General features: G+C 44.6%; 2 protein-coding genes and 4 long non-coding RNA genes across 7 annotated transcripts; 2 read left to right on the top strand and 4 right to left on the bottom strand.

The window, feature by feature from the left end:
* Positions 1-1,191: 1,191 nt before the first annotated feature.
* LOC135394270 (uncharacterized) lies at positions 1,192-3,470 on the bottom strand. The gene is made up of 3 exons (XR_010422809.1): positions 3,451-3,470; positions 1,705-1,993; positions 1,192-1,342 (listed from the first exon to the last, which is right to left on the bottom strand). It is a non-coding gene; the product is annotated as an uncharacterized LOC135394270 (long non-coding RNA).
* Positions 3,471-33,105: 29,635 nt separating this feature from the next.
* LOC135395434 (uncharacterized) lies at positions 33,106-34,328 on the bottom strand. The gene is made up of 3 exons (XR_010423083.1): positions 34,172-34,328; positions 33,605-33,696; positions 33,106-33,177 (listed from the first exon to the last, which is right to left on the bottom strand). It is a non-coding gene; the product is annotated as an uncharacterized LOC135395434 (long non-coding RNA).
* Positions 34,329-34,371: 43 nt separating this feature from the next.
* Positions 34,372-35,760, top strand: LOC135395433 (uncharacterized). Its single transcript, XR_010423082.1, has 3 exons — positions 34,372-34,716; positions 35,025-35,140; positions 35,727-35,760. It is a non-coding gene; the product is annotated as an uncharacterized LOC135395433 (long non-coding RNA).
* An 8,094-nt stretch (positions 35,761-43,854) lies between these two features.
* Positions 43,855-47,403, bottom strand: LOC135395432 (uncharacterized). Its single transcript, XR_010423081.1, has 4 exons — positions 47,387-47,403; positions 47,199-47,300; positions 44,770-45,023; positions 43,855-43,997 (listed from the first exon to the last, which is right to left on the bottom strand). It is a non-coding gene; the product is annotated as an uncharacterized LOC135395432 (long non-coding RNA).
* Positions 47,404-48,589: 1,186 nt separating this feature from the next.
* Positions 48,590-49,955, top strand: LOC135395431 (ovalbumin-related protein X-like). Its single transcript, XM_064626642.1, has one exon. It carries the CDS (start codon positions 48,634-48,636, stop codon positions 49,831-49,833), a length of 1,200 nt encoding a protein of 399 aa, XP_064482712.1. The 5' UTR covers positions 48,590-48,633; the 3' UTR covers positions 49,834-49,955.
* Positions 49,956-55,625: 5,670 nt separating this feature from the next.
* Positions 55,626-59,033, bottom strand: LOC135395430 (keratin-associated protein 19-2-like). Of its 2 annotated transcripts, none has more exons than XM_064626640.1 (2): positions 58,923-59,033; positions 55,626-56,257 (listed from the first exon to the last, which is right to left on the bottom strand). In XM_064626640.1, the coding sequence occupies exons 1-2, from the start codon at positions 58,991-58,993 to the stop codon at positions 55,783-55,785; spliced, it is 546 nt and encodes a 181-aa protein (XP_064482710.1). In that variant the 5' UTR covers positions 58,994-59,033; the 3' UTR covers positions 55,626-55,782. The 2 variants fall into 2 exon arrangements, 1 of the variants encoding a protein (XP_064482710.1); XR_010423080.1 differs by lacking the exon at positions 55,626-56,257 and adding an exon at positions 58,072-58,417.
* Positions 59,034-72,089: the final 13,056 nt, after the last annotated feature.

The following is a 72,089-nucleotide window of genomic DNA, read 5'->3' as shown; positions in this document are numbered from 1 at the left end:
AAACCCTGTGGTCCCCGTACGGAACTACATCAGTAATTTATTCCGAGGGGCATTTTCGCCCACATATACTTGTCAACATCGGGACCGACACTGGGAAGACTTAGCAGCCAGGCTGAATGCTTTTGGAGATGCCGTGAAAACCGTGCCGACGAAACCGGCCCCACATTTTCCGAAACCAGTTTCCATTATACCAGTATCTGTTCTCCATTAAATCCTCCCACGTTGCTTCCGGCGTGGCGAGTAATCTGCACGAGCTCCCCTCCACGTTTTACACCTGCAGATTGTGAATATGAGTTTGTGGGTATACGTTTGTGTGCGTGCGTCTCCAGGCATTTTCTTTCTTCCTTTCCTTCTCGCGGTAGTTAATGTTATTAAAGCACTTGTCGCTCAATATTATTTTGTTCTAATTTTGTTACGAGCTAGGTCATGAAAGTGCCACTTTTATATATAGCGGTGAAATAAATCGAATATACCAATTTTCCAAGATTAGACCCCGGGTTGCAAATACACATTCAAGGGGATATATGTTTATACCATTAGGCGCAAATAATATACCTTGAGGGAGGTATAAAATTACTTTACCTAGAAGCGTTTATACCTCAAAAGGTATGCGCCCTGGGACAAGCCGTTTATACCCTAAAAGGTATAAAATTGTCTAACAGTGTAGTACGTGGGCTGCTCTTTTTGACAGGCGGAATAACTTCCTAAAATCTATTTCATCGAACTGAAATCCATCTTGACGGTTACGGCTGCGTGGTTCACGGTTCGCAGCTTCCGTTATCTTCCTATAGCAAAGAAACCTTCCGCCATTTTCTTGTTCCCTGTGGGCACATGCACCTGGGTTACCCTCTCGTATAATACCGATCACGGTATGTAGTTTGCCTAAGCCAAAGATTGCGAAAACGAGGAGGTTACGTCATGCGTCACGAGGAGCAAATCACGGGCCCGCTGTAGCAACCTTGTTTCCTCGTTATGCGTGCAACTTCGTTGTCATTTTTCGTTTCGGTAAGCTAACGATTCCTTATGTCGGTTCGTTTCGCTCGCGCAGCGATTATGTATGTCTTTTATGATATGTCTTTTTTGTGACACTTATGTAGTTCATAATTGTCACGAAAAGTCGTACGCCGTGCTATGCGGTGAAGTTCATTTTTAAGAGTGTGGGGCTTTAAGGTTGATAGAGAAGAGGGCGTATTTCGCAGTTTCGAAAAGTGTTTATTCACGTCCTTTGACCAGCAGAGTTCGTCGCACACGTCTGTCTTATTTTACAAATTCAATGGCAGACAGCCTGGACGGTAGCTTCCTTGCAGGAATGTGACCTCGTCGTGCCTTCAGTTGAAACAGTCTGCAAAAAACGGAAACAGTCAGTGGATAATTCTAAATGTTTCGCTTTATCAGCATCGCGTTTATTTCTCCAAATTATCAGTGCGATGCATATTGATTAAATGCCAATAGTAGCAGGAGTGAAGATTCAGTTATTTATCCAGACCCGCCTACGCTCCCAACGCTCCTTACAGAAAGGGCTCGTTATTTCAGCTGTAGACACATGTGGGCAATCGTACGTCAAGCTGTATTGAATGTTTTGAAAGCTTATGACCTTGTTTGGACTCCTTCTATTCCTTTCATTGTCAATATAACTAAGCGCGTTCTTTGATTCGACCCCTTTACAGTGTGCGTAGCGTATAGATCGGTTGGTGAACATATTACCTGTAGAATGATCAACCATAGAATCCACGGCCACCACGGAATCCGCGTCCACCGCCGAATCCACGACCACCACCGAATCCAGGGAAGCCGCCGCCACCGAATCCAGGGAAGTTACCACCGAATCCACCACCGAAGCTAGGGCCACCACCGCCGAAGCCACCACGGAATCCACCTCCAAACCCGCCGCCGCCGAACTGGGCTTCAACGGCAACCAAAGCGCAAGCCACAAGGACGAGCACAAAGATGGCGATCACCGCACGCTGCATCATTTGTTGTTGTTGGTGTTTTTCTGCGCAGGAACAAAATACATAAAAATTGTGACGTTATTTGTCTCTCATCTCTTTAAGTCGTTTGCCTGATGGACCACGAGGATTATAAGTAATACATCAAGCGTGAAAAAGAGGATACAGTAGAAAATACATGGCTGTCAGCCACGTAATTTTAAGCCGAATAAAAATTTCAAGATACTTTTGCACTATGGCGATACAAAATTATTTCTAAGATGATTCTGCCAAACTTTCTATCCATTGCAAACCAGCGAACCGTTTGTTCTCTTCCCATACAGAAGAGATGGATAACTTTGAGGATAGGTTTTCACACAAGCCTTCACACAAGACAGTGTCGCCAAGTGCATTGCCATGCACATGTGAGCGTTGTTCTCCAGCGACGGTAATATGCCCTATAATATTTTGAGAACGTATTATTTAAAAAAAATGAAAAATACAACTCTTGCATCATGCGCAGCTCTACCGTACGAAGACCTGTTTTTTCACGTTTTCAGCATTGTCCGTACGCGCTGCAGTCTGTGACGAAGCTAAACTCCCAATGCACGTTTGTGACTGCTCTTTGGTTTCACTTTCACCATTTGAGTTCGATAACGCCTTATCCTTAGTTGGATTTGATTTGTCGACCACGTTCAATGACCCATAGATCTGCGTAGCTACACAATAGCTAAGAGGAAGCTGTAAAACATGGTCCTATTGTGAGCCGGGAAGGTAAAATGATTTTTCGAGTGGGAGATACTGATGGTAAAGTCCATCGGATGCATAAAGATCATCTGGAGGCGAAGTAGAGTATTAATCCTGGGAAGACTGATTGCCGAAAGCGCCGGACCAGCGTCTGTTGCCGAATGAAACGAAGTTCGCGCAGGATCTCATTGCCGTTCCCTGAAGTTGAAGACACGCGGAGTCTTTTTGCCTTTCCAGAATTTCACTCATCATCTAAATAAAATTGTATGTTTTCTATGCTCCCGGATTTGTCATTTATACTCGGGTGTAAACTATGTTTGTGTCTTGGATACCTACGAACACTGACTTTGAATAGAACGAGAAATTATGTCATTTTTCCTAATTTCCCAAATATACTGAAATAGCGAACGAAACCTGTTTTACCATGCAAAACTAAATATTTCATTTAATATTTACTCTCCGGGCTCTAAGATTGCCCATGTCCTTGTTCATGTAAAAATGGAAACTTTAGGACATGTTGAGCGTTTGAGTTTCGTCATTCAAACGAATATATGGATTCGAAGCGAAACAAAGAGTGAGAAAAAAAGCACAAAGTATAGCGTCTTTCCCAGTATACAAAAACTGCCCGCTAAAATTTCGTAAGCAGAAAAACCACTAATCCCAAGCTAGGCAAAGTATAACCGACATGTTGTCATTTACCAATTATTGCTGAACAGCTCACGCAAAGCATAGCAAGAAGGAAGAGTGCTGCCACTCTTGAATTAATAGGCCCCATTACCTGTTGGTGCTGTGTTGGTGCTGTTGGGTATGACAAAATCAAGGAATAGTCTCGCTTTTATAGGGGAGATTAAGCCCGCCTTCAGGCGGAGTGCCAAGGAAATTAAGAAACAGCCACCAATAAACAACCTTGAGCTTACGGTTTTCACATTCTACGTGAGGAACGCTTCTGATTTCATACCTGATTGAACGTCCTCATTAATCGCTGAATGAATTGGGTTCTTCCATCTTACGGTGTAACAAGCTCAGGCCTGATTGCGACACAATAAACACGTTCCCATGCAATCTTGGCTCTTGTTCATCAGGTGGACCCTGCTTGTTTTCTTTTTTCTTTTTTAATACCTCCTGGTCATCTTGAGGTTATTGTCGTTGTTATTGTTGTTGTTCTTGTGGTTGTGTGTGTGTGTTTTGCTTTTGTTGTTGTTGTTGTTTTGCTTCTTGGCCATCTCGAGCTTGGTTTTTCTACTTTCTTTTCTATTCACGAGTTCTGGAGTAGTCTAACTCGACTTTGTCGGGGCTCACAACTCCATACTTTTTATTTCTCAATCGATCAAGCTAATTAGGCTGGCACAGTCATGAGGAAGGTAAATTACTGGGAGTACGATATACAGTGTTACAGTCAGATAGATTCCTCGAACTGCATATCTTGAGGGATATGTCTAATGTTGAAGAAAAAAAAGGGGGGAGGGGAGCCATACTACAGGCTTGCTATTCACAAACAGAAAAAGAAAGAAGGAAAACGCAGAAACGCAGAAAACTATACAGAAATATAGACACAGACAGCTCCAGCACTAGACGCTGTGCAGGCTGTCGTCGGGGAGGTATCGTAGAGTGCTCAAAAGACCAGCTTCCCGAGTTGCAGCGCAGTCATGACCTCAGCGTGCTCAATATAGGGTCGTAGGGCCAAGTGCACCGGGAGGGAAAGCTTTCGGTAAACCACACTCTTAATTTTTTTACTCCCTTTTAGGTGTAATCCGGTGGTGTCATAACTCACCCCCTAACGGGTGTATGGGAACACCTCTAGGAGAGGTTACACCCTCCAGAAAAAGGGTGTTTTCTGTTCGACGAAAAACACCCTTTTGGAGTAATCAAGAAGTGTCATAACTCACCCCCTTAAGGGTGTACGTGAACACCGTGCGCAGGATTACGCGCATGTACGCAGCATGAAATTTCAGTTTTCTGAGCTGCCAGCAGCTGCAAACTGTAAATCCGGGCGAAAGGACAAAGAGCGAAATGTTGTAGAATTGCACACCCCAATTTCAATTGCAAATTTCAGACAAGTACGTCACAAGCAGTACAATGTACATTCTAAGCCCAGTGACGGATAGGTGCCGCCTGATCAACTGGCACATTTCTCAAACAATGTGCTAGATGACTTCAAGAGGCCTGCGAAAGCTGCAGGTGCTCTGTGCCCCCTGAAACAACTGGTATGGCATCCCTGCTGACGTCAGGAGCCACAGTGTACCTTACGTATCAAAGGAATACTTCTACCCATTAGTACGCGAGATACATTATGCCTCTCGGGTTCCCTAACAGAAAAATGACCTCCACGTTTGGCAAAAAATAAAAAAAATGCACCAAGGACATCCCGATTGAAACACCAAATTTTATTGGCGTGCACATACCTTTAAATTGAATCCCGTACATCATCGTTGGCCGAATGGAACGGTTCACTAATCCCAACACACACACATGGAGCACACGTTGCATGGACAGACAACCCCCGATGAACCAGGCAGTCCTCCAAACATCGAACACACAATCCTCGAACTTCGAACAGGTACTGCACAGCTCAACCAAGATCATTCTTAGTGACGAACACGACAGTTCCTCAAACGAAATGGCCGATGAACAATTGTCCAAGCTAGTGGCACCATACACACTTCGATGCGAAGCAGTTGCAGTTTTGCACGCGTATATGTGACCGTTGAGACAGGAAACTACGTGTGAAGAAACCAAGTGAATATCACGCCAGTATTGTTCAAACGTGAATAGAATAGTACAGCATTTTCCGACTCACGTCCTTGAAGTTGATACAATCCCACGTGCACCTATAACGAAAGAATACAATTAGCCTCGCTTGTAATGTACATCATCACTTCACCGATGTAGCCGATCCTCTCCTGCCGCCATTTGCAATGCGTCCACTGTCTGCAACAGAATGTACTGCGATGGTTCAACACAAGTAAAACGCAGGAGTCGTACGTTGAATCCCAGCTAGGTTGACTTACCTTAAGCAAACATTAAACCTGTACTGAAACCTACAAGGTTGTCGTCCTTCTCAAACGCGAGGTTGCACAGCACACAACAGGCAAGGTATATCTAAACTGGTAGCGAAAACAAGCGAAAATAGTGATGGGCGATAGTCATCCAAACACTATCGATAGTACTATCGATGGTTGAGATGACCACTCATTTAAGTATCGATAGTTTTGTTCAAAACTATCGATGGTTTCACCTATCGATAGTAAGCTGGACACATACCAAACCCGCTTGCTGCAAAAATGTAGAAGTCACTGCTTCGAGTTATTTATCAATCTAATCAAATACCTTTATTTATAGTTACACAGCAGATATCTTTCAAATAGTTTCGCACCGTTAGCACGAAAGAAAAAAAAAACTATTATATAAGGAGCCGAAAAACGGACGGGAACTTCTGCTCTGCTTTTAAGCCAACAAAGCAGAAAAAGAGATTTCGTGGGTTGTTGTGCGCTATGCGTATGGTTAGTATTATTCAGAGCAGCCGCATACGCTGTCAAACTGTTACTAGTTTATGTTACTATCACAGTAATACGGGTTTGTGACAATTAAGGGCCACTAATTCCTCCTCAGAAATGCCAACTTTATAGAAGTGTGTAGATGTATACTCCGATAGTTCATATTTCGTGAACTTCATATTTTATTCCCCCCCCCCCCCCCCGCGAGAGGTAATTATCAATGACGAGCGAAACGCGATCGTCGAACTGCATGCGAAAAACAAGAATTCATACGGTTTTGTTCCCGATGGAAATATGTTCACTTTTAAATTGCGAGTGACTAAACGATACTTTGCATGAGTGAAACGCGAACTCATACGTTTTTTTAAAGAAGCATGAGTAAATTTTTAAATTCGTAGTCAACAAACTATTGAGAGTTTGCAGGAGTGAAACGCGAAGTCAGAAAGTTTAGTTTTCAATAGGAACCTGCTCAAATTTTAAATTTTGAGTGAACAAACTATTGAGAGTTTCCAGGAACAAAAGCGAATTCAGAAGGTTTCGTTCTTAAAAGAAACTGCTAAAATTTTAAATTCGCAGTGAGCGGACTATTGATAGTTTGCTGGAGCGAAACGTGAATTCAGGAGGTTTCGTTTTCAAAAGAAACATGCTGAAATCATAAATTAGAAATAAATAAACTATGGATAATTTGCAGGAGCGAAACGCGAATTCAGAAAGTTTCGTTACCTGCTCAAATTTTAAATTCGAAGTGCAGATAGTTTGCTAGAGAAAAACTAAAATATAATATCGGATTGAGCGAACTATTGATAGTTTGCAGGAGCGAAACGCGAATTCAGAAGGTTTCGTTTTGGAGAGGAACATGCTAAAATTTTAAATTCTGAGTGAACAAACTATTGATTGTTTACAGGAGCGAAACGCAAATTTCGCATAAAGTGTCATTTTCAAAAGGAACAAGCTAAAACTTTAAATTCGGACTGAATAAAGTATGAAACGTTTGCAGGCAGAAGCGAAGTGCTGGACTGGCTTGGCTTAAGCGACGTGAAGCTCAGTGAAGTGCACCACCGACGCATCAGGCGCACCAGTCACCATACTATCGATAGTCCGAAAAACTATCGCGATACTATCGATATTCCGGTTCACTCGATAGTTCGACAATCGATAGTCAAAAAGTATCGATAGTATCGAATGTTTCGATAGTATCGCCCATCACTAAGCGAAAATACCAAATCAGACCCATCGGCAAGGCCACCAGCAAGAGGCGTGAGCGATCCTGGGTGTTGACAGTAGAGGTACGGTTGTAAACAGAAAAACTTTACAACATGGGCGTGGCTTGTGTGTGTACTAATAGGTTATTCATAATTTCAATGTAGAAAAAGCTTTCTGTTGCCCCGCTTGTGCACATCTACCACTCCAGTGCGAGATCATCTACCACTCCAGTACATTTCCGTATCCTGCTCCTTTGCGCATGTGTCACAGTTGGGTCTGTTTTTCCGTGCGTCTCTGTATCTGTACAGTGTGTCCGTGCATTGTAATACGGAGTTCGTACACTCTTTGGGTTAAACAGGAAGCGACGTTCACATCTCCGTGCTGTAAACCAAGATTAACAGGAGTGAACAGATGAATACAATGATCCCATGTTGCTGGGCCCGCGAAAAAAAGATTTCGTCATGGGACGAGCGGCCATGATGGTGTGAGTGTTAGTAGGAACCAACTGTGTACCAACGATGTCGTGTTCTGTTGCAATGGACCTATAACGGCCACTTATTGAATAAATGCAAACGCCTAATCACTAGGTATACGTATAGCTCTAGGTGAGAAATGGGCCTTATGTGAGCCTTCCTAATTTCTCTATGGTCATCACGATGCGTTTCTGTTTGAAGTTGTCAAAATCTGTGATAACTATGTACTTGGAATTGATATGATTCATTAAATCTGATATGCTTTATTTTTCTGTGTTCTCGTCTGGTATTGTTGACTGGGCGCGGAAAAGGGAATACAAGGCAAACGAAGTGGGCCGGGCCAATGTAAACGTGCATGGATAATTATGCACTACTTATTAGTCATACTAGTGACGTCGTCTCTGACGTCATCTATTTATAATTGTAGTAGTCCGCGCAACGGACCGGATGGATGGCGCTGACCGTCTCTATCATGGCGTCATTCTGAAGACACAGGGGCCTATGGGAGTTACGCTACCTGTTTAAATATACCTTGCAACAGGCACGAAAGCAGCGAGGAATACACTGCGGAAGAATACGAGGAGCCACTGGTGCCACGTCACTCAGCACGGGGGGGAGCGCGCAGCAACGTAGTACGCTCCAGCGAAGGCATACATACTTAGCCTGCACACGCATTATACAACACGCACAAGAATGTTCAATACGCACATGAGTACACGGCTCAGGAGGCACACATACTATTCAGTGGGACACACACATTTGGCGATTGGGATCGCTGTGCTTGCTAATTGATAACTGTTACGGCTCTTTCCAGAGGTTACGGCTGTTTACAGCTGTACTTTCACACGATTTAGAGTGTAGACTCAAAATTTCTAGCGAGGTGCCCCATTGTATGCACCTATAAGGAGCATGAAGCATATCATTGTACTTTCAAAAGACACATACAGTTCATGTACAAAGCTCTAGGCCCGTTACATCCATTTTACGCCTCTTTTACACCCAAGCTCAGTGGATGTTGTAAATAAGGTGTCAAGTTTTTATTACACCCATTTAACACCCCTCATCCGAGGGTGTTTCTTCGAGCTGGTGTAATTTGGGAGTAAAAATCAGTTTACACCCCTATTACACCCGGATTACACACTAAAGGGAGTAAAAAATTAAGAGTGCAGATGAGCGAGACGGCGCCGGAGACTGGACCGGTGTCCTTCGTACAGCAGGCAGGCGAGGGGAATATGTTGCACGTCTGCTTCTACATGGCACGTGGGGCAAAAAGGAGAAGGCGGTTGGCTCATCTTAAACAGGAGGAGTGAAGTTTGTGCCACATTCAGTCGCAGCCGACGAAGCAACGACTCCTCGCTACGCCGGATGCGGACAGGCGCAACATGGACTATTAGCGTGTCAATGGATATCTGGAAAGCATTGGCGCGTACAGCTTCTTGCTGGAATAGCTGCGTGCAGTTGGCAATGAAGCGACGGATTACAGCTGGTACATAGAGAGCGTAAGGGGAAGGAGAGTTGGTTGCTCAGTGTCGTGGGAACGTCGAGCCAGCGTTAGGACGATCATTTCCAGAAAATCCGACATGGCTCGGAATCCACTGGAACATCACCCAGTGTCCCAGGGGTACAAGTTCGGAGTACAAGGCGATGATCGTGGTGTAGGTGTCGGTGATGACTGTAGCGGAGTAAGAGGCCACCACTCCAGAGCCACTTTACTCTCGGTTACGATTGTTCAAGCCCTGGGCGCAAACGAGAAGACGTGTCTCAAAGCGGCCAATATTGCAAATGCCTCGGCCTCCGCGGAAGACGTGAGAAGGAGCCTTACTCGGTGCTCGATTCCGTCCTCTGATATACAAAAGGCAGCAGACGACCCACCTCCATATAGACTAAAGCATCAGTGTATACTTGAGTTCGATGCCGGTAGTGGGTATGGATGTGGTGCAGGGTCAGTTGACAGTCCACAACCATTGGCACAGTATACTTTTTCGGAAGACCCTGAATGGACGTTTGCACAGTGGGGTGGTGAAGTGTCCACATAGGCGCCGCGCATAGGAGATGAGGGACGAAATTGAGGAGATGTCGTCCCGCAAACGAAGACTAGCTTGGCCGAATGCAGACGCAGGATAACTTTGCGCAATGTCACGGAGGTGATGAGCCGGATGGTGGACAAGATAAAGGCCGACTTTATCGCGAGGGATAGGCACAGATGGTTCCCGGGCCTTCGCCAAAACAAGAAGGTTTACGTAGTCTTCGGCATTCCCAAGCAAAATGCGGAGACTTCTAGCGTGAATGTGGCGCAGCTCCCATTCGTGAGTGCTGGAGATCCCATACTCCCCTATACAATGTCCTCGACAGAAGCCGAACTGTCCGGTATCCTGGCAGCACTGGAGCATATTATCGAATCCGGGCATGGAACGTGGGCCATTCTTACCGACAGCAAGGCATCATTAGATACGTTGTCGTCATCTCGCCCCAGCATAATAAGCGATTTGCACACCATGACGCTTCAAAAATTCAATCACGTCTTAGCCACTGGTTGCAACATCACGTTTCAATGGGTCCCTGGCCACGTAGGCATGTATGGAAATACCCGAACAAACGCAGTAGCGAGACGCGCTGGGTCTGATGACACTTCGGCCCGTGCACCTCTGCCGCTTACAGCCTCCACATGCCATCTACACATTCGCCGTCGGTGTGCCACATGTGCTTAGCAGTTCCGTGCCGAAACTACGGCTTACAACTCATCCCTACGGTATATCGACCCATTGATGGAGTTCGTCATCACTTACCACCGCAGTCGTAAAGAAGAATACCTTCTCCACCGCCTACGACTCAATGTTGCCCGTACACCCTCACTTCTCTTCAAGGTGGGTCGGCTAAATTCGCCAAACTGTAATGTCTGTGGAGTGGAAGCTGACATCCCATACCAGCTCCTGTATTGTCAGCAGCACCTTCAACATAGGGACACCCTCCGCTCCAGATTGGCAGTAACGACTTTTCGTTGGCCGCTCTTCTTGACCCCGTCTTGCACCCCAACCAATGGGCTGTCACTGCCGCTCTCCTCGGTTTTCTCCAAGTCTCAGGACTCATGAACTGCATGTAACCGTTGTGCTAGTGTTTATTTTCTTCTTTCTTTCTTTCCTTTTCCTTTCTTTTTGTTTTCCCCGTTTTTCTTTTTTCTTTCCTTCATTTTTTTCGATTCTCCCGTTTTGCTTTTTTCTTTCCTTCCTTTGTTTCGATACCCCCATTTTTCTTTTTCCTTCCTTTTCTTTTTTGATTCCCCTTTTTGTTTTTCTTTCTCCTTCTTTCTCTTTCGTTTTCCCCTTTTGTTCGGAATAGCAAGTCAGCTCTTTGCCTGGCTAACGTTTAATTTCTTTTTTCTTAATAAACATACCCCCCCCCCCACCCACCCACCCACTCATACAGGACAGGCAGGCTATAGCGCATTTTTCCCTCGTACACACGGCGGAGGTCTGCACAGGATTGGTGCCATGGATTTAAAATAAAGTGTTTCGTAACCATGGTGAGGCAGACTGAAAGGCTGGCACATGCCAGTATCCTGGCAAGCGTTCCTTTTCCATGCGCAGCACTGTGACGTTAGCGTAACGTTACACTGTTCAAGGCTAACCTCACCGCGCAACAATCCCAAACTGTTGAAACGGCGGGCGTACACTCTTATATCAGAACTTGACCTGTATCAGTCTGTGTCCAGTAGGTTCTCCAGATACGCAAGTTCGGGGGGGTGGGGGGTGCAAAAAAATAGGGGTGGGGGTGCAGTTACATTTGTAACAGTGGTACAGAGGAAAGAAAAAAAGGGTGTCTTGCCAAACATCTGGGTGTTGAGGGTCTGGATAGGTCACTGAGTCCGACGCAAAGTTTCGTCAGTCGCCGCCGCGTTCCGCGACCCCCGCCAGTGTTCGCCACGCCATGCCCACGCTTTGCCGTTATCTCTTGATCATAGTCCGACGAGATAGAGCGAACGAGGCCTCGACACCGTACCTTTTGATGCATCCGTGCCACTTTATTTGTCAACGCGTCCCCCGCCTTGAAGTCTTTCACTAACCTGTCCAGAATTTCTGCGTACATAATTCGTCGATTTTTTGTATTCCGTATTAGCGCCGCGAAGCAACCGTGGCTATGAGCGGCGTAGAGATGTGGACAGATGGAGAAAGGACAACAGGAAGGAGTGCGGGACAGGGGGGTTAGTATGCGTCCTGGGCCGACTTCAGGGGGAACTGTGCCGACATTCGTCTGGAAAGTCTTCGGAAAACCCAGGGACAGCACAGCCGGTGGTAGGATTCGAACCCACCACCTCCCAGTCTTCAGCACGACGTTGGCTCCCACCAACGAGCGGGACGTCTTAACCCGCTCGACCATGCCGGTGGTGTTCGCCGATTGATGAGACGAAACATCGTCATAGGCTAATGGCTGTATTGACAATGCAATTGAAGGTGCTGTCACAGAACGGACGGCTCTGAAGTTTATATATATATATAATGAGGGGGGAAAAGCCATTAAAGAAACAAGTAAATGACATAGACGTGTTTGAAATTCAAAATTACAGATTAAGATGGCTTCTATGGCTGCACGCAGAGAAACAGATACTCATGAAACAATGCGACAGCACCACAGCACCAGATGCTGTCGCATCGTTTCATGAGTGTCTATATATATATATATATAGATACTCATGGAGTGTGACGTATAAAAGAGGAGGTGCAGCGCGCGCAAATAAACATATGTTCGTTCTCCGATTCACTGATCGCTCCGTTCCTTCGTCACATAAGTCGACAGGATAAAACCTGAAGCCAAGCCACCTGCAGCATGCCACCGAAACACCAACTATTTGTGATTCCCAAATATGACGGGGAGGCCGGCAGCGTACCCATCCAGAAATGGCTCCGTCTTTTCAAGTCGAAGGCTGATTCCTGCAACTGGACCGACAACGAAAAGGTACAGAATTTCAGCGAATATGTCGAAGGCGAAGCTTTCCGGTGGTACAACGCCTGCCCTAACCGACCGTCGATCTGTGCCCTCGGCCCTGACCAGGGAAACGAGGGACAGCGATCCAAGGTTTCAGTAATTCATTTCAACGCATTCATTAATGGGAATCCTGTTACTCCATTTCTGGATACGGGAGCCACAATTTCTTGCATCAGTGAACACATTTACAAGAGACTCAAACTTCAACTCCTCAGGAATTCCAGCATCGCAGTTCAACAGGTTATAACAGATGTATACATCTCCCGTTAGGTTGGAAACGTTAGGTTGACTTGGGAAATTTTAGAGTTCAATTAAAGAAATTCAATTTATTTTAATTAAAATCAAATGAAAATATTTTTGCAAGATGGCAAATTCAATTGCCACACAAGTGCCGTTTACCCCGTATTTTTCCGTCGCCCCGTTTTTTTATAAAGTCCGAATGACACGTTTTTTGAAACACCCTGTATATATAATTTGATCGTGCACACTCAGCCGAGGACAGCTGTTTCACTCTACTTAGAGCTCGTCAGCCCGGCGCAAGGAAATTACAGGGAAATCCCATATTGATGATGCATATTCTAGTTTAGGACGAACTAATGTTAGGTACGTGAGTCGTTTTAAGTTAGGTAGGGCCGATTTAAGATTACGTCGGATGAAGGCAGACTTGTACACGTTACTAAAAAAAGTAATTGATTACCGTTACCGTTACCTTGTACGAAAAAGTAATTTTTTACCGTTACAAATTACTTGCCGGAAAAAGTAATGAAGTCACGCCTTGAAAACTAACGCGTTACTTTGCCAATAAACCTCTACCCGAGAAACGTCATCATGACGTTGGTAGACACGCCGAAACCAAAACAGATCGGAAGGGGAGAGCTGGGTTCCACGAATGGGCAATTGTTCGCTGCCTCCTATTGAAAAAAAAGTAGGACCGAAAGTCGCGTCCTTTTCGGAGACCATCATAATCCCCTCAAGGTCGTGGCTTTTGGGCGCGGCCTTGTTCGCCACTAGCATTGAAAGTAGTTTAAATCTACCAAACTCGTGGCGCTATCGAACATTATGACGTCATTTGTTTACAAACAGGTAGAGGTCTATTACTTTCGATATCTGAGAAAACGATATAAAAAATATAGAAAAAAGATATCCACAAAAAAAAAAGGGAAACTGAGCTTCGACATCGTTGTGATATCGACAGTATTCCGCACAAGACTGACAGTATGGTGGCTATCTAGCCACCATACTGACAGGGGCTCATGGTCACAAGAGTGGCATTAGGTTATCGAGGTCGAGAGTTCTGTGAAAAATGTGTCGAGAGGTTGAGAGTTTTGAGAGTTCTGTGAAAAGAGTCCTAACTGGAACTCCCACAAATGACTCATCAGGTTCACGGTACAACCTACAGTCCAACTTACTGCATACAGGCCGGGTTAGGGATAGATCGTATACACATGAATGGGGAGAGGACAGTGGACTCAAAAATACACTACACGTGCGGAACACTGTGGCAATTGACCTCGGGGTCCTCGGGTAAGTAACTGTTGCGGGAAAAGTCCTTGATATAAGACAGCTGCCTTGCACCGAACTTGCAGAGGGCAGTTGGTTTTGTCTTCTCGCGGCGGTGAATCATCCCATATATGTGTGTGTGTGTCGTCCCGAACAATGTGGATTCTTTAGTTTCCAAGTAATCGATTACTTGGTAATTGATTACTGAAAACTGTAATTGAATTACTCAAAAAATTACTGGGCCCCAAAAGTAATCGATTACGTTACAAAAAAGTACAAGTCTGGATGAAGGCTAGGGTGTGATTAGCATTTGAGATTATTTTATCAATGTGGTTCTTCCATGTTAAATCCGCTGAAAGATGTACGCCGAGGTACTTGTAAGTACTGGAGGGCGTTATGGGGGTGTTGTTAAGGGTATTCTGGAAGTGATGGAAGGTTTTACGGCGTTGGAAGTGAGCATTTGTTTAGGTTCAGTGGCATCTGCAAAGTGTCGCACCAGGATTGGATTGAGGATAAGTCATTCTGTAATGTTATTTCATCATCAGAGGAACAAATTTTACGGTATAGCACACAGTCATCGGCGAAGAGGCGGATTTGCGAACATATGTTATCGGGAAGATCATTGATGTATACGGAAAACAGAATGGGGTCTAGTACAGATCCTTGGGAGTATGCCGGAGCTAACGGGTGTGGATGAGGAATCGTGACCATTGCAACTGACGAAGAGAAGACGTTGCGAGAGAAAATTACGTAGCCAGTGAAGTACATTGCTATCGAGATTAAGAGTAGAAAGCTTAAGAAGGAGTGTGTCGTGTGGTACCCTATCGAAAGCTTTGTAAAAATCAAGAAAAAGCGCGTCGGTACGATATCCACTGTCTGAGTTAGATGTTATGTCATGTATGAAGCCTGCTAGTTGGGTTTCACAAGAGAGATGCTCGCGAAAGCCGTGCTGATAGGGGAAGAAGAATATATATCTGTCATCCACTCGGTGTGTTCCGAACAGACCGTGATTATCATTCGCGGCGCGAACGACAAGCGCAGTGCATTGTACTCGATGCTACACTGTTAAAACAGAACTTCACCACATAACACGCTTCTAGCCAACCATCATTCCGAATGATATCATTCTGTGCATTGAATGATGAAAATGGGAGGAGGCGCCTACCTGGGACAGATTATCTTGTCCCAGATAGGCGCCTCCCCCCTGTTTTGAACAAATCATGACACAGAATGATATCATTCGGTATGATGGTTGACTAGGAGCGTGCTATGTGGTGAAGTTCTCTTTTAACAGTGTACTGCCGGCCGACGCCAGAAGCACAGACGTGCACTACTCGTTGGGCGACGGCTGGTGCAGTCGCGTACCGCCGTCACACCACGTTTCGCTTCATACCGCCCAACCATAAATTGAACGATTGGCGCTTGCGGTCCGCCGCGCCGCTTCGTTCCGTAGGGCTGTAAACCTGCCTTTAGCCAAAAATCTTCCCGAATGACATCGTTCTCTCCTCCGATTTGTTGAAAACGGGAGGCGTACCGCACCTTTTTGTGGCACTTATGCAGTCATGTTACTTGTCATTATCAAATAAAGTTGTTGTTGTTGTTGTTACTTGTCACAAAAAGGCGTACGCCTCGCGCTTTCCACACATCAGGAATAATAGCGGTACCATTCAGTGCAATGGTTGTCCTCCACCGTGCATTGTGGTAAAGTTCTGTTTTTCGATTGTACACCGTTGAAAAAGAACTCGAGCACATCACACTCTCATATCCAGCCAACGTTCTGGTATCATTTACCCAAGTGCGGATTTGGTGAAAATGGGAATCCTATGCCGGTTTGGACACCGCATTTTTTTGTTAATTGCCCAAAAAGGCGTGTGTTTCGCGGGAGGGGGGATATATTTATTGGAAAGGAGAAAGAAAAGGAGGAAAGGTCAGCTAAACGGTATGTTAATAAGAAAAGAAAACAATTAGGAAATAAAGGATAAACTAACCGAAGGTGAACGAAGGATGAGATAGATTAAAGATAAGTAAGATTTAAAAAAAAAGATGAGAGTAAGGTGTATGAGGATGAGAAGTGAGGGTGGGGCACTGACGAATGAGATGGCAAGATTCGAGTTCACAGGCTGTGCATGAGCCCTGTGTCGCTGAGGGACGTCAAAACTGCTGTGTTTCCTGGTTTCAACAAGTCAGGAGACGGAACGGCATAATTTTGATTCACCCTAATTGTTTCCGGGTTGGTGCAAGTTGGCGAAGTTAGTCTATTCACAGTGCGGAGCATATGATGGTGCCCCATTTCAATGGATATAACAACAACAACAACGCACGTCCACATATGGAGGCCCAAACAGAGATCGAGCAATGCAGAAGTGGAGAGGGATACTACACGAAAACTTTACATGAAAGCAACCAGGGTTTACGTGCTTTTTTGCGCGCATATTCTTTGCTTCAATGCCACGCTGGGAACACCTATGCATATTGTTAAATATTTTCAAGAGATGTCGCCTCTGCATCATTATTATCTCGGTGATTTGTGCACGGGCACGCGATATCACCCATTCACATTCTTTCATTCTTCATCACGACGCCACAGTGGTCGCGAATTAATTTTGCCCACCTGAGGTTCTATAACGTGCGCGCAATCTCGACACACAGTACACCACATTTAGCGTCTCTCGAGGAAGAAGGCGTGTCTGAGCAGCATATACCCATCTACTAAGTTTGAACTCGTTCGATCAGGTTTGGACCCGCAATTTGGGGATCAGAGGGCGGCCATGCTACCGACTGAACCACCGAGGGCGGCACGGTCTGCTCAGATAAACCGTTTGTTGTGCCATACCTATCACTGCATCCAAGTTGCTATACATATCCTGCCGGTTGCACGCTCCAGAAATTAGATATGCATTATGGTAATAATATAAATTTAGGTATGAATGTGAATATCCTACTTGTTCTGTTGAAACAAGGAGCATTGTGGCAATTTGGATGTGTGTTAATTGCTACAAAAGGGCGTACATCATTCTCTCCCGTCTGAAGCCGTAACTGTACTCAGTGGTTGGAGCAGGGTGTGTTGTGCTACGAAGTGTTTTTAACTTATACGTATGACCTCCAACTTGCGTTTGACTCAATATGCCTTTACATTTTTCTTCGTCAATGTAGTTTTTTTATCCTCTTTTCACTCCCTTAGTGATTCTAGGATATTGTTCTGTTCAGAACATATTTAATATGCACGCATAACACATTGCTGCGTTATCACCGAAGGTGTTCCCGCTGGACACCGACGCCCCGTTTCCTGGCTCCTCGGCAGGAAATCATATCACATGATGTCGATAACTCCTTCCTGCCGAGCTGTTTGACGCCATACGTATTCCACGGAACGAACCGGTCACCACGCAACCACCCCGATGTTAGATCTCCTTCTTTAGTGATCGTAGAAACCCACGATGGTGATGGCCGTGCGCATTTACGGCACGTGCTGTTGGTAGTCGGCCAGCAAGACGTGGATAAACCTCAGTTGGAATGTTTCGCTTGTTGCAACACCTGCACGCGCTCTCCCTTTCAATGTGGACACAAGAACTGGTCATTTTCCTACCTCATGCTGCTTTCTTTAGACACTTCTTTTTTTTTTTTTTCGATTTATGTCTCGGTCTCATGAGACGTGCGGAAAGTATTAACGGCCACGCCACAAAACGTTGGCAAATAAAATAATGGTTCTGCTAAACTTCCTTGTTTCTCAGTTAATAATGTGTTGCTGTGGATGACCTACTCACCACATCATCATCCCATTTATGTATGTGTGTGTGTGTGTGCGAACGACCCACCACATCATCATCTCATTTATATATTTGTGTGTGTGTGTTTGTGGTGGTCGCTAGCCTTATTCACTAAGCTGTTCAAAATGTTTTTTCTGAGTTTGAATGACCTATATAGAGCGTTTCTTAGCGATACTTACGGCACGCGCATTCAGTGGTTTGGCAGTTTTCAAAGGAAAAAGAAAAATTATGCGGATTGGACCGTTATACAGTGACAACAGTTTACTGCTTTTTCTCCATACATATCTCCATCCATCCAGTTGATAAACGGTTGACAGAAGAGAACAATGCTCCAACAATAGAACGAAAAACCGAACCGATTGAAACGGAAACTATAGTACGTGCGTCATGCGTGCGGCAGTCTCTCTGGTTGCGTCGGCGCTTATAAGATGTCGCGGCTAATAATAATAATAATAATTCGGGGCTTTACGTCGCGAGACAACTGAGATCATGAGCGACTCCCAGACTTGTGCGTAACGCGTTACTAGTAATTGCGTTACTTGTAATCAATTACTTTTTTTAGTAATTTTTCGAGTAATCAATTACTTCTATGAGTAATCGATTACTCAGTAATTGATTACTTTTCCGGCAGAGATTAGCTTAATTATCTTTCAGGCGTTCTTCCCCAAGTCACGCCCCTCCTGCCGTCACCCTTTGTTGGGCCGTTCTACTATAGCAAGCGGATGTCTGTAATACACAACGTTCTGGAACTTCAGGGTCTCTCTCCCTAATCTCGTCCTACACCAGTGTGGTGGTACTGGTACCTGAAGCTTTGGGGGTTTAGTGAGTCATGGGAAAGTTCCAGGCTATGGTCTTCCACAATCGGGTCAACGTCTTCCTGGGCGATAAGTACAGTAGACGTACAGAACTACTTGTCCTACGCGTTTTTGTTTTTCGTGTTGTAGAGGACGATGGTCTTCTCTACATGAGTCCCGACCGGCGATGATGGTATGCCACGAACAGGAGATGACGGTGGCCTGTCTCCATGGCCGCGTCGGTGGAACTGAGGCCGGTGCTCCAGGCCCGTGGCCATCTTCGTCGTTCTCCACGGCTCACTACAGTGTTAGTTGAGCTGTTCTGCTGTTGAACCTTTTTTTCGTTTTTTCTGAAGCACACAGATGGGTATAATTTGCTTGAATGCAGAGTAACGACCGGAGTAACGCGTTACTTTTCTACTCATTACTCAATTACATTTGCAGTCGAGTAACTGGTAACGGTAATCAATTACTTTTTTCGAGTAACGGGCACAAGTCTCGCGACGCCACAGTGGTCGGGGTCTGTGGATCAATTTTGCCCACCTGAGGGTTATTTAACGCGTGCCGAAATCTCGACACACGGCACACCACAGTTAACATCCCTCGCGCAAGACGGCGTGTCTGAACAACCTTTGCCCTTCCACCAAATTATTACCGTCTTCGGCCGGTATCTTGGGGTCAGCAGGCGGACACGCTACCAGCTGAGCCACCGAGGGCGGCTCGCCGCTAATAGCTGATAGCTCTCGTCCTTGTCGGGGAGAGTTGCTTTTGCGCCAGGAACGTGTATGCGGACGTCACGTTAACGGAACCATTAATCGTTTAAGGAAATGAGTTGGGGTAAGGAAATCTTGTTTACGGTGCTACTCTCCTGTGGTGAATCACCAGAGGTTACGATTTATTTGTTGTTGTTGTTGCTGTTTACGGTAACCTGAAACTCTCCGTAGACCAACCATGTTTACGTAAAGTACCAGGTCACTGTCATCTGTTTCTTGTCGTTTTTAAGCTAATTAAAAAAAGTTCCATAATCCACAAAGCCCGTGCCTAACACCGAGAAGGAGGGGGGAGTAAACAGTCGAGGAATCGCCGAACGCCGTTGACCGAGGTGGACGTCAGCACCTGTGTTAATAGTGTAGATTGCAATTGCTCCCCATTTTAGTCGTCTCCCTAGCGCTGCAAATGGTCCCCGATCCTCGCAAAAACGTCCATGCATTTGTTTCCTAAAGGGACTAATGGTTGTGCCAATTGATCTAGTCCTCCAAGGTACTAAATTTACTCCTTTTTTTTTGCAATGCTAAAAGAATATAATTCTTTCTTTTTGACTAGTCTGTCGTGTTGTACAATGTGTGCATGACGTAAGTAACCACACCTATCAAATTCTCATAACGCCTTGGAGGTTGATATACGTAGATGATGGTGATTATTAGTATTATTAACCGATTAATTGATGATTACTTAGGCGTCATTCAGGTTACCTCTTTAATCCTAACTGAAACGCTTAGATGTTTTAGATGTTTTATTGCTGAGAAACAGTATAGTAGCTCAGCTCTATGTGTGTGACCATTGAGCTATGTACATAAAAAAATATGTGAGTAAAGCACGAAAACAGGCACTGATTACATGACGCAAGTATACTTTTCATTGCGAGCAGGCGCTGCGACGCTACTGTGTCTATAAGCGGTGTAATGGTGCTTGCAGATTGAGACAACAGCATGATATGGAAGGGAGAACACACGTACGCGAGGGATGATTAGGGTTTTTGTGGCGCAGCAGCGACAAGGGCTATAATGCGCCAAAGCGATGTACTAACGACGTAAAAATATTTGTCAGTTAAGAGGCCATACCAGTCGGGGAGCAACTCCGATTCACGATTTTCTCGATCCTAGATGGCGCCACGCTCGCCGCGCCTTATCACCCCGTTCGCTTCCGACTCCGAAATAATCCCCATTGTGCACGATCGAGGTCGCGAGCGGTATGCGGACGTTACGGTACAGGACGTTTCGGTACGGACATTTTGGTACACGGACATTTCGGTGCACTGACATTTCGGTACACGGACATTTTGGTACAAGGACGTTTCGCTAGGGCTGTCTACACGTTTTCACGTCGCTTCCGTGGTAGTGATAAATTGATGAGATGCTATCACCTCTTCGGACGCTTCGGTACAAGTTGCCGGCAACATATAGACCTACTACGCTTGTCGATGTTTTTGTACCACTGTTACAGTTCGCGTTTTCTTGGAGGAATCGCTGCATGCTGTGGTCACGGACTGGCGAAAGTGTGCTGGTTCATGAAGGCAGATAAGTTCAATGGCATAAAGAAAAGAAAAAGAGAAGGTGGAAATATCAGCCACTACAAACGGCTTGCAGTTCCGAAGAAAAGGAAAGAAACGAGAGGAAAATGTAGCAAAAGAGAAAAAATACAAATAAGCAGAAAGAAATGCAGCAAGACAGACGAGTTTATTCAATCAATACACCACACTTTTTCTGTCATTACATAGCAATTTACTTTGCGAGAATATTCATCCGCAAAATGTTTTAGTGTGAGAACTCCGAAACAAAGAAAAATCAGCAGGTAAACATACGTGTAATGTGCCGCCGTTCTACCCAGGCAGACAGCTCGTCTACCCAACGTAGAGCGGACAATTCATGAACAATGGACATTCAAGTGGAAAATCTCATTATTTATCTTCCGCGCTATATCACATGGTTTTAACAAATCAGATTCGAAAACAACGTGAGCGGGGCCACGGTCAAAAATTTGGGAGATGAATAATTTAAACCTCACGCCGGGCGTTGAAGATTTCGAGGACAGGGTGTGGACATAAAAAAAGGATCGCCCGCTTTCTGAAATTTTATTTTTTTGTCATCAAAAGCTTTGATGAAGAAGTCGACTGATAAATTATAATCAATTAGTATTCGAATTAGAATAAAAAAAAGAAAAAATCTCGTGAGGGGAATATGTTTATTAAGAAAAAAGAAAGGAAAGGTAAGCCAGACGGAGGTCGGCTTTCTATTCCAAAAAAATGGAAAATGGGGGAAGAAAAGAAAAGAAAGAAATAGAAGAGAAGAAAAGGGGAGGACAAAGAAGAAGAAAAACCAAAAGGAAAAGAAGAAAAGGAAAGGGAAGACAGAGAAGAGTAGAAAAGAAAAGGAAAGAAAGAACACAAAACTAAAACTGAAAAATCCCACACACGGTCACGCAATCACAAGGCGTGGGATTTCCGCCAGGGCATGCGAAAATCGCATCCAAGTACGGCTCGCGTAGCTTTATCATTAATTCTGTACCGCTTGAAAAAACACCCTGTTATAGTGGTGTCATCACACAGATGCTGCTCACGATGATATACCAATGCATTATTCATCAGTATCCCACTAACTGGCAATATTGTTGAGTATATATATAAAATATAGGCTCCGAAGAGGCCGATAGCATCTTATCAATTTATCACTACCACGGAAGCGTCGTGACAACGTGTGCACAGCCCTAGCGAAACGTCCTTGTACCGAAATGTCCGTGCACCGAAATGTCCGAGTACCGAAATGATCGTACCGAAACGTCCTGTACCGGAACGTCCTGTACCGAAATGTCCTAGAGCCGCAGGCGTGCTCTAACGTCTGTACATCCACTTTACCGTTTATTTCCTGCGTTCCCACATGCAAGCGAATAATTCCAAACTGTTTCTTGTACCGTCGGGCGTATCCCCATTTCCGCAGTCACGAAATATCATGTTAAGAGGGCACAGGTTGACAGACAGCTATTTAGTATTTATTCTTTACATGTATTTTGCTCTCTGTTCCGCGTACAAAATGTATTTCACATGACACGTAAAAGGTGGCACTGGACATTATGAGGCTCGTCCGTCTATGATTTCACGAGGCACAAGATCACAAAATTGAAGTAGATGAACTGCATGTATCACTAAACAGCGGGTCTGGACTACGGAATGTTCGGATCCTGAAGCCAGGCCCAATTACTCAGGCGGATACATGTCGACGACACTTCTTGCTAGCAGGACGTCTTCATTGTCGGACCCTCTGTTCCATTTCGTATACCACACGTGGGAGGAACGAATGCCTGCGACGGGTCGGACTGTCCCCCACTCCTCCTTTCTTGCTTCTCGGAACGCCGTGATGTCGCTCGACGGAATTTCCAGCAGGTGCATTGAGTGATCTTTCTCTTTGAGAACACGGACGGGAAATCAGCAGGTGTTCGGATAGCTGCCGCAACTGTACACCGCAGGTTGTGTAAGCTTGCCATATGTTTCAGGGAACCGCCAACACCATCCCAAGCATTTTTTCCGTGACCACTAGCAGAATACAACCATCTCACAAGCAGCCTGTTCTTCGTCATCTCGTACAGCTGATACCTATTCTTGAAGTGCGCAGCTGCATCGCCTGAGATGTAGATGAGATGCGTGAACACAGGTAGGATTTCTTCCAGGGCCTCAACTATCCTGGCCAGGGCTAGAAGTGCGTGTGCCGTGTCGTGGGACATGTCGTCGCTCACCGTTGCGGAGCTCGTTGCCAACAGAGGTGTTGTTGCCACGCAAGTGAATAAAGAAATTTGATCTGTTTTCCAGTACCGTCCCTGGACCTCGCTTCATAGATTCACTGACCAGTTTTCGGCAAAATCAAAGTGCAACACGACATGACGTCGTTCGACAAGATGTTTTTCGTTCCAGATGGCGTTCCTCTGGACGTTGCGTATGTGTTCGTGCTTCATGTAAACAGCGGTGTACTTCTTGGCTTCCTTAATAAATTGTGGTGCTTTTAGCGTCTTCGTTATGAGGTCTCTATTTTCCCAGACGGCTAGATTAACGTCGTCGTCCCGCTGTACCTTCAATTTCTGCAGAGAAATCTTTTTGGCCCCTGCGCAAAGTGTGCAGTCTTGGGAAAAGCAGGCATCTCGTGACTCATCACACATAGACATCGTTTTTAGGTCCTCTCCCTTTAGCTACGCGGATGAAGCACTGTTGATACCTGCGATGACCAAGTCGAAATTCGCACAGTACGAGCACACACACTACTGTTGACGTGGGACTGTCTGCACCCACTTGGGCCGGAGTGTATAAAACTTCGTAATTCCCATCTTGATACACGGATGAGGTTTCACGTGTGGTGCGTGTCATAATCCTTTTCGTCACAGCCGCACTCTCTCGCCGTCTTCCAGTATGTGGATAACATCCTTTTTGTTAGGGCTTTGGACAGTATGGTCCATCTCGTCTTGGAGATAGTATTTCAGCGCAGTAACTACGTCAGCTTCGCTGACAGGGTGTCCCGTGTACGTCTCGGGCATTGCCCACACACCGTGCTTCGCCCTTAGAGCTCCTGATTTCTCTATGACGTATTTTGTGGCTTCTGGGATTAGTCTCAACGCTCCTTTCTTTGTCATGCTTTCGTCAAGAAGTGTTAGGAGTTGACACCGCTGTTGATGCGAGGTGCACTTCTGGTACGCGCTCCTGATATTTTGTACGTAGGTAGAGCAGCTCGAACAACTTCCATCGGACGTCGCAGGCTCATCCACATTAAATGCCTCACTGATTTTGCGGCTTATTGTCTTGCTTAATGCGTCGCCAACAACTTCTTTCTTTTTACGCGAAACGTACGACGCTACTCGTTCCCGTTTTACTGCCGTTGGCTTCCGCAGTGCAGTGACATCAATATTCGCAGTGGAAATCTTCTCGTTAATTTCAGCAACAATTTCTGCGCTCTGAACGTACTCCGCGTCTGGTGGAGATGTGGGAGGAGACCACTGAGAAAGTCCATCTGTAGCTGAACGGAAATACCTTGCGCAGTTCTTACACAACTGGTCTTCATCATTGACAGCACCACTGCCATCCGAGCCGAGGGCTTGCTTCAGTGCATCGATGTGGAGGCATGAAACAGACACGAAGCCGCGCTGCTTGTAGATCCTCCTAGGATGTCGTAGTGCGTAATCCGCACAGTAGACACGTTCCGTACTATGGACGAGTCGAGACATGGTACCATATCGAACAGGGACACGGAATGGTTCGGAGCCTTCACTTTGGACACAACCAAGAACACGCGTTTGTTTCAGCTCGACCCGCTCCCCTGGTGATTAGTTGCCACAAGGTAAGCTGGCAAGGTCATATTCGTTAGCACGTCTACGAAGCACACAGGAAAGGAAGCGTTTGTTTGTAAAGTACAGCAACCCGGCGACAGACATAATGAAAACGACCTCCCAAGACGTGGCTTTGGAAGCCGGACGTGTGTTCGTCAAAGATGCGGTGAAGCGTGATAGGTAAATGATTGCAAAGCGAAGCGAAATGCAAGGAAAGAGCCGGAAGGCTGGCATCATCTTCTTGGCCTTTTGGCGTGAGATCTCATTTAGTTAAAAAATATAAACACGCCTACACGGTGACGGTGCAAGAAACTGCTAAGGATTATTCTCCTGCATGTGGGAACGCAGGAAGCAAACGTTAACGTGGATATACATACGTTAGCGCACGCCTGTGGTGTATTAATCCAGCCGTAACGCCTGTGAGATGTCACTGTGTACCATGTGTCGCCTTTTCGCTCCGCTATGGTTCTCAAATGTTTTAGTCCCTACAAAATTTATACCGCTTGAAAGGCAATAGAATGATGCAAATGATTTTTTTTTTTTTAGAAAATAAAGCGTGGGGTTTTCGAGAAATCGATCCGTGAAGTCGGCGTATTTTTCGAGGGTGATCCTGGTTTGCTCCCTCATACCGCCTTAGCTTTATCATTTACAATCTTTAACAGCATACCGTTAGAAAGTGCACTTAATGGACTATCTTTCAGTATAAAAATCACTTCGGTCTAATGTCCACTTCCCCGACAGGAGGGCTACAAATTTCACGCAAAAACGCGCTTTACGGCGTTTTTGCCATTTTTTCTCAAGCGAAACGGCGGCACTAGGTATCGAGCTATGCCACACAGTTACAGTCCGGTATGTAGAGAACGAGTAGAAAAAATGTCGTCCCTGTCACTTGAACGTAGGGCGCATAGGGTTGTCTCAAACTTCGGCCGGAGTGCTCGCTGAAGAGGCACCGTCGTGGCGCGCTTCAATTTTTTTCCCGGCATCCGCTCCGATTTGATCTCCGAAATGTGTACCAATGTTCATCACAAAGATGTCGCTTTCACACAAAAAAATATGTAATAAAATCGAAGGACCTCGTCGGACGGGCTTGCCTGAATTGAGATGAAATCACCCACTTCGGGTATTTAGTGCTTTACTCAAATTACTTTCAGTTTTGGGTATCCTGTACTCTGTTTTATATATTTTTATGCTGCGTATTTAGCATCTTACTTTAAATACTTTTGCGCATTATTTTGTACATGTCGTTCCTCGCATTAAGTTCGGACCTCACCCATTGCTGTTCATTTTGCAAGAATGCTTGCACACGTGCTCTGTAGGAGTCATGGGGCGTGTATTGTCATCAAGCAAGATAACTACCCATGGGGCAATGCTTGGAGCTCTTCCTTTGCTTTTTCCAAGCCATCTGCAGTGTCAGCATACACGATCTGAAAGGGATCATCACATTGTAAATGGCATTTGACGGTGACATAAAAAATAGTATATGGCAAAGCAACTGTACAAGAGAATTGTACAAGAGTTTTTTTTTTTTTTTCCTTTTCTGGAAAAGCGTTGCTCTACTTTGTATACCTTTTTGTTTTGCTCCTGTTGCTCTGCTGATCCACTCAAATAGGAGTAGCAAGTTGGACTTGTTTCTAAGAATTTGTTGTTGGAAAAAGAGTGCATATGCAAAAATGCACAACACACCACTCTTACCGTGTATGCTGCCATATTGACTCCTGTTCAATTGCAATGGTAGAACGCAGAGGCTTTACCACATTTTCGCACTTTCAGAAAAGTGTATCACAACAGCCTTTTTAAAACCACTCTACGATGCCACTTTCTTCAGTCACCATTAGCAATAGCAGCCACAGCTGTGAGTAGGAGACAGGCATGCGCCACTGCAACTAGAAGCACTGTTGTGGGTCTTAGACTAAGCTGCGCAACCTTGACACAATTAGAAAATAGGGCCGCGTGAATAGTGATTTTCAAGTTCAAACCAAATACAAATTGAATATGAATATTTTGAAATCGAATTCAATGAATAATCAAGACATAAAATGAGTCACGCAAGCCCTGACTGTACAGCATTTTCGCAGCTTCCTAAAAAGTTATGGAGTTGCCTCAGGACAGAAGCCGCCTCTGTCCTCTGGCGGCCTCTGGCGCCTCTGGCGGCTTCTGTCCTGAGGCAACTCCCTTCCTACATCTCTACCGGTTCGCTGGATTTCTACCCATCTAAAAAGTTATGGTTTTTCTAATTGACAGACCAAAGTGGATCCTATGGGGATTGAGAAACCATTAGCTTTGATGGTAAACCTTTGCTGATAGAGGTCTTCACAACTGTATCTGAGTAGTGCAGATCGTGAATTTGAAGTTAAAACGAAACACAAAATTGAGAACAGAGGACTACCAAATAGAAGGTGATATCTTTACATTAATAACCCAGACAAAATAGAGAGTAGCATAGCAAACGTCAGCATTGGAATTGGGATGCAATTTGTCCAATTTTTAATGGCCCTGGGGAGCCATTAGCCCTGTCATAAATGTGATTTTTGTGTGCTCCCAGACATCTTTGTACAACTTTCACCAGCTTAGCTAGTATAATGGGTGAAGCGTAGCAATGAGCCTGAGCTCACTGCTACACACAAACACGGTTGTAGTCACACTTTATCAACAAACCTTTTGAAATGCTGACATCAGCTGCCTCCGCTGTTCTTGGCGGACATTCTTCGCAGATGTTAGCCAGTGCCACTCTGCTGAGCCACATGGAGGTGGCAAAGTACCTGGCTCACTTTTGGCCAGATGCTATATGAAGAGCTGCATTTTCAGCAGCTGTCATGAAGGGTTGAGGCGCCTACAAATAAGTAACGTCACTTTAAAACAACGGAAAAATAAACAGGCTCTTCATGCAGAAGCTAAGAAGACTGTGGCGTTACATATTTACTAGTATGATCATCACTAGCTGGCGGAGGTACAAAAGTCTTAAAGGAGGCAATATTACCTTGAGTGAATGTACAGAGACGGAGGACAACAGATGCAGACAGGAGTCCTGTCCCGAAGCCTCTTGTTCTCCGTCTCCGCACATGCCAAACTCAGGGTAATATTGCCTCCTCCAAGACTACACTGAATCGCTTGCATTCTATCCTTATGTTCTTGGTCATTCCATGTCCCAGATGTTGCGTTAGACTGTCCCTGATGTCTTTCAAGTAAATTGTGGTTGATTGTTCCCATGCAGCCAATGTTCTCCCGCTTGCAGAAAGAAAATTGCTCTGTGGCGCTTCTTGAAGATTTGCGAAGGGACATGTGACCTACCTGTTGAAAAAAAAATCTAACAAAATAGCTTTTTTTTTGTGCAAATTCTAACCAGATCTCTTCTGAGTGATGACAAAGCGTAACACTTTCGTGCCATATACACTGAAGGTTGATCGACACTTTGTGGTCGGTGGCTGATCGATAGTTTATGCCCCGAGAAAAATAAAAATTCAAAGATTTTTTGACTTTTTATGGAACTCCACAATTTTTTCAGAGCCACTTAAACTGTTCAGCGTTCTTGCCTAGGAGGCACAGAAAATGTTAGAAATATTTTCAGGCGCGCATATTTGGAAAAGTATGTGCGAAAAAAATCGGAAGTTCAGATACATTGCTTTTTACCACATAGTCAGCCTTCAATTGCACACTGAGGTGGCACTGATAAAAACATGAGACAATTGCATTTCATAGTACACGCGTTGATTATTTTTTTCCACAAAGTTTCATCAAGAGACTGCTTTTGCAGCAAAATAATTTTAGAACTTGACTACCGTCAGACACATTCGGCATTATCCCTCAAGGCTGCTTCAGCCCACAACGCATCGTCGCTGCTTCCTCCAAACACACTGGAGCGGCACAACCTGATTTGCATTATTCAGAAACAACTTGTAGAAATTAACCTTCAAACTTCAGGTTCTCACGAGAACAGCCTACTTCTGCGGCGCAGTTCAACAGGAGCACTGGTCCTACGGATGTACTTAGGTGACATTGGACCATATAGATTGGCAAGTTACCCGTCAAAAAGAACTCGTTACAAGTTAAGTTACCGTGCGAAAAATGTAACTAGTTAATAACGAAGTTATTCAGCCTGAAACGTAACTCGCAGTTACTGAGTTACTTAAAAAAAAACGAGTTACTTCCAAGTTACTTCAGACACAAAATAGCATTACGCAGGTGCAGCGCGCATGAGCAGTTGAATTAGACCTTGGGTTGCCTGCGGAGGAGTGCAACACGCTTAGATCGTTGTCGTTATGTCCAACAATAGACCTCTCCCTGTTTTTTAAACAAATGACGTCATAGTGTTCGACAGCGCCACAAATTTGGTAGAATTGAACTACGCTGGAAGCTAGAGGTGAAGCGCCCGAAAGCCACGGTCTTGAGAGGCTTACGATATGTTCCCTTAAAGGGACGCGACCCTTGGTCCTGCTCTTCCTTCAATGAGTGGCAGAACAAGTGCCCATTCGTGGAACCCAGCCCTCTCCTTCCGATTTGTTTCGGTTTCAGTCTGTCTACCAATGTTATGATGATGTTTCTCTAGTAGAGGTCTATTCGAACGCTTTGCATCTTACTCCCTGTGGGTACACAATGGTTCAGCTTCATTTCAATGGCAGCGGTTCTTACTTCTTGAATAAAATACTGTCATTGATTTAATATCATGTTTCATGGCAAAAAATGCCATACCGGAGAGACAGCAAGAAAATATGTGGATGTGAGTGAAAAGCAAGTAAAAAGTAACTAAGAACTTAACTTAAGTTACTTGGGCAAAGTTACCTGAAAAAGGAACGAGTTCCTCTGAAAGTTACCACGGCGCAAAAGTACCGAGTTAAGTTACAATTTACAAAAAAAGGGAACTTAGTTACAGTAACGAGTTTACTTGTAACGAGTTACCTCGAACTCTGCATTGGACACTGGCGAGCCATTGAATAACCATAACCTGTTTAAGCGATGACGGACACAGTGCTTACCAATACAGACTCTACGGTGCCAGGCAATAATGGGTGTGAAATAAACAAGGAAAGCACAACAACTTAACTCTTTCAGCTACCACAAAAGAAAACAATAACAGAAGCCTCGAACTGTCCAAGTAAAGTAATTGAGGGGGTCAGGCCCCGCCGCAGCTTTTTGCCTGTACCCCCTGCTAAACACTAGTAAGAATAAAAATTGTGCTATGAGGAGCCAGCTCAGCAGGCTCGTGTCGCCTCCAGTTGAAGTGAGCTAGATATAATAGGTGAAGACCTGTCGTCGCTGAAGTACATCCTGGTCTCCAGTGCTCCTTGTGTACTGTGCTGCCGCAGAAGGCCATTCTTGTGAGTACCCGAAGCTTGGAAAGTTAATTTGTACCAAATGTTCTTGCAGACAACGTAATGTGTTTGGACTGCTCCCATGTGTGTTTGGCAGCAGCCATGCAAGGAGCCATGCAAGGCAATGCCGCATGAGTGTGGGGATGGTCAAGTTCAATTTTTTTCTTTCTTTTTTTTTCCTGCAGATGATGAACCTTTGTACAAGGGGCATACTTCAAAATGAAATTTATCGCATATTTTGATCAGAACTACCTCAGTGTGCAATTAACGGATGGATATGCGGTAAAAAGGCAACATTTCCCAAATTCATAATTTTTTTCTGATAGTCTTCGAAGTCTGTGTACCTCGAAATATTTTTAACACATTCTGTGCTTGCTATTCAACAGCGCTAACCATGATATGTAGCATTATTGCATACTAGGTCTAACCACTAAAATAACTGAACATAAACTAAAATAACCACTGCAGGGGTTACCATCTTGCTTGTACAAAGAAATATTTTCCTTCAGCTTCTGAATGGGCTCTCTGTCATCGCCATATGCATCCTTTCGCCACTTTTCATACCAGTGGTACACTGTTCTCTGCGTTGGGTTAACAGCTGCACTTGCAAGCAGTTCATGGGCATTGTTTTACATCTCCAGCTTAGTTGCATGTAGGCGTATGGCTTCTGACACAGCCATGCCTCCAAGGAAGCAACTTGGTTGTGACAACAAAGATGGAACAAATGAACAACAAATAGCATGTTGTAAGTTAGCTATGTAACATGAGAGTGCACTGTCTTGCAATAAGATCAACAAATATACCTCATGAGAACCTGAACTCCTAGTTGAGCAAGTTATACACATTTAAGATTGCATGTTGCCAATCTAGTCTTGTTCTATTGTTTTTCTATCTTAACTTTTCTACCAGTGTCCAGCGTAATATGGTCTGAGATGACTATATGCACCTCAAGACCCCTAATCCTCAATCAGCATCATACCTAAACCCCTACCCTATGGTATTGCTTTCAGGAGGTGGGTAAGCAATGAACAGACTGAAACAGCACAATTGCCTGAAAGTGCAAAGAACTCACCGTTCAGATCTCTTCACCGTGCTAATAATCCACGAGGTAGATGTACGTTTAGTGCAGTCATCCAGCCATCGTTGGGCGCCCTGTTACGACGTATGCTGCTAGCCATTTTGGTCATCTTGCCAGACTCGGGAAGCCATCTTCTCCAACGCTCAAGCTACCCTTTCAAGTGGGGATGAAAAGGCGGCCAAGGTCCGCTTCACAGAACTGTCTCGCCGATGGACCTCGTTCTCACGACGGCTGGCTACTTAAGCGGCCACCTATGGGTCCACTGCGTTCTATTTTCCCAATGTAACCTCTGTAAATATACGCTGTTTCTCTGCTTCTTCGGCCTCCGCCTCGTTCTTGCCAGGGTGTTGGAATTCGGCAACGCTACCAAGTCAGCGATTCGCAACAGTCGTCATAACAAGTTGGAAAGAAGGACATTCGTAACATACGTTGAATTTGAAGATGCTTCGTCCTCAACACAAATGATGCGTTAGGGTACTGACATTGCTTCCAATTGGAACGTGTCCCAATTAGATCTAGTCAGGCATCGTGTTGCTTGCACCACAACTCACCTGTTTGAATCCGTAGACATACGTGACCTAGCATTTTGTAAAGCTTTAAATGTTTTCAACCCTTTTACGTGAGTAGAAAACAATATTTTCCTGGCAATGTTTGTGGCACAAATCATTAATGTGGAAGAGCTAATCGAAGTAAACTGACCACAAGGTTTCACGAACGGAGTGTGCAGATAGTGCGGTGGGTGCGGATAGCGTTACCACCCTCGGCCGGGATCCAACCCGCGATCTGGCCATGGACCAAGAAATATTGACAATGTGATGGGGCGAGAGTTCGGCTGATTAAGAGACCCTGAAAGGGTTGTTCGGGAAGGTTTCTGGCAGAGTTGTACGTAACTCGTTACAAGTAACTCGTTACCCAGTGACCAGTTACTTTTTTTGGTAACGAAGTAACGACTTAGTTACTTTTCTAAAAACTGTAACTAATAACGCATTCAGTTACAAAAATCGGTAACTCGATACTCACGTTACTCGTTCCTTTCCATCGTTTACGCTCGGCTTCAACATGGACGACATGGTCAATTACTATGTGGAAATTCCCGAAATCTGGTACGCTTCTAACCTGACCTGGATGTTCAGCCTGTTCTAACCTTGACCTGACCTGGATGTTCAGCTCCTGGGAGCCTCTGGTCGACAGTCATTCTTTTGTTGAGTCCTAAGGTGACCGGCATGACGAATGTCGCAACACTTCCCTGTCGTGCCGTTGACCATGAAAGCATTCTTGGAAAAAGATTGTATCTCATTACGGCCGAAGTCTCATTACGGCCGATGTCTCAATACGGCTGATAATCCTTTAATCCCCAAGTGTCTCATTACGGCCAAAGTCTCAATACGGCCGAAGGCAGTCTCGTTACGGCCGAAGATGTCTCATAACGGCCAAATGTGAAAATGTGTATTGTAACCTGCATTGATATGCAATGTCGCAGCCAGGTATGGATATATATTCAGCAGGGTATAAGGCATGCACTGTGCCCTTAGGGCCTTATCATATTTATATACACATATTGCGAGACAAACGGTATGTTATCATACCACAGCACAATGCAACATATTGTGTAATGTGTACTCCCACAAGGTAGTGTTGATGTTGCTGTGAAGCAGGCTACTATGTGGAGTTAGCTACTTGTAGAGAGCTAGATGAATATTGGCTTTGTTGTGACGCTTTTGGAGCCATCCTACAGTCACTGGCCAAGACGGAACACCTATCTCAGTCGATGTCAGTTTATTTCCATTCGCCTTACAATTGTACAATTCTTGCTTCTGGAATGAGTAAACCTGCAAGAAGGGAAGAGCAACCATGAATAGGCTAGAATATAAAAAAAAACAAAAACAAAAAACACACAAGCATTTGTCTCTACTGGCTGGTTTTAATGTGCACAAGCTTCACATGTGTTGATACGTGTCTGTTATTTCATACAAGGTTAACATAAATCTTCATCTAGACAAAAGAATGACAAGCCTTAAAAATGTGACAGGTAAACACAGAGCATGACCATGATATGAATATAGGTTCAGTAGTTCATTCCTTTAATGGAAACATGTGAATATCAAATAGTGATACATGACATTCATGAAATGATGCATGCATAACTTTCCATTTCTGGTTTCTTTTTTATAAAGGTAGTGCACTAATTAACATTCGTGCACTACTACAAAATTTCTCACTTCACAACAGAACCTTATGATGATCTTAACAGCTCACCTCTTCGGCCAGGACTCCCTGGGCAGCAACATCCTATTAGCCATGTTGTTGTTTTTCTTTTTCGGAATCCTCCGTGCAGCCACATACCATGCCTGGAATGGAAAACCAGCTATAAATAACAATGTATTTGAATGACTTCCTCTTGAAGTATTTATTCTAATCAGATATGCTTTTGTGCCTAGTATGGTGCGCGAAGGCACATAAGTACAATATTTGCAGACGTTCGACGTAAGCAGTTCAAGGAGATCAATTCAAGTACGCCGACTTGCGCTTTTATTTTTGAAGAAATACGACGACAAATTTTAACAAATTAAATATGGCTCACAACGATACGAGTAAATGCTGCTGTACGGTGATGCATTGTCGGTATCTTATCGTCTTCGAATAAATTTGTTGTTCCTAAACGCGCAACCAACTAGAAACAACGCAAACCTACGAACAGATACCGAGTTACATCTATTACAGGCACTTCGGCTGTTTTGATCCATTTAAATTACTCGTATGAGAATCCAACTATGTGTGGACAGCACACTACTAATCCAGACGATCTACGAAAGCATTACTCACCAGAATTCCTGCTGGACTTGGTCTTGGTCAACACTGCGCGATATACGTTGGGGTTGTGGCGATTCATTCAACTCGATTTTTACCGGAACAACAGGCGCTGCTCGAAAGACAACGACGGAAAATAGAGAGCCGCTATAAAGTCCGCTAATTTGCACATTACAGCACTAGAAATCGATATATGAACACGTCGTAAACAGCAACCACTCGCTCACACAAGAAACGAGGTACCCAACGTTGCTAGACACCATCCGAACTCCAAAGTGAGAGTAGCAAAACAACAAGATATCAAAACACGAAAGGAAGAGTATTTATCCCCCCTCCCTTCTATAGCATGCAAAACGTGATTTGCGCTGAGATGAACATATATGTTCATGACGCGAGTAATTTTCACTTTTCACTGATCCAAAGGAGGTCACGTGGGATTGCTTGGCGTTTGCGAAATTAACAGCAATGAAAATGGCGAAACGAAACTTGTGAATCGTGCATTTGCTCTTCATGGTAGCTGCCAGAAAATCGAATCAAGCTTATGGGACACTGGATTACAGGTATGTTGGCATCTTTTTCATTCCTGCATATCATTTCACATTACATTATACGTGAATACATGGTGTCATGTCATGGGTGTCGTGTCTCACGATGCTGGGGAAGTAGTTGCATGGGGAAGTGTGCATGGTTGTAGACTTTTAATTTTTGATCGCGTAATCGAAATATCGGCACGTTTCGCATTGTGGCTTGCATGTGACCAACCAAGTGCTGTTCCCTTACTAGCGCTTCCTGTAAACGACAAAACGAAACATGTGGGAATGTATATTTTTGATTACTCATATATAACAAGAAAATGTATCGTTTTCAGGTTGCTGCCACTACTCCATGTGCCCGCAATTGTCTTGCGTGTATGATTACACTAACGACGTCGCCCACCACGGCGGAAGTGTTTTGCGTACACGCGTTTCAGCATGAAGCCTGCAGGTAACATCTGATGCTTACCCTTCGGGTATTCTGAATTTACATATTGTAGCTTAGAGGAATTCCGAATGCCCAGAGTGACACACACTTATAACATTGTGACATCAGTGCAGTGGCATAAGCCCTAATGTAGTGCCCCACGAAAATGAACGAGGGGCAGTGGTTTATCCAGAAACCCAAGCACGAGAGGGGTGTTGGAAAAAATTGTGGGGGGAGGTCATCATTATAGTTACGTCATTACAGCTTAACATATCATTACAGACGTATCTGAAGCTGAAATCACAAGGGCACCCCCTGTAGGGGGTGCACAGGCAAAAAAGTTAGGGGGGTGTAGGGGGGTCTGGGTAAAGCACTGACGAGGGGGACTCCTCCACCCCATGTCAAGCCTCATAAAACACCTCCTGAAATACTTTCCTGGCTATGCAGCTGCATCATTATGACGTAATTGTCATTGTTGTTCATAATTCTTGAATATGTTTTGAATATATGGAAAAAAAAGTCTGCTTGACAGCATATGTCTCATGGTCATCACCAAACAAAAGCATATGTCATTTTGTTCTGTGCCTTATGTACTTTTTTTAAATTTCAGGTGGACGTAAATTGTAGAAGGCAGCTAGTGGGGAGAAGATCATGGTCATAGGTCATATGGCTCCTGGAGCTCCCAGTGGGCTCCCTTGTGGAGTACTTTTCAGAACACACACACAGTTCGCTCACAGAACCAACGAGTAGGATGTTGCTTGAATACTGAGAGAAAATGGCGTAACACATACAAATATCGTGTGACACATATGACAATAAAAACATTTTTCACGAGGGATGCATGAAACACTGTCACAATATTGTGTGCATGAACCATTGTGTGTGACACAAGCCGTGGGGGCACACCGCCTCGGACACATTTTGGAAAGCATAAAACACAGTATATACACCAGTGATGGCCATTAACTACTTCTACAGTAGTTTAACTATAACTACTAACTACTTAGTGATGGAGTAGTTTAACTAGTAGTTCAACTACTTTTCAGGGGAGTAGTTAAAACTACTTCTTTAACTACTGCAATGTAGTTTAACTACACCTATAACTACTTAACGTTGTCCATCAACACCAATCCCTTGTAGTGTTCTTGGACACCTAAATATGAATCACAAACAATGATAAACTTTGGCTCAAGCCACTGCTACGATCGTCAAATACAAAGCTTGCGGCGGGATTCTTTTTGTGCCTACGCGATAAACTAAGTTGCATAATTATTTCACAGCAAATGAGGCTTCACTGGACATTGGGCAAGCATTAAAAGTGAAGATTTAGTACACATGCACGACACAATTGCTCTGCACCTCCGTTCTCGTCAAACAAGTAGCCCAAGGTAAAAGTCGGAAGCACAATCGTGCCGTAAAGCTTGCGGCAAAATCGGAAGTAGTTCGCGCCTTCAGTAACCTAACTACTGTAGTTAACTACTTAAAATAGTAGTTTAACTAGTAGTTGCAACTACATTTCTGCAAGTAGTTGGTAACTACTTTTTAACTACAATCTGGTAGTTTAACTAGTAGTTTAACTACATGTAGTTAACTACTGGCCATCATTGATATACACAGCTAATATGGTGGATGCTTCTTTTTTCTTTTTGGCCGTAATGAGACTACCTTCGGCCGTATTGAGACTTTGGCCGTAACGAGACACTTGGGGATTAAAGGATTTTCGGCCGTAATGAGACTTTCGGCCGTAATGAGATGTTACCTGGAAAAATACCCAGGATTTGGTTGTGTGCGTGTGTGTTATCTCCCAGCAGCTGACAATGGATATACTAGAGTAACTAAGCTCGCCGAAACTCGGATCCTGAGATGGCATTGTCATTCTCTGCTGATTCGCCGTGTTGTTGTAAAGTGGGTCCACCCGACCTGGACCACGAGATCCCGGGTTTATTATATGCAGCTCATTGGGGGGCGGGGGGGGGGGGGATACGTTTAATGCAAAGTAAAAAAAGAGAAGGGAAATGTTAGCCACGATGTGGGCTTGCTATTCCCTAAAGCCCGTGTCATTGGCCTAGCAGCGTATCCCAGGAAGAAACCTTAGTCCCTGTATTTTCTCTCCCACCTCCACACTTGTGGCCTCCAGTGAGGATCACTCGTTGAATTATAAGATAGCACACATGATAATCACGTGAGTGTGGCCTGGGTTGGACTGGACGTTCAGGGTGAAGGCGGCAAAAGGTGACGGCAATGTAGCATTTTAGTGTCTTCTTTGCCTTCCCAAACTAAAATGTCTGAGTGCATCCACTCGTCGCATTCGAATTTGGAGAAGCGTGCTCAGGTAAGCGTGTTGAGTATTTTAGTTAGCTGTAGCAGTTACCGTATCGAGGATTATACGTTAAAGGCACTGCTTTTCATGAATGAATCGAATACCTCGTGGAGCCATTGCCGTGTTGTGAGGAAGTAGCCCGAGAACCTTGACTGTTTTGATGGTTTACAACGGGGGGGCGTTATGTTTATTAAAAGAAAGGAAAGGTTAGCCATGCAAAGAGCCAGCTTATACAACAGCTTGTAGACGTTGGTGTAACGTTCATCAGTTCACATAAACGCACAATATCGCGCCGACGTCGCGTAGCCTCCTAACAGTGGTGCCAAAATAAGGGAATAAAAGCAGCAGTTGACCTTGAATTCACAGAACAAAAAAGGAAAGAAAATCAGCCTCGTTACTAATCAGGCACATCAAATACATGCATCAAACAAAGGTGGCTGTATTTGATGCAGCCATGCCTTTCCACAGCAATTTTTCAGTCTTGCCACAGAGGCTCTCTCGAGCAAACGCACCAAAAATAACCGATGCCCACGTCGCGTACCAACTATTCTTCAAAGCGAATTCCATGGAAATTGTCGGACCAAATAAAGCACGTGTCAATTTTGATTTTGACATGGTTGTGGCTCTGTAATAGCGTGGTAACGTAAAAGTAACTCGTTACTACCGAGTAGCGGGAACGCGTTCCTTTTGCTGCTTTGGTAACGGGTAACTTATTTAGTTCCTTCTTTTTCGTGGTAACGAGTAACGGAGTAAGAGGAGGTTAGCTGGTTTTTTAACAACACACAGAAAGATTTGTGGTCAGAAAAGGAGAAGGGTGTATACCACAAATATGGGGAGTCTGAGCAGGTGACGGACGGACAATCAGATCAGGCCCATTATCTCGGTTTGGTATCTTTCGACTTATCCCCTTATTGCATAAAGAGGTTCAATTATTCATGTTCGGTAAAATGGACGAGGTTTCAAGCTTAAATAGGAAAAACGTGTGTGGGAGGAAGTGTGTAATGTTGCTTTCATAATAATGCTCCAAAACTTTCAAAAGAGGTTAGTTCAGTAACAAGTTATTTTGCCATATAATCACCAATTATGTAAAAATAATAATATAAAATAAAGTGTTCATTGTGTGCATTGACGTTGCCAGGGGTTTTTCCAAGGGGAGCAAGAGTGCATCCCCCCTGAACACCTCTTTTTCTGGAGACGGACATCGGACGTTCAGAGGTTCCTGTCATGGCATCCGAGAATAAACATTACAACCTATGGCTAAAGAGTGCACCATTTTCACAAGCGATCTTGGAGTTACAGGGGGGGGGGGGGGGGCATGGCCACCCTCTCGGTATGCCCATGACCATGGGGTACCACTTCCTTCCTGAGTAGATTGTAGTTAGCTGACATGATGGTAGCCAGAAAATATTTCGGGAGGGCAGTTTCTATGGGGACTTTACATGGGGGAGGATGATTCCCCCTTCGTTTTCCTCTCCGAAATGCACTGCCAAGGCCATGATTTGAGGGGGTCGACCCCCCTAAACCATCCCCTGGATGACAGTACAGGTGCGTGCAACAGCAACAACCATTTGTCATAGTATATGTGTATTTAGAGAGAGTACTGTGTTCAGAGTGACGAAATTTTGGCTTGTTGGTATGAGACCATATTGCTGCTGAGCGCTATAAAGACGAGGACATAAGAAAGGAATACAACACATGCGCCTTTCTTATGTCCTCGTCTTTATAGCGCTCAGCAGCAATATGGTCTCATACCAACAAGCCCAAATTTCGTCACTCTTCCAGTGTGTTACAGAGCTTGAAGAACGGTAAGTGGATCATATGGGAAATGTGTCATCGACACGACTTAGACGTAACGTATGAGCATGCAATGGTAGAATGATTCCAGAAGAATATGTTTGAATAGTCATTTGTGTCACGCATCTGTACATGTGATCTTATTTGACACTGCTTTTGTCTTCTTCAAGTAAAAAAGACCACTGCCTGACACTGTTGTATCTTTTATGAACCTAGGTTTTTGCAAATGCTCATTAAGCGACGAGATCCTTTCAGGCGTCGGCTAAATACGCAAGAATAACAGAACACTTAAATTATCTCAGCAAATGTACGGAACACAGCTGAAATATGGTTGTACTACCTGCGGTAATAACGGTAGCCACAAGCGAGAAGCGCAATTAAGAAAACAAAACGAATTTGGGACTTCTACTTCGTGCGTCTTGAGCGGGCATCGAGTTTATGTACACTTAGGTGCAGCCAAGTGATACTGAATTCTTCCACCGTACTTGTGCAGCGGCTCATGTCAAACACACGCCAAATAACACGGAACGCCCGGCACGGAACGAGGGCTGACCACAACACTTCCACAATTGCAACACTGTACTAGGAGATCACACTGTTCACTATTCATCTCTCGCTTTCTTTGCTCCTTCCCGTCTCAATAATTCAGTTCCCATTGCAGTCCGTAAACAAGTACTGGCAGCCATACTGGCCGCGATGGGGCGATGGCAACTCCGTCCGTTTCTGGCCGCCGCAGGTTTTCAGGCTGCCGCGGCGCCAACCAATAGGCGTGTGCGCATTCTCCTATGCGTATACTAGCCTGCGTTGCGGAATTTCGCTCGCTGCCCGGCAGGGACCAGTTCCGGTGGCGCAGCGGTAACGCGTGCGCTTGGAGACTGGGAGGTCCGCGGTTCGAATCCGCGGACCGGCTGTGCCGTCTGGGGTTTTTCCTGGGTTTCCCTCAGATGTGTAATAGGCGTATGCCGGCACAGTTCCCCTGAAGTCGACCCATGGACGCAGCTATCCTCCCCCCGAGCGGATTCCGCTCGGTCTTCCACTTCACCCTTTCCTCTCCTCCTCTCCACCACCTTTCCCTTCCCGAGAAACATGTCGCCTAATCAGGCAGGCAGACCTCTCGGGTTCCTCCCAACGACACTCCTCCTCCTCCTCCTCCTGCCCGGCAGGTCTCACAAGTCACAACCGTTGGAGGAATGTCCGGACGCTCGGCTGGATTTTCGAGCCCTCTGTACCGGTGTACGCTGCGCGGCAGTAATCTGTAATCGCAATAGTAATGTATGTCTATGCAAAACACAATAGTGGAATTAGTGCTTACCAAAAATTGCTCGCATGCGGACCGGGTCTACCTTTTCTTTTGAGGGCGCATCTTTATGTGCGTTGCTTGAGTTTCCAGTGATGGGCTTGCCCACAAACTCCTCTTCAGTGAAAAGGAGGCGCAACAAATCTCGAGCTAATCCTGTCCGGTTGCCCCCACTCATCGTCTTTGTGCGGTGGTCTTGTAGTTTGTGAAACGGGTGCACATCCCACATCTGTACCCCACACCACTTGACAAGGATATAGACCGATCACTACTGAGACAGCTCTGACGGTCGCGGCATCCCCGTGCCCAGTTCAACCGCTCAAACTTCGAAACGTCTCAGTTCAAACACAGCGTCCTTTTCGCTCACAACCGTGACTCACACTGGCCCAACCGCCGGGGCGAAAGAGATATCCGACTCGTTACTCGCTACTGCTCGCTGCTACGTTGTGCAGCTAGAAAGCATGACCTAATCACTAATGAAATTCAAACACAATATAGGACTTTTGTTAATGATATTTTCGAAGTTCAAAACACTCACAGTAACTCAAGATCCAATTAGACAATTCCCCCCCCCCCCCGAATTACAGAACAGAATCTGATGTCTAGCGTGGCGTCCGCCGCCGTCGCGCCTTTTTTTGGGTCACTGCGGCGACTTTGCAAATAGCGCTTGCTGGAGAAGCGCGATGGAACGGTCATGTTATTGATATTGCAGATTGTGATTCCAACGCAATGAATTGCGTTATATTGTTCGGAGTGTTCTACACTTCCCTGAATATGCCAGAATGTTATGCTTGTTGTCGCAGAGTGCTCACATTCCTCACAATGAGGTCGGAAATGTGAATACAATCAACTGCGATCGCGAAGATCCTCGGACCGTGGTCGAACGCTGCCCACCTGATGCAAGGCCTTCGTCTTCTTGCGGTGTACTTGCGCTCCACCGGTCTGGTGACGGCTCTCTGAAAGTGCTCCCCTCATCATCATCCCCTCATCCGTTCCCAGTGCGGAATAGGACAGTGTACTGCCTCAGCGGCGGAGAATCGCCCATCTCGTCATCATCCAATGTATGTGTGTGTGTATGGGGGGGGGGGGGGGGTAGTCTCGACGCGTGTATGTTCTACACAGTTTCCACAATCCATGCTCTACATATCAGCCTGACATTCGCACCATGGTATCTCGTCTTGGATGCTGCTGGCACAGGTACATTTTCCCCTACGGCCAAGTGAAGGGCTCTGACATTGTCTTCTTGCTTCCATTTTCTACGTTTTGTTTTCAATATTTCCTACTGTATGTAGATTAAAAGCTGCTACATGTTCTCCGTTTCCTAACATGTTCATTTCCTCATTTACTCTTTCAAATATTAAACAAATAAAATATATCGCATATCATTTAGCCATTTAGAATGTTACTGCCCACACCGCTTCATTCAGTAGCAGACGATATCGTGTTTTATACCACGGATATCTCGAAATCCATAGTCACACGACTGGCAACAATGAAATCGCCGAAAGGGCCGAACCATCGCTAAATCTACACCGATCCGTCTGGCGCGGGATCGTAACTAAACTACAGCCCACAAAATAGTTCGCTTAAAATTACAAGGTATTTAAAAAAAAACGGTGCCTCTGATGAAATTGTAGACCCTGCTGAAGGGTAACCAGTGTTGTACGTAACGTCATTACAGTAATAAATACTTTTTTCGGTATCGGAGTGGGGATCGCGATACTTTTTGAAATCGGTATCGGAAAAATATCTCCGTTATGAATTTATGGTTACGCAATCTCCGTATCGTTACCGATTCCGATACTTTTTGAGTGCCCCATCCTTTCTTCACCGACCATATTTCTTACTCTTCTTCATTGTTACTGGTCCGAATCCACTCTTAGAAATGAACTTCACCGCGGAGCGCGCTCCAAGCCAACCATCACCTCGAATGATATCGTTATCTGCCCTGATTTGTTGAAAACGGGAGGCGTACTCCTTTTTGTGACGATTATGAACAGCAAAAGTGTCACAAAAAAGGCGTACGCCTCCCGTTTTCAGCAAAACAGGGCAGATAACGATATCATTCGAGGTGATGGTTGGCTAGGAGCGTGCTATGCGGTGAAGTTCATTTTTAAGACTCTAAAAACTGAACTTCACCGCATAGCACGCTCTGCACCAACCACTGCCACGAATGATAGGGTTGTCGCTTTTGATTCGAAGAGAGAAGGGGTCGTACGCCTTTTTGTATCAATTTGGATACATGGTAATTGACACAAAAAGGCGTACGCCTGCTTCTCTCCTCGAATCAGAAGCGATAACCTTATCATTCGTGGCAATGGTTGGCGCAGAGCGTGGTATGCGGTGAAGTTCAGTTTTTAGAGTGTACACTCTTAAAAATGAACTTCACCACATAGCACGCTCCTAGCCAACCACCATCCCGAATGACAACGTTCTCGCCCTAGATTTGTTGAAAACGGGAGGAGGAGCCGGCACAAAATAGGCTCCTCCTCTCGTTTTCAACAAATCAGGGGCGAGAACGTTGTCATTCGGGATGGTGGTTTGCTAGGAGCGTGCTATGTGGTGAAATTCATTTTGAAGAGAGTAGTGCTCGACAAGAAGCCTGTGGACACGCCTACGTACTCCGTGACGGGAATTATACCAAACACATGTTCTTTTTTTTTTCTTCGAACCTGGAGGAAATAACAACGCTGCGCTCAACAAAAGAGTTGAGGTCAACGAACAGAGGTCAGTCCTTGAGAGTGAGCTCTGGATTCCACTGCTCATCTCCACTGCGGTATTGTAACATTGGATAGATTTCCTTGGTCATTGGACTCCACGGTTTGTGTGGGTCTGACACTAACGTAATTGTCATATTGGCCTCTGACGGCTTCCGGAGAGCACGTCCTGCTAGGATGGCAGAAGACGACTTTGAGAAGCAGCTATTGATAAATTTCAAGCACAGTGTCCGAACTACATAATAAATACGCTGTCTTTTTACTGCAAAACTGTCTTTTCCCAATTTGCTATATACAAATGGATGTTCACGTAAGCGAGATTTCTATGTTGCATCATCTTCGTATTTCCAACAAAAGTGTCGGGCAAAGTATCGCGTTGCTTTTTTTAGTAACGGTAGCAGTACTCTGTTACTTTAAAAAAGAAGTATGGATATCGGTATTTCGATACTTTTTACTCAAGTAACGAGTATCGCTATCGCGATACCGTATTTCGGTAACGGGTACAACACTGGGTAAAACAGCTTGATCACCCAGTAATAGGGCTGGGTGGGGCGGCAGGTGATTTCTACAAAAATCCCGGAAGTGATATACGTAGATACGAGGCTATAGCTCACAACCGATGAAAACTGTTTATTCACGTCGTTTCACAAGCTCAGCATGTCGCACACAGCCTCTCATTATTTTGCAAATAGGTCAGCATTCTGCTTGGATGGGCAGCTTCTTAGTCGGAGTGGAACATCGCTGTGCCTCCTGCTGAAACAGTAAAAAAAGAGAAGTAAAGGAAACGATCAGTTTATTCGTTTTTGCAAGCTTTCAATTTCTGTCTTTTTAAGGTATCAGCAACATAATTCGACGCACTGCATTAACGTGTTCTTACGTTTTTAAACGAATAATTGTGCACTCTTAAAGAAGGCCTCCACCACAAAGCACGTACGTTCCCAAAGCATTGTGCATAATGGTATCGTTCTATGTCCTTATTTGGTAAAAACTGCCCATGAACGTGTTTTCGGGGTATTTGACATTTGTGGAAATGCTCGAAAAGCTCATAGGAAAACTCCAAATTCCTAAAACCAGAAGCGATAATGGGTACGGTGCAGCATTCGGTGCAGTAGTTAACGTTGTGCATGTTTTGTGATAAAGTGATATTCCAACAATGTCGTTCTATGTAGTAGTAGTGTAGTAGTGGAGCAGTCTTTTTTTTTTCTTCTTTTCTCTACTTTTGTTTTATGGGAATAGCAAGGCGCCGTGGCACAGTGCCACAGCCTACCCTTTTCCTCGTTTTTTATAATAAATATATATTCCCCCCAGTGTTGTTCCGACAGCACTGCTTCCCCTAAGCAACGAAAGCTGGGCGGTTGGACCACTTTGACGTAACAAAAAAAAAAAAAAAAAGACAACACCATTGTTGTCTACTTTTTTATATATACTTTCTGAAAACTATATCTCTGTTTGGACGGCTTCTGGTTAACCTGTTGTCGGACCCTTTACAGTGAGCGTAGCGTAGCTCGGTGGTAAAATATCTTACCTGTAGATGGATTAACCATAGTATCCACGGCCACCGCCGTATCCACCGCCGAATCCGCGTCCACCGCCGAATCCGCGTCCTCCGCCATATCCTCCACCGAATCCACGACCTCCACCATATCCACCACCGAAGCCGCGACCTCCACCGTATCCACCGCCGTACCCTCGGCCGAATTGGGCTTCAACGGCTACCAAAGCGCAGGCCACAAGGACGAGCACAAAGATGGCGATCACTGCACGCTGCATTATGTTTTTCTGCAGAGGAACAAAATACATAAAAACGGAGGAACAAAACCATCAAGGAGGACGACTTCCGTGCGACTAAAGGTATCAGTCGTTAGTTAATATGCGCTGCACTAGAAGATACATATACGTCATTCATGTAGTTTTAAACAGAATAAACATGTCCAGATAACCTTGCGCTATGGCAAAAGAAACGCTCCGTAACTGCACGCGTATAATCCGTATAATACGTGGATTACCTATTTGACTCTGACATCACCAGTCTCCCAGTGACGCACGTGCTCCAGTGGCTACTGCCTGTAGCCCCAGTAAATGAATGTGCAGTTACAGCTAGGTCCCTATAACTACGATCAACCTCTCCGCGTATTTTAACTTAGCATATCCCCCCCCCCCCACCTCCCGCGCGGATTACCTGCTCAAAAGTATCCTAAATTCCTAATGCTATGCTTAGAATTCTACAGCGTGCAGCCATACCGGACGCTTCTTTCCTGACATCACGGGCACAGTTAAGAACGCTATACCACACCGGGGTGGTGTAATGTGGGGGAGGCCGGAGGTGCGGTCGCCCCGGGCGCAAGGATTGTTTTGGGCTCAAGTTATAGACAGAGAGGAAACAGAAGTTCGAAATAAAAACAATAGAGCAGTTTATACATGAAAAAAAAGAAATCTACAATTTTTAACACTGTGCGCTGTTGGAACGATCTTCTGGGCGTCTCAGAGACAGAGGTGATTGAAGCGAGGGTCGATATAGCACACCGGTGGTAAAATTACATCTGGTGTGCTTGGGAACCGTTGGGACTAGAGTTTGCAAATAACTCTAGAAGGCATATTTTGTGAAAGCGGTACAATGAGAGTGCATAGCCTATTATGATTACAAATTGAAGCATCGTAAGAAAGTTGCGACTGTTACGAAACTAACAGAAGACCGCTATACACGTGAAGCTTAACAAATGGTATAGTAATTTAGAAATATTAAGAGATCAGTTCAGTTTTTTTTTTTATAATTTGTCTTGGATCATATGACATTCTATATGCATCTTCAGCCAGTCATACGTCTCCCACGTATCGTATTGCCTCGAGAGGCTTTTTTTTTTTTTTTTTAAGTCGAAAGCAAACCCGCGCCCTGTCTTGCGAAGCTCTATATATCCACTCCGTATCATGTCGCTTACTCGCTTTTATCTTGTATGACCGTTAATGTTGAGTCAAACCAGGAATTATTTCCTTATTATCACTAATTTCCTTATAACGAATAGAATATACGGTATAATGGAACATGAAATGGAGCTTGTTCAACTCTTGTTCAACAGGTGCCGCGTGCGTCGATTTCCGTCGTATGAATGTGTGTATGAGTGAGCAAAAAATGTAAGAGTGAAAGGAGGGTGAGTGGGAGTGAGTGACTGGTTTGTCGTCCCTTCAGATGACGCACCCCGAAAGTCGCAGGAGAGGCGTGTTAGCTTAGCTCAATTGGTAGAGCCCTGGACCGGTAATCCAGAAGATGTGGGTTCGATCCCTACAGCTGGTTAACCTTTTCTGTGACTTTCATCTTTCATCGATAAAATGGTCTCGACTCGAGGTCTCGAACTACACTCTGAAAAATGAACTTCACCGCATAGCACGCTCCTAGCCAACCATAATCTCGAATGATATCGTTATCTGCCCTGATTTGTTGAAAACGGTAGGCGTACGCCTTTTTTGTGACAATTATGAACAGCATAAGTGTCACAAAAAAGGCGTACGCCTCCCGTTTTCAACAAATCAGGGCAGATAACGATATCATTCGAGATTATGGTTGGCTAGGAGCGTGCTATGCCGTGAAGTTCATTTTTAAGAGTGTAGGATTGCCCGTGTCCTTGATCACGTAAGAAGGAAAAATTTAGGACAAGTTGAACCTTTTGAGCTTCGTCATTTATACTGCATTGATACGGAAAAGTTTTTCTCCTAATATACAAAGGCTACACGCGGTAGCTTCATAAACATAAAAACATTTTTAAAAAAACATGCAAGGCGAATCTGTCGGAAGACGACCTGTTCTAGATGTTGGTAACATTTCCCCGGATCTAGAGAAATATGCACATAATCATAGGCACAAACGGATGAGGCCTACTCTAATTTGCCAGTTATTGCGGAACATTTTACGCACAGCACAAGTTGAGGCCCTGCGGAAAAGAATAGGTGGACTGCCATTACCTTTGGTGCTCCTTTGGTGGAATGTACCTCAGCATAGCAGGTTGCTGATAAAGTGTCGCTTTTATAACGGAGGAGCAGGAAACCCGTCTTCCGGCGAAGCTCCTAAACAACAAACAGCAAACCAATAAACAACCTTGAAGCTCTAGTTTCCACGTCATATATGTAAGAAACGCTTTCCGACTTCGCACCTCACTGAATCACAGGAAAAAAGAGTTGGGGTCTTTCCACACCAAAACAGTGCAGTATAGGGTCCCGATTGCAACGCGATAAACGGGTTCCAGTTATTGAGTTTTCAAACTAACTGTGCTGGTACAGCCACGAGAAAGGGAAACTGCCGGTGTCATGACGTGCACCATTTCACCCAGAAACTTTCCTCGAACTTGATACCAAGCATTTAAAATTACGAGTTGCTGCTGGCCATCCTGCTTCGCAGAGCAAACGCATGCGTTCCGAGAAAACATCGGCGTCTTCCTAGGAAACGAACATGCGAAGCCTTTCGAAGCATCCCAGTTTCTTTAAAAATCGTAGAAATACATCAACTAGAATCGTTGCATCAAAATGTCAAAGTTTCGGAATTGGTAACGTAAGCGTCATCAGGAGCTTTACTGAACTTTGTGCTGCTGATTTATTAGGTGAGTCTCCATAAGGTGAGTTCATTTTTCTTAACACTTTGTTCACGATTGGGCCACAGGGTCCCTATAGGAATATTGCCTTATGGATATCAGATTGGCTTCTTGCCTTTCACCGTTCTCCATTGATGACGATGTGGATACAGCGTATTTTTGTGCATGATAACCCCCTTCAGCCTCCATGAAACCTACGCAGTGATTGTTTGACATGAAAACTACCGGTGGGCAACAATGCAACATCTGACCACGTCCTGCGGTCAAGATTAACGAAGGAAAGTCGTTGTCCTGAGGAAGACGGTGTTCTGTCGAAACGCTGACTCCCATTGGTACCACTTTTTATAACGCTGTATAATTAATAGCCTCTTTAACTCGTAATGAATCGTTAATGTTCTCCGTAATGTTGCGGCGAAGACTTGCTTATTTTTATTTCAATACGACTTCGTGGCTGTCTAACTCGCTTTCTTTACGTTCTTTATTATGTGCATAAGTGACTGCATTATGTTCTAATATCGCCCTTTGACAGCATATACAAACGCTGAATTGGCAATAACTCCGACAGTTGAGACAGCATAGAACGCGTTAAAACAGCCTCTCTGCAGTCACTTGACATTGAGCGAAGAACGGCTTTGTGAACGGCTTTTTCGGATGTATCGACATAACTGGTTTCGAAATGCGCAGCTGGATGCTACACGGAGCCCCTTGCAGATAGCAGCTGTAATCGTGTCGTTACTTCCTACGTCTTTCCCGCTCATAAAGGATGCATTTTGCACGCGCCTTTCTTATACCTCTCATGTCGACGCGAAGACATGGTGCTCCTTGCTTTTGTGCTCGTCGCTGTCGCTTCTCTGTTCGGCGCCTCAGCTGAGCCCAATGAGGACGTCGTGCGTTTAGCTGGAGCGAACAACATCCTCGGTATTGGTCTACTGAAAGGTATCCCAGCAACCGGCAACCATGTTTTTCTTTCGCCGTACAGCATCAGCACCGCCATGGCTATGGTCTACAATGGTGCCGGAGGCGTCACAGAGCGAGAGCTTGCCAACGTTCTCGGTTACGAGGCGAGCGGACTACGTGGACGGGTTCCTGTGTTATCAGCTTTGCTGCATCTACTCCAGGACAGGAGCCATCAAAGTCAGGGCATCACATTAGAAGTTGCAAACGCTGTCCTGACAGACAAGACGCATCGCCTGCTGGAAAGCTACAAGCGAGATCTCTACGATGTATTTCAAGCCAGATACGGGGAAGTAGATTTCTCGAAGGAAAACGCCCTGGTGGTTTCTCAAGTCAACCAGTGGGTATCAACAAAGACACGTGGCAAGATCGAGAACTTCCTCAGTGAGTTGCCCGAGGACACTGTTCTACTTATCCTGAACGCGGTCTACTTTAAAGGAGATTGGGCTAACAAGTTTCAGGCTGCAAGAACAAAGAAGCTTCCGTTTTACAACCATGGTAAGACCGCAACGCCGGTCGACACCATGTCTCGAGACGGGGAATACCTGTACGCCAATGACGAAGAAATGAATGTCAACGTCGTTGAACTCCCGTACAGAGATGGTGACTTCAGCATGGTCATCTTTCTTCCGCACGAAAAGGATGGACTGCGCAGAGTTCTGATAAACCTTACGGCGAATGCGTTGGACAAAGCTATGAGTAATTTACAAAGAAGAGAGGTCCACTTAAAGGTTCCCAAATTCAAGCTCGAGTCTAAGTACAGTCTGGTTGCAGCGTTAAAGGGTCTTGGTGCCAAATCGCTTTTCGGACAATCCACGAACTTGACAGGCATCAGTGGCACAGAGAGGCTGTACGTGTCTGACGTGCTGCACGATGCAATGGTAGAAGTCAATGAAGAAGGCAGTGAGGCAGCGGGTGCCACCGGAGTTGTTTTCACACTAAAATCATCATTCCAGCCAAGCTCTGTTGACATGCACGTTGATCATCCGTTCTTGTTCTGCATCCGTAATAGGGTTACCAAACTGATACTGTTTTTGGGTGTCGTTAATAAGCTGTGACCGTTTGGCTGTGATCACGAACTGTTAGGTTTCAGAGGAGCACTCTCTGTTTGTCTCACAACCCCACTAAAGCTTTTGCGATAAGAGTGTACCTTGTGAATAATAAACCTTCCAAGCACGCAGTTTTACTGAATGTTTTTCCATGCTGGCTGTTATACCTGACATTTTCTCGTAATAAATGCAGTTTGTTCACGATGAACCACCTTAAACACATAATAAACACGTAAAAAAACGTATAAACGTATATATATATACCGCGGCACCTCTTTTCGTGCATAGATCGCTGACATGTTTAAATCTATGTTTTAAAGTGGAAAGTCCACCATATTTGCGTGTCGCAAAAACAAGTTTTACTTCATTCAACGAAAAACTGATATGGATAAAGTAGCCGCGAAAGCTATCTTCCATAATATGCTACTAGCTTGGGATCGTATTTTACAGACATAAACTCATTTAACTATAAATATAATTACTAATAAGACTAATGCAATTAATAACGTTATTATTTATTGCGTTTCCTCTGCGAAGCCTGCATCAATGCACCGGACTGTGAAGACAGGAACCCATCATGATATCCCATATGCATCAAATTAGGTGCTGATTCCCCCCCCCCCACCAACGCACACACACAGGAGCGCACGAGCTTCACCTTATCGTCGTCTTTTTTATTTTCCCTATCGCATATTCATCTTGAATTTTAATGCAGTGAACAAATAAATCTTGGATGTTGAACAGCCTTCATGATTACAAGCGTTTAAAACGGTTCTTAGTTTACCTGACATGCTTACTTGATTAGAATACGTGAGTAAGTGAGTAGTAATCAAAATAAATATCATTTCTGTTAACTTATTGTTGGTTACTGTTGCCATTAGTGGTTATTTTTTGTCATTATCCTTCCGTGTTGTTTGCTGTTTCGGACAACGTATGGCACTCAGAGTTAAAGTAACTTTTAACTAACTTGCGATTAATAATTTAACTAACTTGTAACTAACCCGGTGCGGAGCGCATCACCCGCAACCCCCCCCCCCCCCCCTTTCGTCACTGAAAGTATCTAACTTGCAATTAGAGATGCCAAACGGAAAAATACCCGAATACAGTTCGTTACTTCCGGAGAAGTAGTACACAGTTCCTTCGCAGTTATTTCCTTCCATCTTCTCCAGAAGCTAACTAAACGATAAATAAAAATAATAATGATAATAATAATAATAATAATTGAATAATGCGCTTCTTATTTGCGTATCAATTACCCAAATTATCGTAATATTATAATCGTAATCGTATCGTAATATCGTAATATTATACAGTGACGAGTTATGGAATTATGCTTATGGAATTATGTACCTATTTTTAGCGATCCCCCCTGTCCTCCACCAGTGGCGGATCCAGACCCTGGGTTTGGGGGGGTGGGGGTGGGGCGGTTTCTTTCTCGAAGCGCGTAACTGGGGAGGGAAGAGGGGGAACACTAATGTGTAACCTAGCGGTTTGGGGGGGGGGGGCGATCCCCCCCTCTCCGCTTTGATCCGTCACTGTCCTCCACTCCTTCCCGCTGTCCCCTCTCCATCTGTCCACGCCTGTACGCCGCTCATAGCCACAGTTGCTTCGCGGCGCTGACACAAAACTAAAAAAAAATATCGACTAAAGGATGACTTAGCAAAAAAAAAAGGCGACAATAAAGTAAACAAAACACAGCCTCTTGATATAAAGGAAACAGCGCACCAGAACGACGACTGACGCAAGATGCGCATTATTTCGCGCATTATTTCAAGAGAACGCTGTCCGATTGAACGATCATCTCCGGTCCATCGACCCGTCGATGGATTTCGTTGCCACACACCACTGCTCGCGTCGAGAAGCGTCCATTCTACACCGACTACGACTTAATGTCGCCAGGACCTCTGCTTCTCTATAAAATTAGTCTTCTCCACTCGCCTAAATGCCCCACTTGCGCTGCTGAAGCTGATATTCCACATCTTCTCCTCGACTGCCACAGATTCGACACCCGTCGAGCCACGCTCAGACGACGCCTACTCGAGCTGCGGTGCACAGATTTTTTTTCTCTGACCACTCTGCTCGGCCCAGTACGACATCCCACACAGCGGTCTGCGACCAAAGCAGTTTTGATGTTCCTGAGCGACACAGGTCTCATGAACAGTCTGTGAACTCAAGTTATGCCATCTCATTCTTCAGTGCCCTACCCTCACCCCTCACCCTCAACGCATTAACCTTATATTTTTTTAAAGTCATCTTTTTATTTAATCTAATCGTATCCTTCTTTCACCGTTTGTTAGTCATCTTTTTTTAGTCATCTTTGTCTTTAATCTATCTCATCTTCTTTCACCGTTTGTTATCCTTTATTTCCTAATTCTTTTCTTTGCTTTTTATTTATTTTATTCTTCGTTTATTTGTTTTTATTTTTCTTTGCAGAATAGCAAGCCGACGTCCCGTTTGGCTGACCTTTCCTCCCTTTTTCTTCTTTGTCCAAATAAATATATCCTCCCTCACCCCCACAACAGACGCGACCATATGACGTAAGAAGCCGAACGAGGAACATTCGCAGAAAACAGGCTAGCCCTTAGTTACATGGGTGAACAGACGGTTGGCTGATACTCGTACATGTATTTCATATTATTGTATGATATTGCGTACAGTATTATTGCATGATATTGCATATATGTATATCATATATTGTATTTTTGTGTATATGATATGCTTCTATTATTCGTATATTGGGCACCTGAAATAAAATACTTCAAATACCACAAATTTCTCTCGTCAAGTGCTTCCTGGCTCGAACTAGTATTGCATAGTGGAATGAAACATAGGTTGGCATCCGCATCGGCTATAGTGCTTGCTTGAATGTCCAGGAGTTCCGTTGAGAGAGGCCCGATGTTCCCCAAGCCTGACGCCTACACATCGCCCGGTTTGACCCGCATAAACTTTGCCACACGACAAAGGACTGCTGTAGACCACATTCTTCCTGCAATGCAGAAGCTTCTCGCTGCGGTTCACCTCGCATACTTTTGGGTATCTCTCCGGTGCACAATCGAACAGTCGTCTGGAGTTTTTGCGGCTTTGAGAACACCAGTACTCCCTTACATCACCAAAGAAAAAAAGAAAAAGAAGAAAGAGCGCACACATGCATACAAATTTGAATATCCGTACTAGCAGCACGATAGGCGAGACACGAGAGCAGACGTGTTGTGTATTCTTACTCGTGTCTCGTCTGTTGCGCTGCTAGCAGAAATAAGCCAAGGTCTTATCACGCATATCGCACTCTTAGTAACATTGCATAATGTTTCTACTCTACGAAAAGCTCCCATCTCGTACCACACATGGTCATTCAAGGAGTGATCATTTCAATGAGAGGACGATAGCGATCTCCGACGGACGCCGGAATGAAGCCAGAAAGTGAAGCACACTTCCAGCCAAGTACACGTGTGACCTTCGAAACATCGCTATAGTTGCTCCTTCTACCTTTTGAGAGAAATGTGAGTCGTTCTCATTCTGATGACGGCGGAACGCAGCGGAACAAAAAGCAAAAAGAGAGAGAAACCGGCAAAATAGCTTTTTGTCATATTTATTTTATTTTACAGAACGTGCAACAGTTACGTTCACAGACTATGTACAGTTCGCAATACGACGAGTCGTGGGGTAGTACTTGTTGTAAACGATGACGAGGACACTAGCGAACTGACGACGATGAACTTGAAGTCACCATACTTGAAGTTTGCGGTAAATGCGCGTGCCATCATTCTTTCTTGGGACATCATTATACAAGGTGTCCCAGCTAAATGCGAACATATTTTTAAATATATATATGTCACTTTTTCCGAGATCAAATCAATTGTAATATAACATATGCTGAAGGGCACTCCTTAGGAGGGCATTAGCAAACTGCATTAGGAGCACAATGCCGCCTCATGCGTCGAAGATTTAACTTGAGGAAACAAAACAAAAACAAATGTATCGGGCGACTGTATCGGAACTGCCCTTATCTTGGATTGCATTTTCTGTTTTCTTTTAATCTTTTTTCAGGATGTAAGAGGCGATAGTGTGCTCTTCCCCCCCCCCCCCCGTCCCCCGGGATGAAGGAAAGACGCGTCTCCGAAGATGCGCAATGAACAAAACAAAAAGGTGTTCCTTCACGAATTTTTTGCGGACGATCTATCGAACGGATTTTTGTTCTGAAAACTGCTCCGGTATCAGGTGACCGAAGAGACCAGATGTTCTCATTGGGACAACTTCGTAGCTTTTATAATTAAAAAGTTAATTAGTTAATTAAGACATTGCTTTAGGAGTTTGCAAATGCCCTCCTAAGGAGTGTCCTTCAGCATATATGCATATTGCAATTGGTTTGATCTCGGATAAAGTGATATATATATATCTATGTTTAGAAATATGTTCGCATTTAGTTGGGACACCCTGTATGTATGGTCGGGTTGAAAAAAATAAACCTGAGTCCTTTGAGTTCTCAGTCAAAGTTTCTTTGGACGTCGGTCACACGACTTCTACTACCTAACAGTGAAAGAGCAAACGTGTTCCACTGTGTTGACGTCCGACGTGTCAGTCATGACTCGTACTTCTTCTTCTAACCACTTAGAGTGTGCGTCAATTAAAACCGGAAAATACATCCCTTCCTTCTGCGCGAAATGAACAAAAAATACGGTCCCATGGTCTCCATGGCCAAGGTTGCAAGGGTGCAGCCGGCAACGGTGATCTAACACATTGGCAAAGATCACATTCGCGTGCGACCTGTTCTAGCTGTTTGTCAATACGTTCCCACCACACCGTGGATCGAGCCAAAGCTTTCATCTTATAAAATTCACCTTGGTCCTGTAAGAAAACTACAGAAACGAACACTAGGGATGCTCCCTCAAGATTTACGGATTCGATGCTTTGATATGCCTTGCGTACTCACAAAATAGTACAGTGTGGTAAATTTGAATAAAAAATTCAACGTGTAATTATTTTAACCTTTGTGGCGTACAATCAGGCACTTTTCTCACGAAAATTTCAATCTTCCACCTACACGTAATATACATGGTGATTGTTTTTATCCTTTAGACAGGTGTGCTGCAATATTGCGGCATCAGGGAATGGAATGAACTACCTACTTCGGTGAAACAATCGCGGAACTTTTCCTTTTTGCCTAAGACAAACTTTTCTTCGCCATCAGTGATAACGTTACAGGTGTGGTGTTTTGTTATTAGCATTTTGTGTTGTTCGTACCGGTAAGAGTGCTTTTGAACGAATTTTCGTTCCATTAAATTTTAACCTAGACTTTTGGTGCGTACTGATGTCCCTTCTGTATTTGCAACCATCCCGATTATTTTGATAATTATGTATTTTTCTCAACTGCATGGGTGCAATATTTGTTCAAAGGAATACATTAATTGTAATGGACCCGAAACTAGCCTTAGGCTATGGGACAATAAAAAATTTTCGTACTCTTTGTTATGTATGTATCAGCAAAAAAAGAATACAGAAAGAAAGAATACAGAAATATGTGACACGTCAGCTCTGCTTCACATCTTAGGCTTTTATTACAAAAGAAAGGATACAATTATTGCTGGTGTTGCACACAAGCGTTTATATTTAAATTTATTGCACATACTTTATCGACACGAAGAGAACAGTGTGCAAACAGAATAAACCCTGCACTTTTTGGTGGTGGTGGTGGGTGGGGTGATGTAGGGGGAAGGTGCGGTCAGCCTGCTCCCTGCACTTCTTCTCTGCGCCTAGACAGTATAAACACTCTTCTCGCTTCTGTCTGGTGCGCGTGTCTTCCAAAGCATGATATGCGGAATCGTGACCCGAGGACTCGAACCCTGGTAGCACAACGCAAGTTCTTCATTTGAAATAAATTAACTCTCATCTCGAATGTCCTCAATATGCCAGTGTTCATTAGCATGTTCATGTTAGCGGGACGATTTCACGGACACTCGCAATTCAACCATAGAAAGGGCCGCCACCATAGCCGCCACCGTAGCCGCCACCGTAGCCTCCACCGTAGCCACCACCGTAGCCGCCACCATATCCACCATACCCGATGTCAGAGTCTCCGTAGCCATAGCCGAGTCTACGGCCAAAATAGCGGCGACGCCGACCGAAGCCACCGTAGCCGCCATACCCTCCTCCGTATCCGCCATATCCGCCGATGCCATCATTTATACCGAGGCCGCCGTAATCTCCGATACCTCCATATCCACCTCCATATCCACCACCTAAGCCGCCATAGCCACCGTAACCGCCGATGTCTCCGTAGCCTCCGTAACCGCCGTAACGTCCTAAGCCCCTATAGCCTCCAAGTCCCCTTCCAAAGCCACCGAATCTCCGCCTGGTTGCCAAGGCTTGCGGTGGCTCCAGTAACAGAATCAAGGCACTAACCAGAGCCAGAATCGCAAAAGTCGACAAGCCAGACATGCTGGAATATAGAACAAGCATAGATCAGGCAGCATTCATCACACGTCATAGATACGTCAGTTGTTCCTGCGAGCTAATAAAGGTTTTTTGAAATGCCATTTTCAACTTCACGCTCTTCGTATTTCTATGATAACAGTTTCTAATTGCTACGTCAAAGTATCTTGGAAGTAACGAGTTGCTTTTAGAGTATTTAATACCCCATAGTAATACTTTTCATGATTGGGTATTTAGTACTCTACTCAGTAACTATTCTGCCCGGTACTCAGTAACTCTACTTACTTTGTGACTCTCTCGAAAGTTTTTGCTGACGACCAGCTGACTTCGTTGTCCTATCTCTCCTTTTTTCTTTCGTTTGCGTGGGGAAGTTTATAATTTGTTTATGTACACTGGCAGGGCCGGCGTCTACGGGGGGGGGGGGGGGGGTACTGCCCCCTTGGTCAACTAAAGGGGCGCAAATAAGACACCTCTCGGTGAGCAAGAATACTGGGGGGGGGCGCAAATTTCCCACTAGATCCCCCGGAGACGTAAAGTAGACGCTGGCACTGCAAACTGGGAAATATGGTTTGTCGTTTGTGTTTTCCCACTCGCTAATTCTCGCTCTGATATATATTACAGTTCGCACTGCACTGTATAATATCGACTGACGAACGGACACATTTGAAGTCCTTTACAAAAAGGGACACCTAACGGAGTTGCATGACGTGGCACACGGCAAAGGAGAATCTACTTTTACGAAGCGGCGGTTTTGGGAAGCTGAGGTCGGCGATCTCCTTTTCATCTGTAACTGCGTTTGTCGTAGCCCCGAACGAAGGGCGGTACGACCACAAGACTCTCGAACGAAGGTTAGACCTTGTTTTCATTTTTCAAGTACTCGAAGTCTTTGTGCAGATATTGCAGTTGCAGCACGTATTTTAAAGTCATTGGTCGTATTCTTCTGTTTATTGTTATTATGTCATACGTGTAGGCTGGTTGTAATGGAAATTTCTAGCGCGACATCTTTGGCTATATTTTTCAAACGAAACACCAAAAGTAGTTCGCAACTGGGAATATCGAGGTCCACCCGCACGAACTCCTTTCTCCAAGGTGTCCTTTGCAACTGTAAAGAACACCTTGGCGAAAGCAGTTCATGCGGGTGGACCTCGATATTCCCGGACTCCTGGTGGAAAGGAGTCCAAACGTGTCCGTATGTCAGGGGTATAAGATAACGCAAAGAGATCGTGGTAAGTGATTCGGTAAACACAAAGACAGTAGGAGTTTTTAGTATATCGGAAGGTGTTTATGATAACATATCCGAACATTTGACAAGCCAAATTAACCTCTTTCTCTGTAGCCAGTAACATCACATTGCTAAACTTGGATATGATAACTTCTTTTATTGTATCGTTTTCCTGGGATTCTTCCGATGCACTAAAACTCGCTATGGACTTCACTGAAAACGACGCGCACACTGAACATGCACCACCCAAAATCCTCAGCGTGCGACAACAAGAACACACACGTGACGACGACACGACATGAGGTGTCTTAGCACGCAATTTGTGAGTGGAATGTAGCATTTCGGCGATCACCTTGTACAATTCTACAACTTTCCCTCCTTTTTTCTTCTTCTTCTTTTCATAATTAACATATATTCCCCCCTCTACAGTTAGGTCTGTACTTACATGTCCTTTCGGTAATCCAAACGCTGCTGTATATTTCCGTACTGTGTCACAAATTTTCCGCTGCACACACTCTTGACGACAGTGCTTTGTAGCTCGCTATACCACGTTACGCTGGACGGGTGTTTTTATAAGGCAATCAATGACCCTGTCACGCTTTCCAACTTATTTATTTATTTATTCGGAGGAGTAGAGTCTTCATTGTACCCTTTCAGTGCAGCGACCTTTCTGATTAGGAATATTTTTTCGTTTTTGAAGTGCACCTAGTTAGTGAGTTGACAAAGCCCAGCGACCATGGCGGCGCCTTCGTCCTACGTCAACCCTTTGGGTACAGCATAGCGTTGACGGTTATTAATCCGTACATTTGTCCAACGGCGGAGGACATTACGTGCAGAGCCTTTTGACGGCGCAAATTGACCAGTTTTGTTGCGGCCCGATTGTCCCGTACGGCCATGCACACCAGTGAAGGACTTCCGTTCGGGCGCCAAGGTAACGAGATGACACTGCGTAATGATGTATACGTTCTCAACGGTTCACGTACATTCATACAACGGTACATTCCGTTTGACGTGACGACAAGTTGCCCTAGCCCGGAAGTTATGAGCGTTGGATAACAGTGCGACGTTCGCGGACGCCATGATTACTCTCATATCGATGTCGCTCCGCGGAGGCAAATGCTCTAAAAAAAAAGAAACTCATGCGCTCTGAGCAGCGGCAGACAGGGAATAGTAGAATGAGTTGGATTTGTGAAATTAAGTCGATACGCAACGCTTCCTTCCCATAGTTTGTGCTGCAATCACGGCCATGAGCCCAGAGATGCGTTTTGCTGAACTTACGTCGGAATCTTAGACGAAAACTAAATAAAGTTAAAACTCGGGTAGGTTGGAATGCCATACTAAAATCAGTTAAAACCCCAGTGCAGCGGGTGATGATGAAGACAAGGGACGGCACAAGGAGACGAGGACGACGATGCACCGTTCTGCTTGAGATGAACGGAGGGCATCCTACCTTGACACTCCAGTCCGACGACGTTTGCAGAAGTTTGGAGCAGACAAGGACATTTCCAAAGACGCTGTCATAACGAGATACAACACGTAGGCCCGAAAAATTAGAAAGGGCTGTAAATAACGTGCATCGTCATCCTCGTCTCCTTGCACCGTTTCTTGTCTTCACCATCACCCGCTGCACTGGGGTTTTAACTGATTTTAGTCAAACGAAAGCCGCAAGTTAAAGGCGAATGAAAATTCGGATACGATGGCATTCCACGCCGGGACTGGGAGGCGCCCCGGTACGAATCCGGGCGCCGGCTGGGCTGTTTCAGTGTTTTCCCTGTGTCTTTCTGAGACGCTTTAAAGGGAAGGTCTCGTACCACCTGCCCCTTTCATAAAGTGTACCATTCGATTGCCCTTTGTTGAAAATGGAATACTGCTAATTTACACGACAAAACACGCCACAGTTATTAAATAACCGAATTAAACTAATAAAAATTGCAAAGCATGCCGCGATCTGTGTTGGCAACAATACGAACGGCCACGTCGCCCTGCGGGTAAGTCCGTGATAGGATACAGAAATCGTCTGCTTTTGCGCGCGCTAGTGCATCGGCGTGAGCAGACGACTTTCAGAAGTTACTGGGCACCGCGGCAACTCTCGTACATTTTCTTCCAGTTCTCAGGTGAAAAACGCACATTCTAAGAAGTGGCAAACATGGTGGTTTAGAACAACTATGTTAATCCTCAGAGACAAGTTAAAAGTCGCAGGACAACCCCATCTACAATCACAAATCTGAAGTCGCTGGCCATCGGCGCGCGCGGTCGCATTACAGCTCCAACCAAAAATGTATTACGCGCGCTTCCATTACACTCCCCGTTGTACACTGATCATGCTTCGAAATGAAGTGTCGCTGACGACGTACATGGAGAAGGAGTGCGTGTTTATTTAAAAACCGCATTGATTACTCGCGGAAAGAAAACACGTGACTTAGCTTCCACGTATCCGATTATGCGCCACATTATCGGAGACCCCACAGTCAATGCTCGGACTACATTCTCTGCTCGCGGCGGTATATGCCTGAGTGTCCTCATTTCGAGAGCAAAGGGGATGACTCAACCCGAGGTGCTTCTGCAAGTTACAATTACCATGACAACGACGACATACCCGCAGGCTGACGTCATACATGACGTGTGCATGAGAGAAGCGCAGCTTTCGTCGTCTGCTATTACGGCACGTTTCTACAAATTCATCGAAAACGACTTGGTTATTCCGAATGAAACTTTGACGGTTGTATGTGTAGTGTACTCGTGAAGCTAGTTTTGGCTAAGTTTCGGAATCGCCCCGGCTGTACGAGACCGTCCCTTTAAGTCAAATGTCGGCACAGTTCCCCGTGAAGTCGACCCAGGACGCCCGAGCATGGCCGACTACGGCAAGCAGTTCCATCACCACCACCACCGGGTACGCACATATTTCTAGTTTACAATTTTCGTCCGAGAGGTTTTTAGGAATTTAGCGTAAGGAGGGAATTTGGCGTGAATTAAGCACAAACAACGATTTTGCACAAGGATTTCCTCCCCGTTGTGTCGTAATTATCACGAATTTGTTCTTCCCTTCTCGGTATTGATTATTTATTTAATTATTCTGGTTGCTCGTTAAGGTCATAAACCCGCTGGGACATAGTAGGCGACGCCATTACAGCTGGGGACGAGCACTTCAACGCAAAGCAAAAAAGCGAAGTCAGTGTGATAATGAATAGATTCAGTATAAAAGAACAAATGCGTACTTTTCAACGCGAAGAATAGAAATGTAGTGCCTCTTTGACTAGACGAGACATATATAGGGTGTTTCGCCTAAAGTGATAAAAAGTTCCAACTGACGACGTTCTCGCCGGAGGATTGTGGGGCTTTCGGCAATTACCCTGTGGGAATTTTTGCCTCCATTTAGGAACGCTTTGAAAATTTTTAATTGCGGGAAATTTATTTTTCAATTGAGGTTTGAAAATTGCCAACCGAACCTCACTCCTTTCTTTCTTTTTTTTTTTTTCAGAAATATGAAGTCCTCCGCGGGTAACCGCAGACCCAACAAAAACTATGCGCAGTATCACAAGAAAACAATTAGTAAAACTTACGCTTTAGCCCCGCCTGCTTTATTTTCGCACAGAAGCGCGCGCGAAATGTGCGTCTAGAGGAGGAAGTGCCCATGTATTCATTTGTTTTGCCTTCTTTGTGATAAGGCGGTTGTTTTGTTCTCTTTGTGATATAAGACGGTTGTCACCAGCATCAAAGACAAAGCGGGGGAAAGAAATGTAAAACAAGAGGCGAGAATACTTCCTCCTCTCCACGCACCTTCCGTGCGTTCTTCTTTGGGACAATCAAGCAGGTGGGGCTGAAACGGAATTTTTACTAATTTTTTAGACAATTTCTCTTGTGATACTGCGCATAGTTTCTTTTGGGGTCTGCGGTTATCCGTGGAGGACTTCATATTTCTGAAAAAAAGTGAGGTTCGCTTGGAAATTTTCAAAGTTCAATTGAAAAAATAAATTTCCCTCAATTAAAAATTGTCGAAAGCCTTCCTAAATGGCGGCAAAAGTTCCTAGAATGTAATTGCCCAAATTCCCACAATCCTCCGGCGAGTACGCCGGCAGTTATAATTTTTTATCACTTTATAGGTGAAGCACCCTGCATAAAAGAAAATATGGACGCGTTGCTTCAAATATAGTGCCTTTCAATTGAGCACGGTCATGTGCGGAGTCAGCTCTTGCTGCAGGGAGGCCATAGCACTTTCGAGAGGCCATAGGAGAAATTATTCAGCGAAGCCGGACGTAATACTTTATTAGGCATAACATGTCCCGGATTCGCGGGGGGATTTTTTATTGCGGTAACCACCACCAGCAGACGGACGACCTCTCTCTTCAACGCTTCCATTATTTCCTGCACTCCGCTGTCCTGCTGAGGATCAAGATGGGGGCCGTGTAGTTTCGGTCTTGGTCTTACTAGGCTTTGATAAAAAGTTTGATTCGAATGAGAGGGAACGAGAAACAAATTTCTCCTGAAAAAAAAAAAAAAAGGAAAACTCGATTCGCGCCTGTGTCGACGCGGTGGATATGGGTTTTCGCTCGCAGATAAATTATTTGTGAAAAAGTTTCCTAAATGCTTATACACATTTACATGAGGCGGTTTTGAACCACATATACGTAGGGACATTCCTATACAAGGTTATGCGTGTTGTTAAGAGGCTATGATAGAGGCGATATAGCTTTAATGGGCGACTGGGGGCACGAAGATCAGTTCGTAGATGATGATGCTCGAGAGTGAGATGGACGATGTTTGTTTCTCTCTCTCTCTCTCTCTCTCTCTCTCTTGGTTCCGTGTTAGCGCCACGAAGCAACTGTTGCTATGAGCGGCGTACAGACGTGGGCATATGGAGAGAGGACACCCAGGAAGGAGTGAGGGATAGGGGGTTAGTACGCGTCCTGGGCCGAGTTCAGGGGGAACTGTGCCGACATTCATCTGGAAAGTCTTCGGAAAACCCAGGGAAAACCTCAGAGAGCACAGCCGGTGGTAGGATCCGAGTGCCTACAAGCGGCAGTAAATTACATTTGTAATTTTACACGATTTGAAGGGCAATTGGACTTCTGCGCGTCCACTTTAGTCCATTTTATCACCGATAGCACAGGGAGTAAGAAAATGCATGCGGTTAGATGATATTCTCCTCGTCTCTACAATTACAAAAGATGTGCATTGATAATGGCCTTCGAATTCGCCTGTCACGTGGTGTTTTTCACGTAATTCCACTCTCATGCACAGATGCTGGGCTTGATAATAAATATTGTCTCGTGATTTGCGGCGCAGAGCTTAGGTTGCACAATGCACCCAGCTACATTATAAAACTGTCAACAAAAGAAGCCATCCTTGAGTCTAAGGAGCAAAACTGCGGAACGTAGAGGACGGTATAACGATTCCATCTGCATTGCAGTTTGCACCAACACACTTCCGTCCTTTTAATTTATTCATTGCCGCTAACGATGCTGCTTTCACAGCAATTTCGTATAACAAAAGAAATACCCAAATATATACAAATCGTTCAACAGTTTAATAGTTCCCACAACAGCGCGCAGTACAAAGGGTTGAATGTCCCCTAGCTCGGATGCATAGCCTTGGATGTAACCTTGTTTAGCAGCGTCGCACGCTGAACGAGGCCATGCCTGCACGACCAGCACACAATAGAAACTGCGCTCACGAAACAAAGTCACTTTCACTCAAGGTTATGCAAGGTTTCTTCCCGTGCTAGTCCATATCTCTTTCACGCATGAAGCTTCCCACAGCCCTTTTACAATGTGAATCACGTTGCTTTCGATAATACCAGACATCCTGAACGTGCACTTTCGCTCTGGGCTTTTCCCGCGATTTCTTCGTTGCGACGAAGTATACGGTAGCGAAGTTATGAGGCATCATCCACCGCCCAAACTGGTTCTTTTGTAATCTTTTGTTTGTCGTATACGCGTCGGTAATTCGATGTTTCAAAGGGAGTTTCCTTTCTTCCAGCGAGTCTTTTTCGCAACGCGGATGTTTCTGGAAACGACAGTATCACTGACTCTTAATAGCAACCGTCGAAGGAGATCTCACGCTTTTCTGTGACGCAATGATGTTGGAAAACCCCAAACCGGTCCCCTGTCAGAGTTGCACGATCTTCTGCGTCTCTTTGCCCGTCAGTGCACAGCTTTCGTTGACGTCTTAGTTGTGGCGACTCACTGCGCTGGTGTACGCATGCAGATAGTTGCAAATTCCTCACTACCATAGTACGTGATGGCACGGGGACCTCCCTTGATTTTCATTCAGGTTGTCGGACAACCAACCTCGCTCTTGATTTCAATTGGGCGCTCAGAGCGGAATATTTCGATGTTGGTTATGTATGCGTTGTCTCCTGGAACAAAAAAAAAAAAAAAAAGGAAATAGAAAAGAGTCCTGCAGGGGACGTTACTGCAGACTGCTTCGCGTGTGTATCGCTATAGCAGGGATGGGCAGTATTTAAATACATTCTAATTAAAATATAAACAAATGTAGTTCTATTTTTTATTTAACATAATTGCATTTAATAATAATTTAACAATTTAATTTTTCGGGTATTCATTCTTGTAAATACTTTATAAATACTCCTGAATACAGAATATACTGACTCATATCCTAAAATTGCCCTGCATTTGACCTTTCGGGAAGAAGGGAGAGTTTGGGGCGCGATTATACCGTGTTTGCGCCAGCATGCTTATGCGACAAGCATTTTAGATGGCGAGTTTTTCACTCTTGTTGCGTACAACGGTTGTGACTACCCGACTAACTTGCTGGGATGGGCAGTATTTAAATAGTACATTGTACTTAAAATAATATTTAAAACGTAAATACATGTATTTAGAATACGTATTTAAATACAGACAAGAAAAATTTATTTATATTTATATTTAAATACCGTTTTAAGCATATTTATTTTTAAAATAGGCTTAAATACACATATCTCATCCTCCGGTATTTGTGCGCTTTTCTGGAGTTCCACATTGTTAGCCATCAGCGATGAAGGGTATCTTGGTTAGAGGCTACAAGTCACTCATCCCCTGTGTTCGGGGATTTCCGTCCATCTAGAAAACAGCACAATGTGCGAATGAGGGCATCGCCACCCCAGTTACTTCAACCTTGGAAGCGGGGAGAGAAATGAGAACACCAATTTGGGAAAGATGTCATTCGTAACCCTCTTGCGTCACTTGATAAAGCCTGGTGTCTAAAACGTTAGCGGCAATTCTACTCAGCCATTCACTGGGAACTCAGGACAATGGCTGGAGCGCACCAGACAGTTTTTGACGGAGCGTTTTTCACTGTCGTCGCTGAAGATGGAAAGTCGAAGGAGGCAGGCAAGCTGGTGTATACGATTGAACGGAAACATCTCCTTGAGTCCTTGAAGCAGTCGGGGGGGGACTGGACAGGACAGGCAGGAGACAAGAACCGCCAACGACGACTCAAAACCAGCAAATGAACAAATTAACATTTTATTCAACATAGAGAAAGTGGAAGAAGCGATAACAAGTTCATTAGCTGGTTTTGAGTCGTCGTCGGTTCTTGTCCCGTTACAGTCCTGTCTAGTGCCCCCATCGCTGCTCCTGAGACTCAAGGCGATGTTTCCGTTCAATGGAAAGTCGGTCCACGCAAAATGCTGAAATCATCACACTGCATCACGGAAAAATAAATAAATATGTGGGCCTTGTGTGCAGCCGAGATGCATCCACAGGCGGCTCCATTTATTATATAATTTAAAAGAATAATGTGCCTCGACGGCTCAAAGTATTTACGGAAGTAGTTACAGTATTTAAATACTGTCTTAATGTATTTATATTTTCTATTTAATTACTTTCATCATAAAGTATTTATAGGCAGTATTTAAATACATGTAAATATGCAGTATTTTGTATTTATATTTAAATACCCGAAAAGTGTATCTATGCCCATCCCTGCTACCTTGTTGTACGAAGCATCTTCGTCAAATTTAGTACAAGCCTTTGTTCATCGGCACCTGTGGACTGTGGTGATGCTGTTGTCCTTTGCGAATCTGATTGTACAGCCGAACAAATGATGCCTAAAAGATGCAATCTTCAAGGAACTTCTAATATTAAAATCGCCATGATCATCTAACAAATAAATGTTATTGTTGTTTGCTGATTTGTTGTTATGATCATCATTATTTGTGTAATTCCAGATGCCATCTTCCCCACAGTATTTATGGTAGTAGTAACGGTATTTAAATACTGTATTTATATTTGTATTTCAATACTCATGTTGAAAAGTATTTATGAAGAGTATTTAAATACCCTTTCAACTAAGTATTTTGTATTTATATTTAAATACTAAAAAATGTATTTATGCCGATCCCTGCGCTAGTTATGCGCTTTTAATGTTCAAAGCTGTTTTTAACAGGACGAAGTCCGTGGGATAATCAGTATCACCATGAACTGTTGTGTGCATTCTCCGGTGATTTGCGGAATTCAAATGATGCAAAAAGCGGGTAGCTTCATTTCAGTTTCCAACGCTCTGCGTGCTGCAATGCATGGTGGTTCAAGGGTGCACAATCATGATCTTCATGCGTAACAGGGATGCTCAGTTATTTCTTCTTGAACAAGGTTGCGTTGTTGATACATAGCGCGATTCGTTTTAATGCACTGAGTAACATGTCTCTTTTTAGTCCGTCCAACTCCAACTCCAAGGTTGGTGTGAACGAAATGCCCGATATATGCTGCTTGTCATTTCAACATCAGAGTGTTACGACACTCACAATATCGAAGCAACGCGCCAAGCAGGGATTCCCCCAGCGACCCCCACCGCACACACCCCCTTAATTGCCCCCCAAAGATCTTGCAACACCCCCAAAAATAGATTTCAGACAGGCCAAAAAAGTCAGAAAAGCAGTGGGTGTCACCAACCGCCCCAAAATGAAAGTCCCGTGAATATGTTTATGTGTGCTAAATCAATTTAATGTTTATTCTGTGTTAGCGCCGCGAAGCAACTGCGGCTACGAGCGGTGTACACGTGTGGAGAGATGGAGAGAGGACACCAGGAGGGAGTGGGGGACAAGGGGGCAGTGTGCATCCTGGACCGACTTCGGTGTCAACAGTGCCGACATTCGTCTGGGAACTCTGCGGGAAAACCCAGGGGAAAACCTCTGACAACACAGCCGGTGGTAGGATTCGAACCCATCACCTCCCAGTCTTCAGCACGACCTCGGCTACTACCAACGACTGGATGCTTCTATCCACGCGACTCGGCGATACTGCTGGTAATCCTGAGAAGATCCTTGCGGTAAAGGACGAGAATGACTTCAAACAATAGAATTAATGCGCAACCTGTAGCGGTACAATAAATGATGGCGGTACAAAATAAATGGCGATACAATTCTAGCGTAGGAAATGTCATACATATGCGGCATCCTTCAATAGGAAAGGTAAGAGAATAAAAAACTGAATTTACGAGATAATAATTACAACGAAGAGTTCAAAAGATTCGCAATTGAGCGCATAGACAAACCGGACAAACTTCAGCCGATTCATTCATGTTTTTAAAGCGATAGCTTTCTAAGATATGCACCGTGTAAGCCCGCCCGCAGGGCCTATACGTGACGCCGCGTGAACGCCAGACTGTGTTTTCGGTACGCTGAAATTACAGTACAGTAACCAGTACAGTAACAATAAAAAAAAGTTAAAGGGTTTTGCGAGACATTAAATGTCTTAAATTTAATAGCATCTCAAACAGACTTCTGTCCAACATTTACCGCCAAGGAAGGCCCTATAAAGCTACGGCATTTAAACGTGTTTGGCACAATGCCCAAGGATACCGTATTTTTCTTTTTTCTTCCTTGCCGCACAAGCAGAAGAAATACACTGTATAAGTCGATCTGATACACCACACGCACTGTTGTTTCATTAGTGCAACGCAAGATGGGGCGAGCGTTATGTTATACAGTGTTTCACAGTGCGTACGTATGTAATCATCATAATGTGACAGCAGCTGTGATACCTTGCTGCCGTGAGCGCGCAGCCTAATTTTATTCAACGTTGTCACGGTTTATCTGAAGGGATACGTTGGGGCGAAAGCGTCAATAGTGAGTTTTAGTGCATCGTACGCTATCACCTTTGCGTACGTAAGGGACAGCGCTGGTGGTTCTGCGCACGCGCACACCGTAACGAGGGCTTCGCGCAGTGCGCAGAACCACCACGCTATCTTTACATACCTAAAGGCGATAGCGTACGATATACTGATTGATTGATTGATTTTAAAAGAAAAAAATGGAGATGGTAGTCTCGAGCCACTCGGGACTGGCTACTCCAGGACGCGTTATTAATAAAAGAAAGGGAAACTACACTAACCTCGACGGTTTGAAACGCTTTGAAAGAATAAATGAGAACATCATCACCTAGCTCGGCACCAAAAGCGAAGTCTCAAGGCACTAAAAACAAAGAGCGTCACAATGTGTCAAAGAGGTCCGTCGAGACGAGAATTGCACAAGGGCGCGCATGGCAGGTATGAGCTGATTTGCTGGCGATATACTAAAACTCTCTATTCGATAGTTTTAGTACATTGTACGCTATGGCCTTTGCGTACGCAAGGGATAGCGTTGGTGGTTCTGCGCACGCGCATAACATAAAGAGAGCTTCGCGCAGTGCGCATAACCATCACGCTATCCCTTACGTACGCAAAGGTGATAGCGTGCGATGCGCTAAAACTCTCTATTTGCGGATAATATCTGCATACGGACCCCCTGAACGACTGCGTGTCGACCCACCCTCCCATTCAATATGGGGCCGGATAATATTCCCCCAACGCCCTCCAAGACTATATATCACATCTCATGAGGGGAGTCGATGATTATCTCTATTACGGAAAGAAAAATGTTGCCCTGCAGTCTCTTTCTACGTGGCAGACAGTGACAGAACGAAACGTCACTCTCATTCCATAGAGTCCTCGTTGTCGTATTAGATAGGCATACTGGAAGCTCAGGATGCAATTGCTTGACAGTCGATATACTAGAGACCTTAGATGGGGCAGCGACCTCAGGACCTTGCTGGTCAATAAGTGGTCATGCACCGGACGCTGGAACGCAGTTCAATTGTGTACAGTGTGTGTGCGAGAGGTCCTGAAGAGCAGTATGCAACATATTTAATACCGCCCGTTCTCTTTTTGCTAAATTCTGCGGCCATTGAACAGTTCCGCGAATCAGCTGTAGGTATTTCGCTTCCTCTGAAACACCTCGGTGCACTGGTTTCACGAAAGAAGCAGTTTTCCATTAATCTAATCATAATTATCTTACCAATCCTTCAACCGGCAGAGTCAGAGGCAGAGAAATAGGCTTGATGGCCGACACATAGTATTCATCCTTCCTGTACATGCGCTTAAGTCTCTAAAGTGCGCCTTGCACATTATTTTGTTCCTGCATTGCAAGGTATTAATTATCAATTTGATTATAAATATTCGCAGTAGTAAAAGGTAGTTGGGAGAGAAAAACAATGAGAGATATCAACATGGACCCCTAGGCCCTGTGCCGTTGACCCCTGAGTCCTTCGCGTATTTTTTTCCCGCTCTTAGGGTGTGCGGAGGGTTGTCCGTGCGCTTACCGGCGGGGGGGGGGGCTGCGTGCGCACTTACCCTATCACATTTTTCAGCCTGGGCCGACTTCTTTCGCCATTTTTCCATCTGGGCCGACTTCAATCGCAAATTTTTTCCCGATAAAACAGGTGTGCAGTAGACGGTTTACATGCAAGCATAGACATGCAAAGGATAGCCATACACAAAAGTACAGGTGAAAATATATTTATTAAAGTCATTAATATCGGGAATTATGTTATGACTCTATGTGAAGGAGAAAAACCAAGCAAAAAAACCTAATGCAGAAGAAACACAATTCACGTAATAAAGGTTATACTTATTCCAGGTATGATGCTATAGCACTGACGAAGGGGTATCACACATCATACATAATATTTTTTTATTACTGGTAATCACACAAGTTTTCTATTAATCAGAACTAAAATGGGATAGTACATTTAATCAAAGAAGATATTTTTAGTCATTACGCTTACAATCAAATTACAAGTTTTATTATAAAAAGTCTAACATTATTATATGTGAGCACCATAGAGGAGTTTTAATTACAAAGTTCTGATAGATGTACGTAACTTCAAGCACAATAGCTAAGTTGAATATTCCAATATGGCACAATTAATCAGATTCTTATGAAGTGATCAGTGGAGTTGGCTGAGGGCATTCGTTTACCGTCGCGCATTTTTCAACCTTGGCCGACCTCTCTAGCTATTTTTTTTCCAGCGTGCAGTGGGTGGTGCGCAGGTGAGGGGGCTGTGCGGGCTCTTACCAGGAGGGCTGAAGGGCTGAGCGTGCCCTTATCGTTGTGCATTTTTCACCCTGGGCCGACTTCTTTGGCGATTTTTCCGACTGGGCCGATTTCGTTCGCTTTTTTTTTTCAGGTGGCGCGTGGGCACTTTACATACAAGTAGGGACATGTACACTGACAACATCTGGGCCGACTTCATTCACATTTTTCACCCTGGGCCGACTTTAGTCGTGTCTTTTCCCACTGCAACAGCTGCGCGGTGGGTGGTTTACATGCAAGTATAGACATGCACACCGCCAACACACCCAAGCGATGCTACCATCACACCTGGGCCAGCTTCACAGGCATTTTCCCCCCTTACAACAGCCGTGTGGTAGGCGGTTGACATGCAACTAGGGACATGCACACCGGTAACCCCACCAAGCGACGGTGCGGTCACACCTGGGCCGACTTCATTCGCAATTTTTCAGCCTAGGTCGACTTCATTCATAAGTTTGTGTCGCTACACCAGCCGTGTGGTAGGCGGTTTACATGCAAGTAGGGACATGCACACTGACAACACCTGGGTCGACATCATTCGCGATTTTCAGCCTGGGCCGACTTCATTCGTAATTTTGTTTCGCTACAACAGCTGTGCGGTGAACGGTTTACATGCAAGTATAGTTATACAAAGGATAGTCATACACAATAGTACAAGATGAAATATATTTATTGAAGCCAAATAGTGGCAGGAATTATGCTGTGACTCTGCGTGAAGGAGAAAAACCCAGCCAAAAATATGAAACGGAAGAAACACAATACAATACACATAATAAAGAATATGGGAAGCTAAGTTGGGAGAAAAACACACACACACAAAAAGAAAGCAGAAGAAAGGCAATCATAATAGAGAATATGGGAAGCTAAGTTGAATATTCCAGCACTAAATAATTAATAAATTTCTTATGACGTGAATAGCACACATGAAAGGAAATAATGAGAAACACGATCAATAGCTAACAGAGAGCAAAACCCATGCATCATCCAACACGTAATCAAAAGATACATACAGGAAAATAATTGAAAAACAATCTATCAAAACGAGAAACATGACGAATTTAATACTGCGGCTAGCACAGAGCTAACGCTGAATAACAGAGAAACGCTTTGAATGGCGCATCATCCACACGTAAACAATAGATACATGCAAGGAAATAATGAGAAACACGATCAACAGCTAATAGAGAGCCAAACCAATGCACCATCCAACATGTAACAAGAGGTACACACAGGAAAATAATTGAAAAAACAATCTATCAAAACGATAAACATCCACGGACTTAACGCTAAATAGCAGAGAAACACTCTAAACAACGCATCTGCGAACGTGTAAACAACAGACACATGCAGAAAAATAATAGCGAAACAAACTATCAAAACAAGAAACATTACAAATTTAATAACATGACATGGAAATAATCCATCTTTTGAACCATCATAAAATCATCATTGCTGCCTAATCTACTCGAACAATATACAATTTTCATCCTACTCAGTCACTACAAACATTACCTTGACGGAGATATCCAATACGCAGTACAACCAAGCCAGCTAACTTTGCTACTTGAGCCGGTACACTCTCTCTCTCCCTCTATACAGCCCAAAGCGAAGAAACCGCACGTCCTTTGTCAATCTATGGGTGGGGGACACACTCTCTCTCTCTTTCACATTCTTTCCTCCAAAGGAGTATATCCTTAGAACTGGTCAAGTTTGCACAGAGGCGAAATTTTTTATTGATCAACTATCGCAAATAGATGTTAGTATTATTCGAATCTCAAGAACACAATCTGAATTCTATCAAAACAAACAGTAGTAAGCAAAAAATCTACGAACAGACATCAATATCCCGGAGAGAACACCATCTCGTACGGACGTCCGAAATAGATCCCAATGTCCATATCCGAATGGACTCACGTCGGATATTTATGGAGGGATATCCGTAGCCGTATGTCCGCAGGAGGTCCTGTTGCGGCTGTTTCACGGATTGTTCGAATCAGCTCCGTGATTCGATGCTGTACGGACCATGCATTTGAAGAGAGCGAGAAACGCGGGACGATGTAGCACTGCAGAAATTCGACTTCCCATGAACCAACTCACTTTCTCAAACTACATGAGTAAGAAACAGAGACATAACCTCTACGCCGACTCAATACGCCAAACAATTTCTCATTTCACCGTTGTTTGTGCACGTAATCGAATTAAACTTAGACAACGCACCCTTCATTTCGACTCACAGGCGAACAAGGCTCTCGAATGTGTACAAGCTCG

This window comes from Ornithodoros turicata, chromosome 5 (genome assembly GCF_037126465.1).
Source record: "Ornithodoros turicata isolate Travis chromosome 5, ASM3712646v1, whole genome shotgun sequence".
NCBI classification, from domain to species: domain Eukaryota; kingdom Metazoa; phylum Arthropoda; class Arachnida; order Ixodida; family Argasidae; genus Ornithodoros; species Ornithodoros turicata.
This window is presented reverse-complemented; position numbering and strand designations above follow the sequence as displayed.

Coding starts and splice junctions, on each gene's coding strand:
- LOC135395431 (XM_064626642.1), top strand. CDS start 48,634: ATGGTGCTCCTTGCTTTTGTGCTCGTCGCTGTCGCTTCTCTGTTCGGC.
- LOC135395430 (XM_064626640.1), bottom strand. CDS start 58,993: ATGACAGCGTCTTTGGAAATGTCCTTGTCTGCTCCAAACTTCTGCAAA. Junction 56,258..58,922: donor CGTCGGACTGGAGTGTCAAG/GTAGGATGCCCT, acceptor TCTATATTCCAG/CATGTCTGGCTTGTCGACTT.